At 35.5% G+C, this 72,089-nt stretch overlaps 6 protein-coding genes across 8 annotated transcripts; 3 read left to right on the forward strand and 3 right to left on the reverse strand.

Moving 5' to 3' along the window:
• The first annotated feature begins 1,169 nt into the window (after positions 1-1,169).
• Positions 1,170-2,669, forward strand: LOC141691882 (uncharacterized). The gene has a single exon (XM_074496634.1). It carries the CDS (start codon positions 1,170-1,172, stop codon positions 2,667-2,669), a length of 1,500 nt encoding a protein of 499 aa, XP_074352735.1.
• Positions 2,670-28,567: 25,898 nt separating this feature from the next.
• LOC141693286 (two-component response regulator ARR9-like) lies at positions 28,568-31,576 on the forward strand. 3 transcript variants are annotated; one of them, XM_074498331.1, is made up of 6 exons: positions 28,568-29,053; positions 29,174-29,277; positions 29,573-29,650; positions 30,069-30,139; positions 30,385-30,670; positions 31,408-31,576. In XM_074498331.1, exons 1-5 carry the CDS (start codon positions 28,930-28,932, stop codon positions 30,662-30,664), a joined length of 657 nt encoding a protein of 218 aa, XP_074354432.1. In that variant the 5' UTR covers positions 28,568-28,929; the 3' UTR covers positions 30,665-30,670; positions 31,408-31,576. The 3 variants fall into 3 exon arrangements, with proteins under 3 accessions (XP_074354432.1, XP_074354433.1, XP_074354431.1); XM_074498332.1 differs by lacking the exon at positions 31,408-31,576 and having other exon boundaries at positions 28,574-28,778; positions 29,004-29,053; positions 30,385-30,938; XM_074498330.1 differs by lacking the exon at positions 31,408-31,576 and having other exon boundaries at positions 28,577-29,053; positions 30,385-30,938.
• On the reverse strand, positions 31,408-33,549 carry LOC141693287 (flotillin-like protein 4). The gene is made up of 2 exons (XM_074498333.1): positions 32,584-33,549; positions 31,408-31,934 (listed from the first exon to the last, which is right to left on the reverse strand). Exons 1-2 carry the CDS (start codon positions 33,508-33,510, stop codon positions 31,443-31,445), a joined length of 1,419 nt encoding a protein of 472 aa, XP_074354434.1. The 5' UTR covers positions 33,511-33,549; the 3' UTR covers positions 31,408-31,442.
• A 6,839-nt stretch (positions 33,550-40,388) lies between these two features.
• On the reverse strand, positions 40,389-42,664 carry LOC141691883 (uncharacterized). The gene is made up of 2 exons (XM_074496635.1): positions 41,512-42,664; positions 40,389-40,948 (listed from the first exon to the last, which is right to left on the reverse strand). Exons 1-2 carry the CDS (start codon positions 42,662-42,664, stop codon positions 40,389-40,391), a joined length of 1,713 nt encoding a protein of 570 aa, XP_074352736.1.
• Positions 42,665-57,903: 15,239 nt separating this feature from the next.
• Positions 57,904-63,799, forward strand: LOC141693572 (uncharacterized). The gene is made up of 8 exons (XM_074498711.1): positions 57,904-58,022; positions 58,573-58,635; positions 59,035-59,140; positions 60,174-60,356; positions 62,010-62,495; positions 62,596-62,682; positions 62,816-62,888; positions 63,502-63,799. The coding sequence occupies exons 2-7, from the start codon at positions 58,588-58,590 to the stop codon at positions 62,878-62,880; spliced, it is 975 nt and encodes a 324-aa protein (XP_074354812.1). The 5' UTR covers positions 57,904-58,022; positions 58,573-58,587; the 3' UTR covers positions 62,881-62,888; positions 63,502-63,799.
• A 2,341-nt stretch (positions 63,800-66,140) lies between these two features.
• LOC141692726 (cystathionine beta-lyase, chloroplastic-like) lies at positions 66,141-70,020 on the reverse strand. The gene is made up of 13 exons (XM_074497654.1): positions 69,877-70,020; positions 69,381-69,567; positions 69,185-69,297; positions 68,780-68,850; positions 68,591-68,682; positions 68,296-68,380; positions 68,076-68,187; positions 67,750-67,846; positions 67,548-67,629; positions 67,181-67,298; positions 66,830-66,937; positions 66,615-66,717; positions 66,141-66,427 (listed from the first exon to the last, which is right to left on the reverse strand). Exons 1-13 carry the CDS (start codon positions 69,955-69,957, stop codon positions 66,252-66,254), a joined length of 1,425 nt encoding a protein of 474 aa, XP_074353755.1. The 5' UTR covers positions 69,958-70,020; the 3' UTR covers positions 66,141-66,251.
• Positions 70,021-72,089: the final 2,069 nt, after the last annotated feature.

Here is a 72,089-nt window from a genome sequence, read left to right on the forward strand (position 1 = left end):
CTTTATTCCATTGGAGGGCATCCCATTCAGTTTGAAGGAACAATTACTCTACCAGTCCTCCTAGGCAAATTTCCATATACTGTCGAGAAACAGTGAAGTTCTACGTAGTTCGGATTGAAAGCCCGTATAATGCAATATTTGGCTGGCCGTTCTTGTCGACCTTTGAAGCGGTGGAGTCTATACCCCATCTTAAGCTCAAGTTCTCAACTGAGAAAGAGGTAGGAGAAATGAGAGGCGATCAGAAAACCGCCCGGATCATAATGTTGGAGGATCTCGAGAAGGATCAGGAGTACGAGGGGCCGGACGGAACTGGAAAGAGAAAACGGGCTGAGTTTGAGCCCAACGGAAGCCGAGAAACATTGAACATTGAGTTGGAAAAATTTGGGGCCGACCTCTCGAGCCCGATTGCCAAACCCGCCGCGGAAACCGAAGAAGTGCAATTGTACGCGGGCCATTCAGGAAAGATGGTTCGGATTGGAAAAAACATGGGGGCAGATCTGAAGTCGAAGGTAATAGCTGTCATTCGGCAATACCATGACGTGTTCGCCTGGGGGGCGGAAGACATGCCCGGATTGGATCCCAAGAAGGCAAAGCACTACTTGAATGTGCAGCCTGAGGCCAAATCGGTGAAGCAGAAGAAGAGGACATTTGCAGTCGAACGACAGAAGGTCATAGAGGTCGAAGTGGAAAAATTGTTGGAAGCTAAATTTATCGAAGAAATTAAATATCCCGACTGGCTAGCCAACGTGGTGGTCGTTAAGAGGTCGAATGGGAAGTGGAGGATGTGCGTGGATTATACGGATCTCAATAAAGCGTGCCCGAAGGATCACTATCCCTTGCCCAGCATCGACCAACTGATAGACGCCACGGCAGGATATGAGGTACTTAGTTTTTTGGATGCTTTTTCTGGTTATCATCAAATTTCTATAAATGACGAGGATGTGCCCAAGACAGCGTTCATAACTCCGAAGGGGACTTATGCTTATATTAAAATGCCTTTCGGATTGAAGAATGCTGGAGCCACATTCCAACGAATGGTAAACAAGGTCTTTAAAGAGCAGATCGGAAGGAATATGGAGGCATATGTGGACGACATGATTGTAAAATCGATGTTCCAAGATCATGCTGAAGACTTAAAAGAATGCTTCGAAATACTCTGAAGGAACAACATGAGGATCAATCCGAGCAAATGTACCTTCGGAGTCTCCAGTGGCAAGTTTCTGGGTTACATGGTGAGTGCCCGGGGGATAGAGGCGAACCCAGAGAAGATCGAGGTAGTTATTAATATGGAACCTCCCAAATACATTGAAGACATCCAGAAACTGACAGGCCGGCTTGCCACCCTTCGGCGCTTCATTTCCCGGTCAGCCGAGAAAGCACTCCCCTTCTTCGCCGTGCTCAAAGGGTCAAAGAATTTTGAGTGGGGACCCGAGTGTCAAAGGGCATTCGAAGAAGTAAAAGAGTATTTTACAAAGGCACCACTATTGATGAGGCCCGATCCGAAGGAAACCCTCCAGCTTTATCTAGCCGTGTCCGACAGAACTCTGGGGGCGGTACTTGTGAAAAACTACGAAGGCAATCAACATCCCGTGTTCTATGTGTCCCATGTCCTCAAGGATGCAGAGACAAGGTACCCCAATGCCGAAAAAAACGCATATGGGCTGGTTATGGCCTCCCGAAAATTGCGACATTATTTCCAAGACCGGACGATGCAAGTTGTTACCAGCCAACCTCTGAAGAAGATTTTAACAAGGCCCGAAGCCTCTGGAAGAGTCATAGCATGGTCCATCGAGCTCGGGGAATTTGATCTGGAGTACGTTCCCCAAACGGCAATTAAAGCTCAAGCTTTGGCCGACTTCATGGTTGAATGCACATTCTCGGGTCCGAAGGATCTTTCACCCGACGAACAACTAATCTGGATCCCAGGGAAGTGGAAACTTTTTGTAGATGGGTCGGTAGCTGGAAAAAAGTGTGGGGTCGGCTTAATTCTCTCCAGCCCCGAAGGATTCGAGATATGCCAGGCTATAAGATTCGACTTCCCCTTGACGAATAATGAAGCCGAGTACGAGGCACTCCTCGCAGGGATAGAGCTGGCCCGAAGCCTTGAGGCGAAACATCTAAGGGCCTTCAGCGATTCCATGCTGGTTGTAAAATACTTCACAGGGGAATATGAGCAAAGAGATCCCCAAACGAAAGCCTATGCTGCCAAGGTAAGAGATGTTTCTTTATCATTTGAAACCTTTGAACTAAGTCAAATTGGCAGAGAGAACAATGCTAGGGCAGATGCCCTTTCCTGGCTAGCTTCGGCCGAGACACAGAACCTAACTGGTTCTATTTACATCACTGAATCCAAGACGCCTTCGATCGAGAAGAAAGAATGTCTAGAGATTCACCAGGGGAACGATTGGATGACCCCCTCAGGAACTTTTCTGGAGAAAGGCATTCTACCTCCAGACCGAAGGGAGGCTCTAAAACTAAAATACAGGGCGTCGAGCTACACAATCATTAGCGGGAAAATGTATCACCGATCAGTCAGTCAACCCCTTATGCGATGTTTAAACACTGAAGAACAACGACAGGCTCTGGAGGCGGTGCACGAAGTAATTTACGGCGAGCACCTGGCCGGTCAGTCCCTCGCCTTTAAAATTCTCCGACAGGGATTCTTCTAGCCCACCCTGAAGGCCGACGCCAGCACCTATGTCAAAAAGTGTGTACAGTGCCAACTGTTCGCCGCTGTCCCAAAATAGCCCCTAGAAGAGATGACTTCGGTACTAAGTCCCATTCCGTTCGCCGTGTGGGTCGTGGATATTGTGGGCATTCTCCCAAAAAGCACGAGGCAATCAAAATACTGCATAATTGCCATCGATTACATGACCAAGTGGGTCGAAGCACGGCCTCTCTCTGCCATTACCGAAGAAGCAGCAAAGAAGTTCTTCTTGGAACAGATTATTCTCCGGTTCGGGGTTCCGAAGATTTGCATCTCTGACAATGGGACCCAGTTTATTGGAAACAAATTTCGTAAGTTCCTGCACCACTTCGGAATTGAACAGAAGTTTAGCTCAGTCGCCCACCCGCAAGGGAATGGGACAGTAGAAGCGGCGAACAAAGTAATCTTTTAAGGAGTAAAGAAGAGGCTGGGAGAAGCTAAAGAAAGATGAGCGGAAGAACTCCCTTGGATCTTATGAGCCTACCGAACGACCCCTAGGACATCAATATGAGAAACTCCCTTCAGAATGGCCTATGGAACCGAAGCCCTAGTTCCAGTCGAAGTAGGCTTGGAATCATACCGAACTGAGACCTACAATGTAGAAACTAATAGCTTCGGGCTGAGGGCGAATGTAGACTTATTGGAGGAGGAAAGAGAAGCCGCCCACTAAAGGAACATGAGGTACTTGCTACAAGCGGCACAACACTATGACTCCAACGTCAAGAAGAGGTATTTCGAAGTCGGAGACCTAGTCATAAGGGAGCTAGCCGCATCTATGCCGAATAAACAAGGAAAACTTCAGCCTAACTTGGAGGGGCCCTATAAGGGGATCGAGTTCGTTCATCCCGGAACATACAAGCTTGAAACATTATCGGGCGAAGCAATAAAAAATACTTGGCACGCCAGTCGCCTTCGGAAATTTTATCAGTAAGAAACTTCTTTAAAGTTTGTACTTGAATTCTATATGAAAAATGTAAGCAGTTCCATTATAAATAAAGATGCATTTTCTCACATTTCTTTATTTACCAAAGCCGCAGCCGCATGAGTATTATCTAAGGAATCCCGAAGACGATAAACTCTTCGGCCGCTGCCCTTGTCTAATTTATCAATGAAGCATGTAACATAAGGGGTAATCACCCAAAATTCAAACATCCTTCACTACACTATTATAATTTAATTTACACATGGTAAACATGAATTAAGGGCCTTAAGGGGAAATCCTAGAATGACGCCCTATCCTTCGTATTTCCCTTATTCGTGTGATATTAAAGAAGTCCGAAGGAAACCCTGTCCAGGGGAAATCTTAAAAAGGGACATGTTCCCTCGGCCTCAATCACGATTGTATCTACCAAAGAATACAAAATGAAGATGACCTGGTCCAGGGGAAATCCCGAAGAAGACCAGCCGAAACTTCTTATTGACCGAACAAACAATGACATGCTGATCCAGGGGAAATCACCGAACGATCGGCATCCCTGTTCCTTCGCGTAAGAGCAGCAGAAGCATTAACAGCCTGAAGTCACCTTCGACCTTTAACCCTTGGGGCCATAGGGGGTAGTAAGGCATTATTAAAATTGCTAAGGCAAAAGCCCAAGATGCGACTCATTTTATTAAAAGTATTAGAATTGCTAAGGCAAAAGTCGAAGATGAGATTCATTTTAAAATTGTTAAGGCAAATGAAGCCGAAGATTCAAAATCATTTTATTAAACTTAAAATTGTTAAGGCAAATGAAGCCGAAGATACAATTCATTTTATTAAACTTAAAGCTGTTAAGGCAAATGAAGTCGAAGACACAATTCATTTAAATTGTTAAAGCAGATTGATAAGGCCGAAGATGCGATTCATTTTATTAAAATTATTAAAGCGAATAGATAAAGCCGAGGATACAATTCATTTTATTAAAATTATTGAGACAAATGAAGTCGAAGATACAATTACTAAAATCGTTAAAAGAAACAATGCTGGCGAAAGATGAAAGATGCATTAAAATATAAAAGCTCGAAGGCTAGTTAAATTACAAAAGCTCGAAGGCAGTACCAATTATAAAAAATAAAATTACAAGTCAAAAAGATGAACGAAGAAAGCTGCTGGAAGAGTTGGGTATGACCATGGAAACACCAACGGCAAACTTCGCAACAAGATCATCTTCTGTCATATCAAGCACCTCAGTGCTGAAAGCTTAGGCCTGAGGATCTTCATCCGAGAGCTCTTCGTCTTTGCCGGAGGAGACAAGAGGGGCTTCAACTGCTGGCCGGCCGATAGGATCCTCCAGGCTGTCGTCCAGCAGCTGCTTATAGTCTCAGTTCAGGCCACGGGCCTTCTCCAGGACATATTTAGCGCCGAACTGGAAGCAGCGCTCCTCTGTCCGGTCCAGCTGCTTCTGCTTCTTTCGAAGCTCCTTTTGGGACCTCTTCAGCTGGACGTTCCGGTGAGAGATCCTCTGGTTTGCCTTCTCCAATTCATTCTCCAGCCGGGACTTGTCCTCCTTCAGCACGGTGGCCTCGCCGTCCAGGACCTCGTTTTGGGCTTTCACCCTTACAAGTTCCTCCTCGGCCGCCGTGGCCCTCCTCTCCAGCTCCTTCACCTCGGCCATCCGAGTCTCCATATCCCAAACTTTGTCCTCCACGGCTGCGGCCCAAGGAGCAGCCTGCAAAAAAGACAAGACAAAAGCATTACTAGAAGGTGCCGAAGGAAAAAAGATGTGTGAAAGAAAAAATGAAGAAAAATTAAAAATATACCAGGGACAAGAAGGACAGAAGCTCCGTACAGGCCTCGGTAGCAGAGGCCGAAGCGAAGGTCGGAAGATCGACCGGAAGCTGGAGGCCATGACACAAGTCTGAAGCCACCTCCTTTGTGGATTGTCGGGCCGGGTACACAATATGGTCGGACGTTAGCACGCCCCACCCTGGGAGATAGGAATGCACGATGCCCTCCTGGTTTCGGGTTCGCTTGGAAGGGTTCCCCTCTCCCATATACTCCAGATCATCCCTTTCCTCGGCCTCAAAAGTCGCACGAGACTGGCGGGGCGGCGAAGCCTTCTCGGTCTGAGCCCTCTCCCCCGTTTCCTCCGAAGGATCCGGTGTAGCCCTCTGTTCGGCGGCCTTCTTCTTCGCCGCCTCCTCGGCAGCCCTCTTCTCGGCCGCCCTGGCCTTTTTCCTCTCAATCAAGGCCTCTCTTGAAGACATTGAAATGTAAGAAGGAATCAAGTCAGTCCAAGCATATATAACTGAATGCATATCAAAGACAAACAATTATACAGGTGATGGAACAAAACTAATGAAAGAAAAAATGAAGGAAGAAGTTTTGTTAACCCCACCCCACAAGCTGAAGAGCCAGTCCTTGTCCCGAAACTCTTCGGGACCCAGCTTCTTCACACGGACGTCCACCAACGCCGTGTAATTCTCCTTCTCCTTCAGGGTCAGGCTCGGCATAAGAAGCAGCGAGGGATTCACATCGCGCCAAACCGACATGGCAGCCAACCGCGGACCACTCACATAACACCAATGAATGTGAGTGGCCTTGTTGCTCGAGTTGGTCGCCGTCCAATTAGGTCGCCCTGCTCGTCGAGCGATGGTGTAAAAACCGGGACTCTTCGGGTTCTTCCGAAAGTTGTAATGATACCTTCAGGCCCGCAAGACGAAGGCCCACGGAAGTCCCAGGCCAAGGCCCGCTCTTCTTCCAGACCGTTGGAAAGAACAAGGGACATAACGCCCCTTTTTTACTCCCTCATTAATGATGAGTAACGAACGAGCCTTCATGGCAAAATTGGGTATAAAAACCCTTATGAAGTAAGATAAAATATATACACATTCTCGCATACACTCTGTTTTCCTTGTATTATTACCACACCCTTACAACCGGATTATGATTCTCACACCGGAGGTGAATCGGGGGTACAAACCCTCGCATTCTCTTCACTTTCAGGTATCAGCCGAAACCACCTTCAAGGTACCGAAGCCTGTTCAAGCTCCCGAAGGAATCTGGGAGTAACAATACTTTTATGAATGAAGGATACTTTATCCCTTCGATTTGTATTCTTGAATTCAATCAATGAAAATATATCCCTTCGGCAAAAAAAAAATGCTACATGGCAAAATTCAAGTGCATAAACATGTTTATTTATTACTAATACTAGCTTAAAACTCGTACGATGCACGGAACACACATATTTTTTTAATATTATATATTTTTAAAAAAAAAATAAATTAAATTCTTAATTTTGTATATGTTTAACATTTAAACTTATTAAAAATGATATCAGTGGTAGGGGAGAAATGTTATTATAACGAAATTATTATTTTATTGAGGATAAAAATATAATATCTCTGTTATGTTGGGACCTTAAAAAGATTATGTTAGAACCTTAAAAAGATATTATCTTAACATGGTGATTACTTAATCGATTAACTATAATTTTATAAAAGATATATGAAAAAGAAAATATTACTAATTGAACGATATAGTTTTAATGATAATTCTATTTGTATTTTTTAAAAAATAATATTTATGTTTTAATTAAAATTTGAATTATTAGTTCACATCAATAGGATACGAAATATAGTTAGTCTAATATTAATTTGATTTATCTCGGATTAGTGGTTTACATTATTTTATTTTAGCCCGATGTCCAATACATAATTTTAATTTTTTTTTAAGTATGGATCAATGAGATAAATTTGTTTTATCCTGAATATTTAGTATATATGGTTTTATTTTTGTTGATCGAATTGTATTTTTATTTTAGCTTTGTTGTAATATGAATCAATTGTTTTATGTATTTTTTAACCAGGATAAATGAAATATATTATTTTATTTATCCAAGTTCATAAGTATATTTTTTTTTAGGATTGATAATATTATTATTTTATCTTAGCTCGATTCGCATGATATATCAACTATCTTAATAATTATATTTAGTTTGCTTAAATTTAATTTAGCCCGAAATAACAAATTAGAATAATATAGAACTTAATATGAATTAAAATATAAATTGGTAGAAAAAGTTGAATTTAATATAAATTATAATGATATAGAGTTCGATATAAAATAAAATTGAAATTGGTAAAAATAATAAAGGAAGTTGATTTCAATATCAATTACAATTAAAATTGATCGACCCAATAATTAGAATAAGAATAACTAAATAAGGGTAATTAAGTAATTTCAGCAAGTACCGACCGACCGACTACCAAAATTTTAATATTTAGTTTATTATAATATAGTATAAATAATATATATATATATATTGAATGAGGAAGGATTAAGAGCTCTTTGGAGCAATTTCAAGTGCAACTCTATCCTCACTCTTAAGTCATATTTTAACAAAATTAACACAAAAATCGACTTCAGCACTCCCTTTACCTCCCTACAAATATAAAATCTTCAAAAACTTCCTCTTGATTGAGAGCCTCCGTTAAATGCAGCACAATACACTGCACAAAACTATTTTTTTTAGAAATAAAAAAGATAACTTGAGGAGGATCGTTGAAGTTGGGTGATGATAAATGACTAAGAAGTCCATATAATGGCCCGTTTGGAAAACTGGATTTCATTTGAAATTCTGTATTTGATCAAATAAGGTATTTGAAAATTTAGATTTGAATTTCATTTGAAATTCAGGACATTGAAATATTAGTATAAACATGAGAATTTGAAATGATAATAACTCAAATCCTGTCATTTGAAATCTCACATTTGAAATGAAATCCAAATTTCCAAACGCTCTCTAATAGTAGTTAATTTAGGAGTTTGCCAAGTAATTTTTTGAGTTGCTCTCACTAGTGAAAAATGATTAAAAAAAACTCCTAGACTTCTGATGATAAGATTATTGAAAATAATTTTAATTTCGAAATTCTCAATTTTAGTTTAGGAGGCTGTAAAGAGGAGTTGTCGGAATTGCTATAAGAAATGGAGAACTTAGGAAATTGTTGAAGATAATTTTACTATCAAAATTTTCAAATTTTAATTTAGGAGGCTATAAAAAAAAGTTGTTGGAGTTGCTCTAACAAATAGATAAATAAAACATATAGAACAACCACATGAAGATTGTTGGATTGAAAATTTAGAAAATAAAATTCTAACTCGTAAATAGCTACGAATTGATTTTTTATAATATATTGAGAGGAAATCTAAGTGATTATCGGAGTTGCTCCAAGTCTTAAGCTGTAGTATTTGAGATGCTCCTAAACCTTTCCTCCCTGGAGCAGTTAAATTCAGGAAAAAAAAAACACTAAAATATAACTAAAGTTAAAACTATTTTAAAAATAAAATCAGAGTACGTAAAAATAGAAAAAGATGTGTACAAAAGAGGAATCCCGCCAAAATTGATTGAAGAGAAGAGAGACATGAAATCTTGGATGGAGGGGGACCAGGGTCCAGCAGATCTTGAGCCAGCGCCGAGAGGGGGACCAATCAAACTACACTACAACTACAACTACAACCCTCCTTTTTTTTTTCTTTCTCATTTTACTTTCCTACCCCACAGTATATATTATTTTCCTCATATTCAGGCCCTTTGTATCCACCTATATCCATCTCCCTCCCTTAAGTCCGGGTGCAAACAACGGCCATCATTTTCTATTCGTAAAATTTTTTCGTTGATAGAATAAATGTTAAAAGTTAGTGTGGATAGAATAACTAGAAAGAGGCCTAAATATAAAGCTTGAAGCATTGATCAGAAGTGTACTGCCTCTTCAAATCCTTATAAACTTTAAGTTTTTAATTCGCCAGATAAAGTTGCAATTGTAATGTAGTTTACAATAATAGTAGTATAACATTTTGTTGTACAAAGGAATCTTCTCAGTTTATGATTCAATTTTTTAAAAACTTAATCGAACAACTGTAAAAACAAGAATTGTTTTTTGAAGTACAACTGTATATGGTCTGCCATGTCCGTGTACAGTAAATACTATAATGGTTATGTAAATTACACAGGAAAATGTATGTAGAGGGTTTCTGTTTACTAAAGTAGCTCTCTAGCTCATGCAATGCGAGCATGCTCTAAATTGCGCGTATCGATATTATTTTAGTTATATTTGTTGATAATATTCCATGTTGTCCCCCTCCTAATGATGATGGATTTATTTGTGTATATGAGTAAATTTTTATTGTGATGACATTGGTTCAATAGTATTTATCTACAATCGACGTAGAGACTTGTAGTGGCATTTCTTGTTTTTTACCGTAAAGGACGATCCATGGAAGTTTTTTAGAAATTTTAGTAATTTTACATAATATATGTGTTTGTTTACATAAGATTTTGTTTTATATTTGTTATTTGAATTTTAGTATTCTTCAATTTTAATTTCCGACCTCAGTAACTTTTTCCCCTCTCTCAAAAAATATTAATAAATCCACATCTCTCGGCATACTAGGCGCTTTCTAGTTGTAATTCATATATAAACTTTACCAAAATTATTTATTTTAGTTAATATCATCCGTTCATGCCATAATGACGCAGTAAAATACCAATATAAACCAAAATTATCATATATTTTATGAATTATGAAAATCATAAGTTAAAGGTTTTTTTACATAAATTCACACATACATATACATATATATATGTGTGTATATTTATAAATATATATATATATATATATGTATATATATAGGGGAATGTTCAAATACAAACTAAAATAAATATAAAAACTTAGAACTAATATAAGCGATTAGATCTACTCAATCCAATGGTCCCCCTAAATCACACCACCCAACTACCATGCACCCTCCCACACTCAATTTCAGCTTTTCCCCTCCATTTTTAATTTGATATTTCCTGTCAAACCGTAATTTTTTTTTAAAATCCGATTTCACTGTATTTTTGTGCATCTCTCAACGATCGATTTGCATGTCATATGTGTTATATTTCGAATTACTTTTAAAAAAAATTATTTGGTTTCTAGTTTCTATTCTAAATTGTTTTTATTGGAGTAACCCATATATATATATATATGAAAGCCTTTAATTTATTAATTTTTGTGTAAATACAAAAATATAATACTTAAAATATGACATGGTTAGATATAAATATATATTCAGTTAGAGGTATAAATGACCGTGATGCACATAATCATATTTAATATATAAGTTTATCTAGCTCATTTGTTTCTAATATTTAATTCGCAAATATTTATAGTAGATCTAAATATTAGTGTTAATGTGATAAATATGGTATATGACAGTCAATTGTGTTATTAAAGGTCAGTGGTAGGCTGTGATAATATCATTAAAATTAATGACGAACAATAATATTTTGTAAAAATAAAATTTATTATAATTTAAATGTACTACCACTTATTTATAAATAACATGATTTTGTACTCAAGTTTCTCATGTATTAATATTGTTTATTTTGTTATAATAATAATAATAATATTATACTTATTATTACTATAATATAAATAATAATTATTATTATTATTAGAATTTTAAATATATATGTTTTATAGACCTGCTATTAAAATGAATTTTTTTTAATGAAATTTAAAATTATTACTATTAATATTAATATTTATTTTTACTTTATATATAAAATTCACTTATTTATATTCTTAATTTGATAATTAATAATGTATGTATTCTCGTTTTTTGAATTTAACTTACGTTAAAAATAAGGACAATTTTTGTAGAAAAAAAAATTGAATCATTAACTAAAAGAGAAATTTAAGGGAAATTTAAGAGAAATTTCATTTGAAGATCAGGTTTTTAATTTTCGGAGCAAATAAAAAGGATAAAACAATACTACGCCATGTCAAATAGAAAAATAAATGGAGGGTAATATAATATTTTTATTCTTGCTCTGATAATTAAGAACATGCTCTGTAAATATAACATCTCTAACTAAATTATTATATATATACATATATACGTACATATGTTTGGATGTATGTATGTATGTATACATGCGTGTATGTATTTCTATAATAATTAGTTATAAATGAATATATATATATATATATAGTATGCAATTATTAATCTATATTAGTAAGTCAATTATAGGATATCTTATGTATTATATGATGTATGCATGTATCTTTGTAATAATTAGTTATAAATAAATATATATATTAAGTATGCAACAACTAATCGATATTAATAAGTTAATGATGTGATAATTTATGTATTATATGAATTCTTATGCAATGGTTATCATTTAAATTTTTTATACTTATTTTTTTTAATAGAGTATGTAAATTTTATAAAGAAATTATTTTTAATGACTTGCATATTAATGATGTTTTAATTGAGGTAATAAAATTACATGAATGAATCTGTATTAATTATATAATAATGAATGAGTATTAATGATTAAAACAAATAATGTATGGAAATTAATTACTGTATTTATGATTAAATAATGAATGAGCATTAATGGTTAAGCCAAATATTGTATGGATATTAATTATTGTATTTATGATTAAATTTGCTCATTAATAACTGTATTTATGATTAAATAAGGAATGAGCATTAATGGTTAAAACAAATATTGTATGGATATTAATTATTGTATTTATGATTAAATTTGCTCAGCGAACCCCCTGTTGCTGTATTAGATATATAATAGATTGTATAAATATTTTATTTGGGAGTATATATTTCAATATTAGTAAATTTTAATAATATAAAAATTAACTATATCCACCAACACCCATTATTTTCTTTCATTACGTTCACTTTTTACATATAATATTAATTAATCTCACTATTTTATTCACTTTTCTTACATTTTCCCACTAAATCATGTTTTTTCTTAAACTTAGTGTCACAACTCATATCTATTGGGAGACTAAATTACACTTTTTTTTAACCTCATTGGCATGGAGGGAGTAATCTTTTATATATGAAAATAGTAAATTACATGGATGTGACTACGGTATATACGCATTTTCAAAATATTGGTCCGATTTTCAAATTTAGAGAACGGTGGCTAAAGTTATCTTTTACCTTTCAAAAACGTGCCTGCTGACAAATTTGCACTAATGCCGTTAATTTATGAAGGATAATTTGGGTAATTTACTAAGAGCAACTTCAATAGTGACCTAAATGTCCAAATTTAGACCGATTTCGGTCCAAATTTGAATAATTTTAAAATAATAGCTTTTCACATTTTCTTATTTAGTTTATTAGATTATATTTTGATTTAAGATATGTATAAATGTAATTAACTAATATTATAATATATTTACTATTTATTTATATTTTTTGTATTAACAAATACTAAAATATAATTAAATAAAATATACTTGCATTTCTTAATTTCAAATTAAAAATACATTTAAAACATATTAAATAAGGATTACAACACATACAACTGAATTTAAAATACAACTTAAATGAAAATACAATTTGAAAATACAACATTTATTATAAAAATAGAAATTAAACGTGTTTACTATAAATGTTATACATTTAATTAGAATTACATTATTTATTATTAATCATATTTTAAAATAGTAAACTTAATTAATAATAATTAAATATTAAAATAATATCATATATTATATAATAAGTAAAGTGCTTGTACTATAAAACTTAAAATATTTATTAAAAATCATATTATAATTTAGAACGAAATATGGACCAAACTGTTGGAGTTGGAAAGGGGTTCGGTCCAAATTTGGACCAAATTATTGGAGTTGTTATAATATATACCCAATAAATTATTAATTAAATATCTGAAAATTCAAACCAAATCATATTAATTAATTATTTAATTAATTATTAAAAGGATAGGTTGGAAAACAGGACACCAAGCAAAAAGCTGTCGGAAATGTGAATTTTCATAATTCGGTCGGTCAGATTTTCCGGCAGTCTCGTACGAGGCCAAAACAGCTCGACTTTGTTTTTTAGCTCGTCTTCACTCCAAGTCACACCACAAATACACGATTAACATCAAACAACAACTACACACAGTCGTGTGATTTCTAAGGTCGAAATCATAAGAAAATCCAGTCAAATCGAGTAAGAATCTGATCGAAGAAGATGAGTGTGTGCGTCGCCATCGCCGTCATCGACCACTTGATATTCCGATCTACCCTTATTTTCGGCACATATACATACATATATTATATGCACAGGACATGTTCACCACGTTTACCCACTATACAACATCAAACAAACTGGTTTATATAATGTTAATTCAACTATTTGAACATAAATTCACCTGTTTGACCTCCCCAATTCACCGGATTTTTTTGTTAACCACCGGTGCATCAACAAAACTCCTGAATTTTCGACGAGGTCGATTTGATTTGTACACAAACAACACACACGCAACACGAACACAACCACAATCTCTCCCATTCGCCCTCTTCGATAAATAACCACCACATGCCATTTATCGAGACACCCCAATTCTTTAGTCAATATGAAAATCACAAATCCCCAAATTTCCAATCAAATCCTTTGCACGTATAGGACTGTTCCAACAAATAATTTTCATTTATTTTTCTAAAAACATGAGTATTTTACCCTTATACCCCTTCAATTTACGTTTTTTTAATGAGTTCACGGTATAAATTTAACAGACTTAACGACAAACACGTATTTGAAAGGCGGAAATGAACTTCAATCACATTTCGTGAATTTAAAAATCCGGCCAATATTTTAAAAATACGTGTATAGTTTAGTCACGCCGTAATTTACCATATATGAAAATGTAGTAGAGAACACGGACCAAGACTAGAGGTAGGGGTGAGCAAAAAACCGAATTGAAACCGAAACCGAACCGAAACCGACAAAAACCGAACCGAAAAAACCGAAACCGAAACCAAACCGGCGGTTGCGGTTTTTAATTTTTAAAAACCGAGACTTTCGGTTTCGGTTCCGGTTATAGGTTAAAACCGAACCGACTAAAACCGAACCGAACCGATTATTAAAATAAATAAATATATAAATATATAATTTATATGTATTCTTAAAATTAATACTTGTTGTTATTATTATTATTATTATTATTATTGTTGTTGTTGTAAGTTGCAAGCTAGTGAGTGATGCAGTGTCGGTACCTAGAGGTATTTAAAAAGTGATTATACTGTAACATAATATTATAATACTATATACGAAAATTACAATTTACAAGAGAAGAGACAGAAAGACTATACACGCATAAGAGATGAAATTAAAATAAACCACATATGACCATGATTTATATTGACGTTTAAGTTAAACTATTTATCAAATCTATGCAATGTCCCAGTAAAGTGAGAATGATAATGAGAATTATTAATAGACAAAACTGCATATTCCAGTGACTAAGAGCACTAGAGCATATTTACCAGCTTCATTCATGTTATTGGAAGGTTCTTTCCGCTTCTCTTTCCCGTGATGAGGTTTGTTTTTTATTTTCATCCGATTTTAAAACCGAAACCGAACCGATACAAACCGAACCGGGGTTTTGAAACCGAAACCGAAACCGAACCCGAACCCGAACCGGTGATTTCGGTTTTCGATTTTAGAAACCGGGGATCTATGGTTCCGGTTCCGGTTTTACCCTAAAACCGGACCGAACCGGCCCATGCTCTACCCTAACTAGAGGCAAAGCAAAGGTCCACCAGGATGCCAAGTGATTAGTATTGCACCATAATGTATAACCAATTATATAATCACCTATCCTGGCCTCGACGGTCACCGTCCACGTATGAGAGTGTGTCTGCACTCTGCATGTACGTATTTTTTTTAGCAAGAACTAAAAAAATGGCATTTACAACGTGTAACTTTCAAAAAAATATCGGCTCCTTTCGGGTACGGATCTAGAAATTATATTATGGGGTATATCAATCATATTTTGTGAATATATTCTTATATTTTTGAATTTTCGTGAGACACTTTCATATATTTTCAAAAAATTTAATAATAAAAAAAGATAAAATTTTATTTTAAAACGGGCACGGGGTACTTACTAGATCCGCCCCTGGCTCCTTCAGAACTTGCTCCGAACTTGCTCCGGACTTTAATATCCTGTCTAGATATTTTTTCGACGTATATACAAGATCGACCGCAAATTTACAGTGGTAGGAGCGTTTTAACATATGTACATGTTAAGAGCGTGAATACAGATGTACATGTCAGGTAATTTTCGTGCATTCTCTTGGCATTATGGCATATGACTCATAGCATTAGATATTATCTTTTAATATTTAAGTGTCAGGACGAGCTTACGTGCATTTGGACTAATATAAAATCCTGAAAAGGATCGGTTAGCATAACATCTCACCGTCATGACCTTTAAATTAAATCTGAACGGCCATTTGACGTCGAAGTTAGAATGAGATCTGTAAAGTCTCGGTGTTAATAGCTGAGCTATCCTAGGTGGTGGGTAGCAATTGAAGTTATGCTTGTAGATGAAGAGAGCACTCTGTTATGGCAAGTTTTCGATTGAGAATGAAAGGAAACAGGAAGTCAAGTTTCAACAGAAAAAATAAAGTATAGCTTATGTTATTTAAGTTGATATGAAAGTCAGAAACGGAGAGTAGAGGGAATGCACGGGAACCGCTGGATTGGAAGTGACAGGTTGTACATATAAAACAGTAAGGGATGATGATAAAAAAAAAATGATCATGGCGTGTCGGGGAATCTTGGGAAGCAACAAAACACAGTAGCTCCGCATTATCTGCAAGTAATCTTCTGCACCTGCACTAATGAAGAATTAGAATTAGTCCCTTCTCCCTCTCCTTTCTCTCTCTCTTTTTTCCTCTTCTCGCTTGATTCATATCAACTTGCCTTTTTCATGGTCGAAACTCTCTTTTCTGCATTGTCAGCGAATATCGTATTACTAACTTGATACATGATACTCCCTCCGTACCGATATATGTTTCCTCTTTTGATTTTCGATACTGTTCACCGTAAACGATTGACTACTAATTTACGTCTAATCTATAATATCAAACATAGTCATGAGTGAGTGATCTTGTTGAATTAGTATTTATCAGTATTTTAATACAGTGAAATTTTTATATTTAATACTAATACGAATTTAAAGATATTAACAATCAAAAGTTTGCATTGACAAACGTGTCCAACACAAATATGAAACGTTTTTAGGGACGGAGGGAGTACCAAATTAAAAACGGGTCAAGAACAAATTTAGCCTATTTTTACATAAAATTGACAAAAATAATCAATTTCTGAAAAGTTGGTCAACTTTAGCCGATGAGATACCCAATTATCAGTGGAGTATCCACTTTATACAAGATACTCAACTGGCAGTGGAGTATCCCATATATGAAATATCCAATTGTCAGTGCAGTGGAGTATCTTATACAAATTGAGATACCCAACTGACAGTGGAGTATTCAATCGGCCAAAATTGGCCACTTTTTTCAGAATAACTATTTTTGTTAAATTTTTTCAAAAATCGGTTATTTTTGCCATTTTTTCATTAAAAACTGCATTTGAGAACAAAGTATATATAAGTATTCTGGACATTTGGATGGACACTAATTCATGTAAAACAAAGTATAAAACAAAGTATAAGAAGACTATACTAGCCCACGGATTATATTTAATATTATATATTCTTTTAATATAATTTGCAGAAAAATTTTAAGTCATGAAGCTTATTTATTTTAAATTTTAATAATATAATTTGATAATATTTATTAATATGCATTATAAGTTAGTGATACTACAACTTTAAAAAAATAATGTAACTATTGAAATTTTTATTTTTATTAATATTTATAGATGTGTTTACGAAAGATTAATATATTTAATTAAAAGGTAAATTTTAGCTGAGATAAATAGTATATCAACTGTCATTAGTTATTAACCGACCAAATTTAACTAAGTATATTCATATTTATTTTAGTTTAATATGTTAAAATCTGAAACAATGGTAAAATTTTATGTGTCAATTACAAAAAAATTATGTTAGCTTGAGACCATTTATATCAACAAAATCCAGCTAATTATACTTACTATTTTAACTCGGGATGATTATTATTTTATTTTAGACCGAATGGATAATATGTATTATTTTATTTTAGTTTGATGACATTATATCGACCCCACAAATTTTCTTTCAAATTTTTATTTTGTTATAGTCTGGTTCAATAATATAATGTTTTTAGCGAGATTAATAATATTTTTTTTATTTTAGCTCGCTTCTTCAAATTCAACTAATTATATGTAGTTTTTTTAATTGTTTATTTAAAATTAGAGCAATAGTATAATTTTATTTAGACCGGCCGGGTGAATTTTATATATTATTTTTGTTTTAACGAAAATCATTAGGCATATTATAATTCTGTTATGAATATGTATCTATTTATGAAAATATTTTATTTTAAATATTACTATAATTACGGTGACCAGACCGACTACCAACCAAACTTTCATTGTTATGTCTTTAATATAATATTATAGATATTGAAGTGTATATGTTAATAGTTGGAATAATAGAAAATTTTAAAAATATAATTATCTAGTACCAACATTTGTTATTTTGATTTTTTGGTATTTGGTACTTTATTGTTGTAATAAAATATGATTTCGGTTATTAATAAAGATTATAGATTAATTTTATGAGTTACAACAAAATATTATTCTGTATATTAATCTTTTTTTATATTGGTCATGCACATATTCCTATTTTTTTTTAAAGAATGTGACGAACATGATATTTTAATTGATGATTTTAATGTGAAATATATGTTACATTTTTTATTTACATCATAATCAATTAGGAGGACTGTTTTAATTGGTGATTTTAATGTGAATACATATGCTCCATTTTTTTAATTACATCATAACTCGACCTGTCAAATCGAAAAATTGAATCAGTTTTGGATTAGATCAATTTTGGATCAGATCCACTTCCATTTATGATATATTTTGATTAAGTCCGGATCAGATCTTATTTGGTTCAAGTCTAAATTCAATTAAGCATAATTTTAAGTTATTTCGGTTCGATTCGGTTCAATTTAAATTCGAATTATAATCAGTAAAAAGCGCAAATCGGACTTAAGCGGTGAGGTCACCTTCTAGCGCGTAAGCGCTAAAGTGGACGCTTAAGCGGTTTTAAAAGCGGGTCATTAATCAGATTATAAATAAATAAATATATGTATATTTATTAAAAATACTGGATATTTTTTTGAATAAAGAGATAACATCCACATATTATAATAAACCAATAAAATGATCTTTCACAAAATCATAATTAACTAGAAAAATACATGTAACATTTTAAAATATCAAATTACACCTCTTTAAAAAGTAATATTTTTCTTTTTCTAATTGTTTTAAATCCCCATTTAATTTGGTCAAAAACCGCTTAAAAGGTCAAAATCCGCTTAATTCCGCTTAAAGCCGCTTAAACCCGCTTAAACTTTACTAAACGCTTAACTAACCGATTTTGCACTAATCCAAGCGCTTTTACCTCCGATTCCGCTTAAGCCCCCGCTTAATGCGCTTTTCACAACACTAATTATAATCGAATAAATTATGCTTTAAAATATGATTAAATTGAGTTCACATCTTATTGAATTTTTACTTAATTAGATAACAAAAAAATTGGGTAAAAAAGTACGATTGTAATTAATGCTAGATAAGTTTTGAACTATAATCTAACAGTTTCTTTCAAATTGAAATGATCAAAATTTATGTAATATCCTATAAAGTAAATAATTAGTAATTTTCATTAGAATAAATATTTCTCCGATTTTAAATTTGCTATAATATGATAAAATAATAAGTGAATTATTTCAAATATTTTTAAAGTACCGTTCATTTTGAAGAAATACAATTATAGTTAAATCTTAAAATAATTGATGAGTGCGACGAACTACTACCTCTGTCCCATCCAATTCTTTACATTGGGGGATGGGGACTCGACACGCATTTTAATGCTCATATAAAGTATAGTTCTTCATATTATTTTAATTACTTTTTTTTCTAAATAAAAATATAACATGCGAATATTTATTCAGAAAAAGAAAATTTTAAAAATAAGTTATGAAACTATATTAGATGGGAGCCTTAAAATGCGTGTCAGACAATGAAAAATTTATGTAAAGAAATGAGAGGGACGGAGGTAGTATTTGATTAATTCATGGATGCTGGCTCCACCAACTAACTTCCATTCTCACTTTCTACAACACTGATCAAATTAAATAAGTAAGAAAATATAGCATGCATAATGATATAAATTATTTGGACAATCGTTAAATAATTTATCGGGATTTTAATATAAAAAATACGGGAATAGTTAAAAATCATAATTTATTTTATTCTGATATCAATAGCAGATCATTTTAAAATATTAGATTAGTTTAAATTGTTGGAATATTTTTGGTTAAGGATTTATATCGAATTTAATACATGAAATTACACCTAGTTAAGATAATTTTTAATTCGAATTTATCGGTTTATAGTTAATATCAGATATGATATTTCAGATAATTTTCTGTTAAATTTTAGGTTTGGTTACTTTTCGGATCAGATCAAATTTATTTTTTGTATCGAAATTTGACTATATTGTTTTAATTTTGGTTTTTAAATGATCATTTGTGGATTTCGTTAAATTTTTAGTTATCTGATTCGGATGTCAGCAAAGGTGGAAGGAAAGGGGGATGGGGTCCATTACCCCTCCAAACGGCATAGTATCTTGTTTATAGCATATATATATATATATATATATATATATATATATATATATATATATATATATATATATATGACGTCAAACAAGATGAAAAAAAATTCAACATCGAAGATTTAGGGAGTCTTGCAAATATATATATATATATATATATGACGTCAAACAAGATGAAAAAAAATTCAACATCGAAGATTTAGGGAGTCTTGCAAATAAGTTGATTGTAATTAGGTAAGCAAACACTTTTTCATTGATGTACCAGTTAATTGAATTGGCATTACTTCTAGCCGTGGCCACAACATCAGTTGAAAGAGTATTTCGGCAATGAATATAATGGAGACGGATTTGAGATTCGAATGGGAGATGAGTGGATGAATAATAATTGGTAGTATATATCGAGAAGAATTTTTTTGTAAAATTGACATTGAAGTAATATTACGTCGTTTTCAAAACATGACGTCACGTAAGATTCAGTTGCCAAGAATAACTATCATTAGAGATCAGTCATATTAGTTATGTATTAAATTATATTAATGTATTATGACACAATGATGCATTTATTTTAATATAAATGATACCCCATCAATTTTGAAATCCTGATTACGCCACTGGATGTCAGATGGGATCTCATTTTTACAAATTCTTGTTCGATAATTTGATTCGAGACCCATATTATCATAATCAAATTAGGAATTCACGTGGCATTTGAAAATCTTTTAATTTTGGGTACTTTAAGCATTTTCCTTGTTGCAATGCTCTGTGCATATGTTTAGAATCAACCAACAACCTTGCCATTAAAAAAAAAATCGACCAAGAAGCATCCTTGTTTTTTGGTTAGAGCAAAAATTACTGCATTAAGAAGTAATGGATACTGCGGGTGTCATCGAGATTTGACAATTTATAAAACAGATGAACATACTGTAGAGTATAAGAAATGCAGAATTGGATAACATAAATAGATGTCAAAAGAAAAATAAAAATGAAAATTCTAAGTATACTATCGTCTAGTCGTCTACCCGTCTTTTTATTCATGAAATTCAGTTAGCTATGAGAAACTACCGAGCATAATGAGCATCTATTATTCTTTGATGACAATCGAGAAAGGAAGGTTTGCAGGTTAGTTTTTTGACATAAAAATAGTTTTTTGAAGGAAATTAAAAATTTGATCGAATTTAATCTCTAATATTGGTATTTGATAGTTAGTTTTTTGAAATATTTTTTTGTCCCAAATAAAATAATTTTGATAAAGTTAATAGAATGACTTTTTCAAGTAAATAGTACAAAAAACTAATTCAAATATCTATTATCAAACAATTTTATTCGAAACAACTAAATTCAATCAGCTAGTCAAAACAACTATTTTAATCGATTAACTAAAACAATTATTTAAAACATTTACAAATAATAGCCAATTACCAAACAGATTCAAAGCCTCCTTAAAGAATCTCCAATAAAGATTGTCAAGAGTTTGCCAAAATTGACGTGAAAAGACACTCTTAATTACCAACCTATTAGAGTTGGTGGGTTGTAAAAAGGTTGTCAATTGCCAATTTTTGGCAATTTCTCGAAATGATAAAATACATATATAAGTACAAAGAGTATTTTTCATCAATTTTTTTAGTTTAAAAGTTATTTACAATTTAATTTAAAGAACTATAAGGCAATTTTCAATTATTGCTATTTGTCACAGTGAAATTTACTAAATTGACATTGAATTGTGTTAAAATATAAAAAAATACGTTAGATGATTTGAAAAGGTTGATGTTGACGGAGAAATTTGGTAGCAATAAAATTTGAGATTTGTAGCGGGAAACAAGATCTGTGACTGTGGTTCTTCGTCGGAAAACGTGAACAATATTTGGTGGTTGTGATAATTGATGGCTGATATTGCTTAGAGTTGGTGGTGGCTCATTTGCGCTCTCAACTTCTGACCCTTTATAATTTGTCTACGTATCTCTATTTATAGGGAATTATGTAATACCCCAACTTTTCAGAAAATAGTTATACTTAAATATTCAGCTAAACTCCAAATTCAATCCATAATAAGAATAAGTTTCTAATTTTTCATAAAATTCTAAAATCCGAGACAGAAATAAAATCATCTAAGCTGAAAATAAAGCAAATCCTGGGAGACGCAACTCTAATACAAACATAATCACTAAAATATTATTCCAAAGCAAGCTCAAATCAAGTCCACCTTTAAGATGTCCCAAAAGCTAATCACCTGAAAATTTGTGAGTAATGAGCCAAGTGCCCAGCAAAAAAACAATTCTACACTAGTGGATCAAGTATCATAATTTTATAAAACAAAAATCATTTTCCGAAATCCATATGACATAAGATATAAAATTCCACAGCTCGCTAAGGCCACAAATACCTGGTGACACAGTATCAAAAGTTCATATTTTTTGTCAATAATGCGCCCTTACTAAGGTATCATAGAGTGTGCGCTCCCAAAGGCATCATAAGTAGCACTCCCTAGTAATGTATCAAAAGCTAGTTCCAGAACTATACGCAATTATTAATTGGTTCATAAGTCAGAACTCACTGGGAATTCTTATTTCTAAAACATGGTACTTGATCCATAAATTTTAAAACAAAAGCAGTGCAAACATATTTAAAATATTTTAAAATAAAATAAAGTGTGAAGAGTTAACTTACCTTACTGGGCTAATGATGGTCCAAAATATTTCCAAGTAATTCCTATATTTAAGTGAACCAAACAAAGATAATTACTAACCTAATTTATACAAGTAGAGCAAACACCTTAAATCCAATCTGAAAATATCATGCTAAGCAGTAATGTCACAGATTAATACATGTTAGAATTATGTACCCTAACATGTTTACAAAAGAACAGAATAATTAGTTGACAACAAAATAAAACAAAGTAATAGGCTGACAACATAAAATTATAAACAAAATAAGTTTTAAGATTTTAAAACATAATTTAGATAGTGTAAAATAATAAATAAGTAATAATAGTTTTTCTTTCATCAAATCAAATAAAATATTTACTAACTCTACTATATTATATAAATTAAGCCAAATACATTAATAACACGTAATTAATGTATACATAATGATGAAAATAAATATGCAAACATTACTAGACACATTAAACTTACAAGATGTATAACACTTTGAAAAATAAATAATAAAAACATGTGTAAATTTTACATTAACTAATATAAAATTAATAAACACATTATTAAAGTCTAGACATAACATATTTAGTATAATAACATGTCAAAACAATACCAATTCATTTTATTTTACCACTCACCAATAAATTATCTATGACTACCCAAATCAGTTAATATATAATAATAGTAATAATTATAACAATACATAATAATAATAATATTAATAAAATATGGAGGTTAGTGAACATATTATATACAATAATATTACAATAAAACATATCTCTGCACACGAGTATATAATTATATTCAATAACAACATAAATTATTAACCTGATACTTTGCAAACACCTACATAATAAATCATCTTATCTAAGATAAATTACTAATTTAAACACATGGTACTTAAATATTTAACAAATTACATACCAAATACATATGATCTAATTATCAAATATCAATATCTAATAGCATGTATAAATCACGTATTATTAAATCAACAAGTATGCAAGCATTTGAAAAACCTTGACATCAATGTAAATTAAATGTATTAAAGTGAGTATAAAAAAGTGAGAAAACACATTTTAAAAGAAAGGTAGAAGAAAACAGAGAGAATGTGGTATACCTGAGAAAGAAGATGCTGTGCAAGAAATAAACTAGCTGAGACACGTATATTTATTTACATATTTGCGGTAGTGCCCTTCTATTATGTCGGTTAGTTATCACCCTCTATTTTTTAAATGACCCATATCTTATCTCTGAATAACGTGTTAGTTGTTTTTTTTTGACCAAGTAAAAATAGACATGTAAGCATATAAAATTATATGTAATTGTTTTAAAGAAATTTTGACACATAAAGAAATGTATTATTCAAATATATATTTTTTTAAGATCTTGCATAAGTATGTATATGGATCCACTCAATTTAATAAATATTTATTTTTACAACTACAATTAACTGAATATATATATATATATATACAAAAAAAATAACTGGTTATTACATTATACCCTCCTTAAAATAAATTTGGCCCCCAAATTTAAACATACCAAATACATTTAATGATACCAAAAATATTTCGGCATTGAGAAAGTCACAAAACATTTAACCAAAAAAAAAGTAGTACACAAATAACCAAATTCATAACTCACAGGTTACGCTTAAAAGGTAGTCTACAGGAAGTTGACCTAGGCTCTGAATACCAACTGTAATACCCCAACTTTTCAGAAAATAATTATACTTAAATATTCAGCTAAACTCCAAATTCAATCCATAATAAGAATAAGTTTCTAGTTTTTCAAAAAATTCTAAAATCCGAGACAGAAATAAAATCATCTAAGCTGAAAATAAAGCAAATCCTGGGAGACGCAACTCCAATACAAACATAATCACTAAAATTTTATTCCAAAGCAAGCTCAAATCAAGTCCAACTTTAAGATGTCCCAAAAGCTAAGCACCTGAAAATTTGTGAGTAATGAGTCAAGTGCCCAGCAAGAAGACAATTCTACACTAGTGGATCAAGTATCATAATTTTATAAAACAAAAATCATTTTCCGAAATCCATATGACATAAGATATAAAATTCCACAGCTCGCTAAGGCCACAAATACCTGGTGACACAGTATCAAAAGTTCATAATTTCTGTCAATAATGCGCCCATTACTAAGGTATCATAGAGTGTGCGCTCCCGAAGGCATCATAAGTAGCACTCCCTAGTAAGGTATCAAAAGATAGTTCCGGAACTATACGCAATTACTAATTGGTTCATAAGTCAGAACTCAGTGGGAATTCTTATTTCTAAAACAGGGTACTTGATCCATAAATTTTAAAACAAAAGCAGTGTAAAAATATTTAAAAGATTTTAAAATAAAATAAAGTGTGAAGAGTTAACTTATCTTACTGGGCTAATGATGGTCCAAAATATATCCAAGTAATTCCTATATTTAAATGAACCAAACAAAGATAATTACTAACCTAATTTATACAAGTAGAGCAAACACCTTAAATCCAATCTGAAAATATCATGCTAATCAGCAATATCACAGATTAATACATGTTAGAATTATGTACCATAACATGTTTACAAAAGAACAGAATAATTAGTTGACAACAAAATAAAACAAAGTAATAGGCTGACAACATAAAATTATAAACAAAACAAGTTTTAAAATTTTAAAACATAATTTAGATAGTGTAAAACAATAAATAAGTAATAATAGTTTTTCATTCATCAAATCAAATAAAATATTTACTAACTCTACCATATTATATAAATTAACCCAAATACATTAATAACACGTAATTAGTGTATACATAATGATGAAAATAAATATGCAAACATTACCAGACACATTAAACTTACAAGATGTATAACACTTTAAAAAATAAATAATAAAAATATGTGTAAATTTTACATTAACTAATATAAAATTAATAAACACATTATTAAAGTCTAGACATAACATATTTAGTATAATTACATGTCAAAACAATACCAATTCATTTTATTTTACCACTCACCAATAAATTATTTATGACTACCCAAATCAGTTAATATATAATAATAGCAATAATGATAACAATACATAATAATAATAATATTAATAAAATATGCAGGTTAGTGAACATATTATATACAATAATATTATAATAAAACATATCCCTGCACACGAGTATATAATTATATTCAATAACAACATAAATTATTAACCTGATACTTTGCAGACACCTGCATAATAAATCATCTTATCTAAGATAAATTACTAATTTAAAAACATGGTACTTAAATATTTAACAAATTACATACCAAGTACGTATGAACTAATTAACAAATATCAATATCTAATAGCATGTATAAATCACGTATTATTAAATCAACAAGTATGCAAGCATTTGAAAAAACTTGACCTCAATGTAAATTAAATGTATTAAAGTGAGTATAAAAAAGTGAGAAAACACATTTTAAAAGAAAGGTAGAAGAAAACAGAGAGAATGAGGTATACCTGAGAAAGAAGATGTTGTGAAAGAAATAAACTAGCTGAGACACGTATATTTATTTACAAATTTGCGGTAGTGCCCTCCTATTATGTCGGTTAGTTATCACCCACTATTTTTTTAAATGACCCATATCTTATCTCTGAATAGCGTGTTGTTAATTTTTTTTTTGACCAAGTAAACATAGATATATAAGCATATAAAATTATATATAATTGTTTTAAAGATATTTTGAAACATAAAGTAATGTATTATTCAAATATATATTTTTTAAGATCTTGCATAAGTATGTATATGGATCCACTCAATTTAATAAATATTTATTTTTACAACTACAATTAACTTAATATATATATATATATATTTATTTATTTACAAAGAAAATTACCGGTTATTACAAATTAAGCCAACGTAGTTTTTGGAGAACAAGAAACCTAATGAGTTTAGATCTCTTGTCCCGAGGCCCAGAGGGAAACTTACTGGAAACCGTCTTCTACGAGTTTTAGGAATGTCCGCCGATTAGGCCCGACCACAAATGCCCAAGACTCTTCCGCGGCTTCGAGACTTCACGAATAAGATATCTCCATGTCCAATGATAACCCTTCGCTACCAGCTGTTTCTCTAATTCGTGGACGCGGGTATAGTCGTGATTCACCCCAAATGTTGGACGCATCTTTGTCCCCGGGATAAAAAGCTCCTACCAGAATACATAACAAGCGATCCCAAGTTTTTGAGGTGCAAAATGCAGAATACTCCAAAATCTCCCTACGAGGATACTCGTTGACTACATAGACAAAACTCCCAAAGAACAGACCAAAGTTTACCCCACATCCCCAATGTGGACACACATTGATTACAAGAGAAGACCTTTCGTTCAGGCATATCCCTGGATGTCTCTGACCACGGACACCGCCTTCCTATAATTACATTATAGGAAAGAGTTCTTTAATAAAGTACCTAAAAAAATAGGTTAGTGATAATACTCTTCTGATTCCTTGAATCATTCAAAGAATCTGTCCAAATAACCATGTTAAAGTCTTATTCAAGTCGTATTTCCTACTTATGGAGTGCCTTAATACCTTCAACAAGTTAGGGGCCAGCTCCGAGAATTATTCAAAATCCATTTCTTAATAATAGGGCGCACCTTCATCCTTGATTACAATAATTAATAACTTCTTTTAGACGTAAGGGCATGCCTACATATGTTTCCAGGGCGCGTCTACTTCATTCTCAACAAAAAAGTTCTATTATATTTTTTCCGTAATTTTAGATATAAAATTCTGTAATTATGTTCAATTAATCCGATTTTGACTCGAATAATATTTATACCAAATTTTGGGCATAATATTTGGACAACAAATTTGACAATATATTATTGGGTCTTATGTTTTGTGCCCTTTATCTCCATTAAATTAGTATGGACAAAAAATGGGGTAGCTATCCCCCTTGGGTTTGGGCGGTCAACTAAATGTTTGTGCAATTTAATATTACAGCAATTATAAAAAAAAAACAGGCTGGTTTGTTATTGCAAGGGGAAGGAGGATACCCTCCCGAATTATGAGATGTTATTGAGTGCAACACATTTTATGTAATTAAGTTGTGAAAATACTACCATCTAAAGTTTTCTAGTAAATTAGATCAGAAAATAATAGTATATGATATAGAAGATTTATGAATGGGGGGAGAAGTGATGGTGATATATGGGTAGGAGCATAATTGAAATGGGAGGGCATGGGAAGCAAATCTTACAACGGAATCATCAGAAAATTGCCCCTCTATCTCTCTTTTGCACCACTCCCCTCCCCCCACCTGCTCGCACATGATTTCATCCCCCCACATAAAAAGGCACCTCACTGTATCTCTTCAGGATTTTATCGGGTCCCCCCACCCCAACCTTTTTGCGTGCTTTCAATCCCTATGCCAAAACCTTTTCTCCTCGTAATACTACGAATATATATTTATATATAGGGTTTGTGCCCATGAATACATGCTAATTGTCATAGATGAATTGTAAAAATTTGATTGGTAAAGATTTCAGAGATCATCATTATCAATGAGTTTTCCACTAATCAAAATTTTTATAAATCATCTATCACACCTTCTTAACCTAACATAACATAACATAAAAAATCCTTGTATATATATAAACTCTACACATGCTATGGGTAAAACAAACTTCAAAACTCGCATCTCCCATCTTTCAGGCTATGCCTTCTTTTAATTTATTCCCCTCCACTTTTACTAGTAATTTATATTCACATTCAACTAGTATTGCTTACCTTGTAATTCATATCCAACTTGGCACCCAATTCCGGAAAATCTCTCGATGAAATCTGGTCAGATCTTGCTTCCTGCGCTCTTCATTTTTTTTGCTTGTTTTATAATTCAATATAATCTTCTTCCACCACCACTACAAACTTTTCTTCTTTATTTCTAATAATAATCCCCCTTATATCCACCACCACCACCTCTCTTTAATCTTTGTGTATGTATCTATTATCTACAATGGGACTGACCACAACTAAGTCTGAGTTTCATGTATTGGCTGTTGATGATAGCAGTGTAGATAGAAAACTCATTGAGATGCTTCTCAAAACTGCTTCTTATCAAGGTATTTTAAATCATATCAAGTAAAACTTTTAAAAAAATGGTTGGTTCTTTTTTCATGTCACTTTCTTGATTCTTTTCTCTATATTGGTGGGTTGTTGATCATTTGTATGTTGCATATCAGTTACAACAGTTGATTCTGGGAGCAAAGCTTTGGAGTTTCTGGGTTTTTGTGAAGATGTGGAAAGCAACTCAAATGATTCATCTATATCTCCAATTATTCAGCAGGTGCCCAACTTTTCTTTTGTTTTTTTTGATTGGCTGTTGATGTTTTTGGATTCTCAATCTCTCATATTTTTATCTTTTAACACTAGCTTGCCACAAAAATTCTTAATCACCAAACTTATAACATTAGCACATTTCCGGTCGAGTTTGCGGTCATTACATTCATGTTCATAACTGGTCTGCTGACACATAATCGGAATGAACATTAAATTAAATCAGATTTTTTGTGTTATAAAGTTCTTTTAAAAATAAAATAAAATCTGTGACTAAGTATTTGTGTTTAAATTTGAATTTACAGGAGGTGGAAGTGAATCTAATAATTACAGACTACTGTATGCCAGAAATGACAGGTTATGATTTGCTCAAGAAAATTAAGGTATGCTTTGCTTTATGAGTATTCGTTTTGTCTCTTTCTTAGCTTTACCATATTTTCTCTCTATCTAAGTATTCAGAGTTTTCAACTGCAATCCTTTCCTTTTCTGGAAAATAAAAATGCCTGACAATTATAATGCACAATTTGAAATTGATATTATTCTCTGAAAAGCTGCTTACATATTTGATAATTCTTCTGCCATTCTGTTCAATCTGTATTCTGTCCACCAATAAAGTTTCCACCAAAACAGAACAACTTATCAAAAGTTTTAAAATGTCATTGCTTTTTCTTTGTTTTTTTACCCCCTTCTGTACTACTGTCTATATAGTCAGAAAAGATAAATCATCCTGCAAAAAATGTACTGTATGTTTTTGCTTGAAGGTAAAGGAACTAAAAATTTAAATGTGATGTTGGTTTACAGGAATCTTCATCTTTTAGAGACATACCAGTAGTGATTATGTCCTCTGAAAATGTTCCTTCAAGAATCAGCAGGTAACAAAAATTTTACCATGTACATATGTTCGCTTAATACAGATTAATTTAGTCTACAACCAACATTACTTTGATTTGTGTACCACTTACGTGATCTGTAATTATTGTGACGGGTGATTTGTTTGAGCGTCAAAATAGTTTGCAATGGAACATAACTCTGATTATGAATTTTATATGTTTAAGCTAAGATACTTAAATTGTATGAAACTCTTTTAGTAATTACTATTTTTACTCAAATTCCTCAGATGTTTAGAAGAAGGAGCTGAAGAATTTTTCCTTAAACCAGTGAGATTAGCGGATGTGAATAAGCTAAAACCTCATATGATGAAAACCAAAAACAGAGATTGCCAAAAGGCAGAAGAAGAAGTATCATCAAAGGAAAAAATAGCATCAGTAGAGGTCGAGTCTTCTGATCAATCTCAAGCAGAAGACGGTAATAACAACAAGAGAAAGACTACGGAAGTGGAAGAAGAACTTTCACAAGATAGAACCAGGCGGAGATACAATGGCCTGGAAGTGATCTAACACTGAGTAATGCCTTTCCTCTTCATAATTTGACACTGAATGTACTCACAGAATTTTCCATTTTTTTCTTCTCTTTCTAATCCTGGTTTATAATTAGAGGAATTTAGAGATAATTTTGATGTTTTGGTACATGACATTTTTGTTCTCCTGTTTTTGAAAGAACTGAAAAAAATGACTGTAAATTTAACAAACTTGGTGAAAGGTTACTGGTGTTCTGTGGTCATCAAGACCATCTTTGCTTACAATTGTAATATAATCCCTATGTTCATGCTAACATTGTCTCTGTAATATAAATGTGATTAGTATAAGGATTCTCTGGTTGAAGCATCCACTGACGGGCTAAATGTGCTGTGCTTTGGCAATAAAATTCTTTACATTTCCCTGTATTATGCAAGAAGTAAGGCTGTTCACAAGTGAGCACGTTACATGTTCTGATTGGATCTCCAAACATTATTTTTAAGGATGACACGTTACTGGATGCTACAAGAAAATAAAGTAATTAAATTTATCTAGTCAAAATAAAGTAACTAAAAATCTTGTATGATGTCTTATCTGTCTGCCATTTTAACAGGAAACATTGTCATCAATTAGAATGCTTTAATTATTTATTTTCCAAATAATTATTATTTATCTAGTTGCATCTGTTCCTTGGAGATGGAGGTGACATAAAAGAAAACAAATTTTCATTGCAGCAGTTGTATGCAGTATACAATTTAGCACCAACAATTTATTTATCTGTGCAGAGTACAGAGTTTTGTGCATGCAAAGTGAGGTATTTTCAGGAGTCCTTACTCAAAGTGCCCATCCACGCTGGTGGCAACATGCCAGTTTGTTCATGCACTGTCTTAAACAAAGGTGGCAACATCTTATAAACTCCTGCAATCTCTTTCATGCTGTTTCCATCTCCACCATTTTCTCCATTAGACCAAATACTAATCTTTGGCTGCAATCCTCTCACTGCTTCCCCATTTATCTTCGCGATTTCTTGATACATTCCTCCATTAATCATCAAGTAATCTCTTAATGCACTGTAATTACCCCCCACAGCTTTCAGAAGGGTGCTTATGTATGTGCCCTGTGCTTGTGCGAGTGCCATCAGTCCTTCTGCTTCTTTTCGTTTTGCGTATAATTCCCCATCGGCTACTTGTTGCCGTGCATAAAATGTTGCGTCGGCTATGGCTTTTTGAGCTTCTGCTTCTTTTTCCTTTTGGTATAGAATTGCTTCTGCCTCTTTTTGTTTCTTGTACAGCTCCCAGTTTGCTTCTTGGACCTGTATTTTATTAGGTTGAAATTTAGAAGTAAAATAGCGGATACTTCTAGGACATTGTTCTTCCTCTAAAAATTATAAAGCCAAACATTCGCTTTTAACTGTATAATATGTGATATTTGTTCGCATTATCCATGTAAAACGTATATTCTCAGTTGTTGCACTCAAGTTACATCAGAAGTATAACTTAAAAGTCAGTGAAACGGGAAGTTAATTTGCTCAAATTGTTCCTTCTTCATATTCTGATTATGCCAACACTCTTCACATAATTTCATTCCTGATGCCGAAGCACATGTATATGCCTCAGGCGTTTCTTTCTTTCGTTTTCTGAACTCTTTTCCACATATTCATCGTAGATTGTTTTTGCAACACTATATTTATGATGGGGCTAAATGAAATGTTTGCAGATAAGGTTTTACCAGAAATTAACTAAATTTTGAACCGTACACGTTATTTATAGTATGTCTCACTAGCAAGCGGGGCTTAAATTATATTTAGGGTGAATTTAGGCAGCGAAAGTTTTTTTTGTTTTTTTTAGCTTAATTTCATTATTCCTACTCAAATTTTTAAACCAAGTTTTCAAGTCTCTACCAGTTAGACCAGCATTGTTGGATATGGAAAGTATATATCTTTTGCATTGAAAGTTAATTACCTTGGTCTCATACTCCACACTGGCCTTGCTTAAGAACTCAGCCTTGAGCTTCTCCGTCTGAGTTAATGCATTCAATATCTCCACTTCTTTCTGCAACTCTGCCTCCCTTAGCGCCACCGCCTTCTCTGCTTCCACCTCAGCAACCTGTGCCTCCTTTGCCCAACCCGCCTTTCGCTTTGCCAGCTCAGCATTTGCCTGCGCCACCTCAGCCTCCCTCTCATTCTCAAACACCTTCACCTCAGTCCTCACTCTTATCTCCTCCTTCCTCCCCTGCCCTTGCCTTTGCGTTGATATAATCTTTGTCTCTGCATCAATCTTAGCTGCATTTTGAAGCGTTTGTCCTTCTCTTAACTTTGATCCAACCTCTCCTTTCATTCTGGCTTCCGCCACGTCAACTTTTGCTTGATTTGCTGCCTCCATTTGTGTTTTCTGTCCCAAATACGAAAAATACTCATGTCCAGGAACATCAACCAATTGTTTGACATTTGCATTGTAGATTAAGAGACCGAACTGATTGAGTTCAAGTTGTACTTTTGCAAACACCTCTTGTTTGAACTCTTTAGTACCTCTAAAAACCTCTTCCATTGTCATTGAAGCTGCAAGGACACGAGTTTCGCCTTCAATTATGCCTTGCACAAGCTCTTTTACATGATGTGAGAGCTTGTCATGGGGAGAAATCAGCTTGGCGTACAAAAGAAGGCTGTTATCATCGTCCAGGCGTGGGCCTATGGTGAATACAGCAGGAAGGACAAAGGGGAGCTTTTCGGCGCTCATGGCCTGGACTTCAAAGGTATAGTTTACAGGAGAGACATCGAAGACGGTGCAGGATTGTCCAGGAAGAATCCATGCTTTTTTTGCTATTTTAATGTCGGTGATACCAACCCCGGTAATTACCAAGTACTCTGATGCCCTAGCAACTTTATACATGGTGATCAGAAAAACTTTAGAGGATCAACAATTTGGAAACTTTTGGATGAGATGGACAATGTATGATATATCCAAGCTTCTAGTCTAGCTTGTAAATATATATAGGTTGCATGCGTACTTCAATTGGATGGAAATAGGTGGCATGGAAGTAGGTGCAACTATGGAGGTGTTAAGTGACAGAAGGGAGATTTTGGAAAATTTGGGAAAATTTCTTGTTTAATTGACCTATGAAAATGATCTGCACACATTAAAAATACAAAATTTTAATATTTAGTGCAATTAAGGCATCCGAATCATATGTGTAAATGGTGATCTACATTGTAGTGTTGAGCATTACTATGGAATTTTACTATTGAGATGCTGCTATATGTGTTAACTTGTACATGTTTTTAACATCAACGAAACCGCATGGAACCTGTATTTCATAGCTCAATCGACACACAATCTATCCACATATATATAAAATTGTCTTTAAATTAGTCCAGTACTATATGATTGTCCAATTCTTTTGGACTTCTTCCAGGAGTCTACATCATTAAGTCAGCAATTTAACAAAATAGCGTAGCATCATAACCGGAGAATACTAGTGTAAGTCTGTAAGACTGTTGTTACATTTGCATTATATCTTTTTGCTAGGGTAGGCTTTTCTATGCCAAGAAAGTATCTGATCTTTGTCTAGAAATTGTCGAGCAAAGATCGGTCCATACGCCGATGACTAAATTACAAGTTACAAAAAGTTACTGCACATGATTCTTTCTTCTAAATTCCTTTTGTTACGTTAGGATCTACGGTACTCCTTTTGTTCCATTGGGTTCGACCATTGAAGCATCGGTAGTTCTACAGTCATTTTAATACTCTATAGCTATATAAATTATTTTTAAATAAAATTTTAATTTTTGAAATTTAATGCAGAAAAAGAAAATTTAAAAAATAAATCATGAAAGTATATTTTATATTTATTTTAAAATACATGTTGAAAAAACAAGTATCAAATTGAATTTGATATATATATTGTAATTTATGTAAAGTTGTACTTGTGAGGCTTCTACTATTGCAATGATAGTATCTATTAGGTAGTATCTATATATATATTGGGAGACCGAATCAAGACACGCGCATTTTAAGACTTCTTTGAAGTATAATTTTGTAAATAATATTTTTTTTTCTGATAAAAAATTATTGTCTAAAGATTAATAAAAATAAAATAAAAATATTAAGAAAATATACTCTATATTCACATTAAAATGTGTCAAATATTGAGAAAAAATTGTATAAGATGAGATATAGGGAGTGTATATATGTGTATAGCTAAGATAAGGATATGAGAATGAGTACAGGGATAACTATATAGAGCAAATATATAATTAAATATTTAATATGCTTCGTGTTATCAGCAATGGTATTTTATCTAAGAATAACTTATGCATATTCTTGATCGTGTTTCTGTTTTCTGTTTTAGCTTTACAGTATCTGGATTTTGGAGGACAATCAAGTACTAAAGTATATATTGTACATCATGATAACTCTGTTTCTTCCCGGGTCTTCTACTTTCTCACGTAAGCTAGAACCCAGCTTCCGTAGCGGTCGGAGCAGGTTAACCTGCTAGGTAGGGGTCTCTGCAAAACAGAATCGGAGGGGGCTGTTTCCCGCGGCAACTCCGGTGTGAGAGTAAGAAATGGGGCTTTTTGAAGAAGAAGAAGAAGATGGAAAAAGTAGCTATTCAAAATATGTGTAATGGTGTGTGTATAGGTGTGTAGCAGTCAAATGTTTTTCAACCCCTAAAACCCTCTTTTTGGGGCCTTTTATAGGTCCCAAAATTTAGGGTTTTTGGGGTTTGTACCTTTTCATCCTGACCTTTGATCATTCTTGGTTGGTGATTGATTGGACAGTTCGGATGGACTGTGTGGTCAGGTGTCCTTTCTCCATCAGAGTTGCCTTTGGATCCTTTACCTATGGACGGCTGGGATGCAATTATTTCATTTTGGGTAACATGAGACAGTTGACTATTTTGTCCTGTGCCACGTGGCACCGGGGACCACCCCAGCTTGGGCCTGGGGTGTTATCTCTTTGGGAATCTGTTACTTTATTTGGGTTTGATTACTTTTGGCCTATCATTTGCCTCCCACTCCCTTATGCGGGTTTTCCCGGATGGGGGAGTAGTTTTCTTGCAAATTTTTTTATCACTCCTTTGATTTATGGCCCTAACCCGGGGTGTTGTTGGACACAGGTCCCCGGGGTTGTGTTTGGGTAGGCCTTTTGGTTTTGTCATTTGAAAAAATTTGATCATTTTTCCTTTGATTTGTGGCCCCTAACCCCGGGGTGTTGTTTGATACAAGTCCCCGGGGTTGTGTTTGGGTAGGCATCTTGGTTTTTGTCATATGGAAAAATTTGATTATTTTTCTTTTGATTTGTGGCCCCTAACCCCGGGGTGTTGTTGGATACAAGTCCCCGGGTTTGTGTTTGGGTATGCCTTTTGTTTTTTGTCATTCGGAAAAATTTGATCTTTTTTCCTTTGATTTGTGGTCCCTAACCCCGGGATGTTGTTGGATACAAGTCCCCGGGGTTGTGTTTGGGTAGGCCTTTTGGTTTTTGTCATTTGAAAAAAAATTGATCATTTTTCCTTTGATTTGTGGCCCCTAACCCCGGGGTGTTGTTGGATACAAGTCCTCAGGGTTGTGTTTGGGTAGGCCTTTTGGTTCTTGACACTTGGAATTTTTTTATCATTTTTCCTTTGATTTGTGGCCCCTAACCCCGGGGTGTTGTTGGATACAAGTCCCCAGGGTTGTGTTTGGGTAGGCCTTTTGGTTCTTGACACTTGGAATTTTTTTATCATTTTTCCTTTGATTTGTGTCCCCTAACCCCGGGGTGTTGTTGGATACAAGTCCCCGGGGTTGTGTTTGGGTGACGGTGCAGATGCGACAGGTGGGTAGTACTTTAGCGCTTTTCCCGGAGTGTCAGGCGACGGTTGAGCTTCTTGTACGAATATATGTGTGCGTATATGTATATATACGAAACGTTGCAGTCCCCCCCTTTTCTCCTCAAAAGCCGCGCCTATTAAATAATTACAGCGAGGTAATCATTAACTGCAACGGTTATTTTCTGGAAGCTCAGGATTGTGCCACGTGTCTTCATTCGACGGACACGATTGTGTGGCAGTTGAGTGGGTTACCTCTTCATTTGTGCCTATAAATACTCCACATTTGTCATTTCTTTTTTTCTTTACGCAATTACAAACACAAAAACTCTCTGCAACTTTTCTCCAAGGCGAATTTGGGAGCTTTTCTCTTTGAAACCGCCTTATTTCTCCTATTTTCTTGTAAGTTTTCGAACTTTTCTTCGTTCTTTTCTTTCTCGTGATTGTTTAACAAATACTTGCAGTCTGAGTTCTTAGAATGCATGCGTGTCCAAGCATCTGAATCAGTTTACTTTTGTTGTGTCGAGTTTTGGTGAATCGAACAGGTTGTTATTTATTGTTTGGATTTATAATTTTTGTTTGCATAGAAACAGTTGATGTTTGTAGTGAATCTGGGTTTGTGTTTTGGTGTCAGTTTTGTACGGATAAGAGGTTTAATTTATGCAAAAATCTGGGCTTGCTCTTTGTTTTTGTGACTGTTCGTGACATGTGTTGTAGGCGTATATATGTATGTATAGGTTGTGTGATGTACTTTGGTGTTTTGATTTTAAAGTTAACTGTTTCTGAGTAGCTTTTGTGTTTCTTTCTTTTTCCTTTTCTTCCCGAAATGGCATAGACTCCGGGGTTATATGGTTAGGAGGGGTAGAAGGAAACAATTGGCTAACCTTAAACGTAGACCTGACCGTCCCTATTTTGGATTTCCCGAACATTCTTCGAGCGACTCTTCCCCGGAACCAGAAAATATGCCTCCCCGTCGCCAAACTGTAGTTGAGGAGTTGCCTACCTTCCTTTTAAACCCCGGGAAGACTTTGGGTAGAAGAGATGGGTCTTGGGTAGACATAGATCACTACTTTGTTCAGACCCGTGAGAATAGTCCTCCCCACGATTACTACTTCAGGGACCTTACTACCGCTTACAGGCCCGGGGGCATAGAACCTTATGATGGTTCCCGTATGGATCAGCTTTTCTATAATGCTCCTGGGACTAGATATGTTCCAGCTCCCCGTCATCCCGACCTCTCCGAGTATACCTTTGAGCAGATAGATGATCCGGTGAAGGCCGTTTTCCATTTCGGGGATGATATGGAGTGGAGGTGGCCCGAGCCTCACGAGAGGGTTTATCACCGCCCCGTTGGTGGTTGTGTAGGAATTCCTCTAGAGCATCTACGTAGCATGAGGCCCAACCTTCATCAATTTACCAAGTCTCTGTGTCGTGATATCTACGGGATACCTTTCACCCAGTTGGCCCCGAATTCTGTTAAGTGGGTTTCTTGGTTCCTTGCCTGCTGCCATGTAAATAAGTATCTTCCCACGTTTAAACTTTTCCACTACCTTTTTAAGATTAAGAAGTCCACATTGCCTCCCCTTTTTGAGTTTACCTTAAATATAGATGGTTGTGGGCTCCCTTCCGATGCCAAAAAAGCACCCGTCTTTATGTTGAACTCGCTCCGGAGCTGGCACCAGGAGTTCATCTTTGTCCGGGGCTGGGACCTGGAGTTTATGCCTTTGTACAAAATTGCTTTAAAAAATAACAGGTTCCCATCCGAGCGGCTTGGTGGAGATGCCCTGGTGAAGATGTATGATTTTGTGGTTGCTCTTGGTGCCCAGTGGACCCGGGATACCTTTTTAGATAACCAAACATTGTTTAATGTTGGCTGTAAGTGCTTTACATTAGTAGTTTTTTCCTTGTACTTTTCTTGATGTATATCTTTACCCTGGTGCTTCTTTTTAAAACCGTTGTTCCTTGTGCAGGTCTTCCCTTCCTTAACCCTTTCCATTATACTATGTCGCAACAATTCAAGGATTTGGCCGGAAGGTTCAAGAAGATCGGTGGCGCTGTGCAGTTGGACTCGGATAAGACAGCTGGTTTGGGTAGTGGCTCTCAGGCCCGAGATGCTGGTTCCTCGGGAAATAGTGTAAGGCAAAGTGCCCCGGTGGTTACTACACCTATTATCCCAGAGCCCGAGGAGGTTGAGGTGCTGGAGTTAGACGAAGAAGAGGTTGGAACTTTGAATCCTCGCAAGAGGAAGGCTGTGGAGAAAGTTGCTGGTGGTTCCAGAACCCCCCAACGTAGGAGGGTTTCTGCTTCGGGCTCTACCGAGGAGGAGAGCCAAAAATTGGTGGAAGAGGATGCGTTGAAGAACCTCTTAGCCCGCATGACATTGGATGATCGCCAGAATGAAATGTTTGAGAACTATGCCACCCCTGCTGATTTTGATTGCTATGCCAAGGAAGATCTGGATACCTTCCTTGATAATCTGGTTCGGGATGTTTCGGAGGTAAGTCTGTTCCCTTATTATTTTCCTTCCTATCTTTGCATTAGTACTGAGTCGTTTATTTTCAGGCCAACGCTCGGATCAGCGGCTGTTCCACCATTCTTCATAATTACCGCATAAGGGAGGCCAAGAATAAAGCCGTGGTGAATGAGCTGTCTAAGGAGAAAGAAACATTCACCAAGTACCGGGAGGTGAAGGAGATGGAGTCCCGTGAGCATAAGAAGGTTGTTGCTGAGGCGGTGAAAGCTCGGGAGGGTGCTGAGCAGGCGGTTGGATCCCTCCGGGCGGGGTGGAGAACTTGAAGAAAGAGCTTGCTGCCAGGCCCCGGGCAGAAGAGGTGCTTGAGTCCTTCCGGGGTACCCCAGCTTACTACGAGGAGCCTAACAACAAGATCTTTGAGAAGGTCAACATTTGCTGGGACATTGCTTATGCTTATCTGGCTGAGAATCCGGGTGGTGATATGGACGGATTCATAGAGCTGTACCTCATCGAAGAGCTCCGTCGTGAAGAAGCCAAAGCTGCTGAGGCGGGTACTTCCGGGGCACGACCGCCTCCGCCTCTCGAAGAGGGCCGCGAGAGGACTCCTCCTCCTCCTCCCAAGAACTGAAGAATGAAGACCCAGGCTTTGTGCCTTGTAATTTATTTTCATAGTTTGCTGTCATTTCAGAATTAGCCCTTGTGGCTTTTAGACTTGATATTTGGATTTCGTATAACTCTGGTTTGAATTTGTCCCGGAACCTGGTTTGCCTCGGGAATGTATGTAAATATATTTCTATTTCCGTATCTGGTTTTCGATGTCTTGTGTTTGAAATTTTTTCTAAGTACGCATGGTTTGTGTACTGGTCCCCGGGATGGGGTTTAAAATTTTAACTGAATAAAATTTTTGTGAGTACACATGGTTTGTGTTATGGTCCCCGGGATGGGGTTTAAAATTTTATCTGGATAAAATTTTTCTAAGTACACATGGTTTGTGTAATGGTCCCCAGGATGGGGTTTATAATTTTAACTGAATAAAATTTTTCTAAGTACACATGGTTTGTGTAATGGTCCCCGGGATGGGGTTTAAAATTTTTAACTGAATAAAATTTTTGTAAGTACACATGGTTTGTGTTATGGTCCCCGGGATGGGGTTTAAAATTTTAACTGGATAAAATTTTTCTAAGTACACATGGTTTGTGTAATGGTCCCCAGGACGGGGTTTAAAATTTTAACTGGATAAAATTTTTCTAAGTACACATGGTTTGTGTAATGGTCCCCATGATGGGGTTTAAAATTTTAACTGAATAAAATTTTGTAATATGGCAACGGTAATCATATGACAACGAGATTATTCAGAGCTATGGGGTGCTCGAAGCAAAGTTTTCATTTAAATCATAATAAAGCAAAAATACATTCCGGGGAAAATGTTGAAATTACATCAAGCTGTTATAGCCTAAAAGTAGAGGAGATCTCAGAGTGTGTGCCCTACCTTTACTGGTACAATTTCCTTAGGCGGGCCCCGGGCCAAGTGTTTGGGACTTCGGTTCCGCCGAGATAGCTTAGCTTGTAGGTTTCTGGGCGGAGCCCTTCCTTAACCATATAGGGGCTTTCCCAGTTGGGTTGCAGTTTTCCTTGATTGGTCGGGTCCGAGGCCTCGGTGTGCTGGAGTACCAAGTCTCCCGCTTTATACTCTCTGGTTTTTGCCTTCTTCGCGAAATAGAGCTTTGTCTTTTCTTTGTAGCTTTCCATCCTTTTTACTGCCTTGTCTCTTACTTCATCTAGGAGCTCCAGCTTGGTCTTGAGTCCTTCGATGTTTGAGATCTCGTCGAAGTTGATGAACCTGTGGGAGGGGGACCCGGTTTCGACTGGTATGCGAGCTTCGGTGCCGTATGCAAGCTTGAAGGGGGTTTCATTGGTTCCAGTCTTGGGGGTGGTTCCGTAGGACTGCAGGACTTTCGGAAGCTCATCAGGCCAAGTTTTCTTGGACTCTTCTAGTCTTTTTTCCAGGCCCCGGAGTATGGTTCTGTTAGTTACTTCGACTGTCCATTTCCCTGAGGATGTGCAACCGATGCCCTTTTATGCTTGATTCCGAGCTCTTTCAAATATGCTTCGAAGTCGGACCCGACGAACTGTGGACCATTGTCGGAGACAAGAATTACCGGGATCCCGAACCTCATGACGATTGCATCCATAAACTTGATACAATCTTGTTGATTGATTGTCCTCATGGCCTTAGCTTCTGCCCACTTTGTCACGTAATCAATGGCTACCAGGATGTAGTGGAGGTCACCTTTCGCTCAGGGAAAGGGGCCCATAATATCTATGCCCCAAACAACAAATGGGATCGGAGATAATACCTAAGCTGGCAGGCTGGGGCTTTGTCTGGGAACGTTGCTGAATTTCTGGCACTGGGGACACTTCTTAACATAGGCGATGGAGTCGGATTAGACTGTGGGCCAGTAATATCCTTGCCTGATGACTTTGTAAGCTAGAGCTTTGGCCTCCAGGTGGTCTCCGCAGATGCCTTCATGAACTTCCCGGAGGCAATAATTTGCCTCATCCGGGTCCACACACTTCAGGGTGGGTGCTGGAAAGGTTCTTCTGTATAACTGACCGTCTTCCAGGAAGAAACGAGCAGCTTTGTGCTTTAAGTATCTGGCCTTGTACTGGTCTTCCGGGAGCGTCCCGTCCCTTAAGTAAGCTATATAGGGGGTCGTCCAATTGTCTGAGCTCCCGATGTACAGGACCTCAGCTCGCTCTGTGCTGGGTGCTTTGAGTTCTTCGAAGTACACCGAACTAGCGAGATCCGAAGTATTTTGTACGAGCTTGGACAGCTCATCTGCTTTGGAGTTCTCTTCTCTGTTGATCTGGAGTATGGTGATGTCGGGGGTGGCTTCCAGGATATTCCGCACCATTGCCTGGTATTGTGCCAATGTTGGATCTTTCACAATATATTCTCCACTGGTTTGCTTGACCACAATTTGAGAATCAATGTAGATGATCATCTTTGAAATACCAAGAGATTTTGCCAATTTGAGCCCGGAGATGAATGCCTCATATTCAGCCTGATTGTTCGTTGCCTTGAAGATAAAAGTTATTGCCTCTTGAATGGTAAAGCCCTCCGGGATAATTAGGATGAGGCCCGCTCCGGACCTTTCGGCCGTGGATGTTCCGTCAATATAGAGCTTCCAGCAATCTGTTCCTGGGTTGGCCTCTTTCTGGGCTATCTCGTGGGAAGCGAGTGGTTGCGGCTCTGGGAAGGTGCATTCCATAACGAATTCCGCTAAGGCCTGGGCCTTTATCGCCGTCTGTGGCACAAAGTTGATGTTAAATTGGCCTAATTCAATGGCCCAGTTAACTAGCCTTCCGGAGGCGCCTGGCTTGTGGATGATCTTCCTGAGCTGCTGATCTGTGACCACCCTAATTTCTCGGCCTTGAAAGTACTGCCTCAGCTTCCTGCTGAAGTGTACGAGGGCCAAGGCGAATTTTTCCAAGTTTGGGTACCGAGTCTCGGTGTCCTTGAGGACTTGGCTGACATAGTAGATGGGGCTTTGCATTCCTCCTTCCTCCCGGACTAGGGCCGAAGAGACAGCCTTGGGGCCGGCGGCGATGTAGAGGGATAAAGGCTCGCCGGGCTTGGCTTCTGATAGCACCGGGGGGTTCATCAGGTGCCTCTTGATTTCTTCAAAGCTGCGTGGCATTCTGGGGTCCAATCCACTAACTTCTTGTTCCGGGCGCCTTTTAGTAACTCGAAGAATGAGAGACATCTTTCCGCCAGCTTCGGGATGAACTTGCGTAGGGCCGCCAGGAACCCAACCAACTTCTGGATGTCCTTCTGAGTGTGAGGTATCTTCATTTCTATTATGGCGTTGATTTACTCAGGGTTTGCTTCTATTCCTCTTTCGCTGACCAAGAAGCCCAGTAATTTGCCCGAAGGTACTCCGAAAGCACATTTCTCCGGGTTCAACTTCATGTTGTATCTCCTCAGGTTATCGAAACACTCCTTGAGGTCCTTTATATGATCTGGGACTGTGAGCGACTTGGAAATCATGTCGTCCATATAAGACTCCATGTTCCTCCCCAGTTGGCTTTTGAAAATTGTGTTCATCATTTTCTGGTAGGTGGCTCCGGTGTTAATGAGCCCGAAGGGCATCATGATGAAGGCATAAACTGCCCTATGAGTGATAAAGGCTGTTTTGGCGATGTCTTCGGGATTCATGCGGACCTGGTTGTATCATGAAAAGGCGTCCATAAAGCTGAGCATGGTGTGGCCCGAAGTTGCGTCGATTAGCTGATCAATGTTTGGGAGGGGATAGGAATCTTTGGGGCTTGCAGCGTTGAGGCTCGTGTAGTCGACACACATTCTCCACTTTCCGTTCGGTTTCTTGACCAACACCATATTGGCGAGCCAGTCGAGATACTTGATTTCGCAGATGATGTCGGCTCTGAGCAACTTCTCTATTTCTTCATCTATTGCTTGTTGTCGCTCGGGGGCAAAGTTTCTCCTTTTCTGTTTGATCGGTCTTTTCCTCGGGTCTATGTCCAGACTGTGCATTACCACAGACTGGTCAATTTCGGGCATATCTTCCAGTGCCCATGTGAATACATCCGCATAGTCCCTTAACAGGAAGATGAGCTCTTCCTGGAAGGATGTCTCTAGGCCTTTTCCAATTTTCAACTTCCGGGTGGGGTTCCCGGGCTCCAACTCTATCTTCACCGTCTGGGCAACAGGTTCTACCTTGATTTTCTCTTTTATTTCCATAAATTTCTGTATCCGGGCATCGGCGTTGGTTACACTGTATCCTGAATCCTCTATCATGTTGATGTCCAACTTTAGCCTTTTGCTGAGATGTTCGCGATGCTTCTTGCGAATTTGGCCTTTGGGTAAGGCCATTGCCTTCTTTCTGTTTTCAGGGTCAGTTTCGACCATGACCAGTGCTTTTCCGTAGCATTTTCCAGATGTGCCCCGGTCCCCTATGAGTTCTCCGATGTCTCCCGGGGTGGGAAACTTTAGCTTCAAGTGAATTGTAGACGGGATGGCCCAGAGCTTGGTGATGGTGGGTCTTCCCAAAATCATGTTGTAAGAGGATGCAACACTTATCACGTAGAACTTCATGACATGAGATACCTGCCGGGGTGCGGCACCAAAGACCATGGGGAGTTATATTACCCCACAGATCGGGATCATATTGTTCCCGAATCCATAGAGAGGGTCTTCGAGGCATGGATCCATGCGGAGGTGTCCCAACTTCATCCTATTAAGGGTATGCTCAAAGACAATGTTAGCTGAGGAACCGTTATCAACCAAAATTCTTTGTACCTCATTATCGGCAATGTCGAGAGTCACGACCAAGGCTTGGTTGTGTTCGGGATCCAGGCCCTCATAATCGGCATTAGAGAAATATATGCGTTCATCTTCAGCAGATTGGATCATCAGGATATCATTGTCCACATCTGGACTCCGGGGTGGGGAGGAGGTTCTTCCGAAGATCATGTTGACCACGTGTTTCCCGCCGCTAGAGGGCTTATCTCTGTCATCGAGTCTTCTTTGTAGGTACTGGTTCATGTTGCCCTTTTTGATTTGGTCTTCAATGAACATTTTAAAGGAAAAGCAGTTCTCCGGGGGGTGCCAGCAACAGCAGCGGCTTCAAAATGTCGGCCTGAGGCCGGTTGAGCATTCGGGCTCCAGTTTTGGCTCCCTTTTGGGCTTGGGCTTCCTTTCAATCTTCTGTGGTCTGGAGTAGTCGTCCCGGGGTGGGGTCCCACGAGATTGCTGCACATAATTGGTCTGTCTGTCTGTCTTATGTCTCTTTTCTTTTCTGTAGGTGGAGCGGCGTTCCGGAGACTCATCATCATCCCGGATCCGCCTATTCATCTTTATGGAGGCGAGGAAGTCATTTTCCTTGATAACTTCGAAGCCATCGCATAAGCCGAAGCAAGGCTTTAGGGCTCCCTATGGATCAGGTCCTTCACGTAGCCTTCGCATGAAACCGGGTGGAGATTACACCGGAAAATATTCACGGCTTCCTTCTCCTCCAGGTTTGAGAGCTGGTTGACTGATTCTTGAAACCTTTTGATGAATTCTGGTAGAGTTTCTCTGCTTCTTTGTTGAATGGTTTCCAAGTGGCACATCTGGAGCTCGTTCATGCGGTTCGCCCTGAACCTCTTGAGAAATATCTCGCGGAAGTCCTTCCAACAGTCGATGCTCCGGGAGGAGATTCTGCTGAACCATTTCTATGCCCCTCCCTTTAGTGTTGATGTGACGACTAAGAATTTTGCGACGTGTTTAAGTCAATAAAGTGTGATTTATGTGAAGTGATTATAATTATGTGATTAAGTGTGGATTAATTGTCTTTATTGTATATTAGAATCTAGGAGCGTAAGTAAAAGCGTTCCAATATAAAGAGTCAGCTTAGGAGTTAAGCTGTGTTGTCGGGCCGTCAGGTAGAACGGGACCCGTCTTAATAAGGGTTTAAAGTATATAAAATGTGAAATATGCATGATTGTGTGAAATGAATGTTTAAATGAAGTATTGCGTCCTAGTGATGTGTCGGTCGATAATGATGATGAGAAGCGTAATTGAAACGCTGAGCGTCGGGCCGTCAGACAGAACGTGACCAGTAACGCGTAAAAAGGAATAATATTAAAGAAGGATAATTTCTATGATCAGACATGAGTTGTGATGTATTTATATGTGTGCTTGTCTGTCTGTACGCATGATTACGTGATCTGTTGATATTTTTACAGATTTAAGGGAATTATTTGATTTAAATAAAGGTTTATTTAACCTTCGTGCATTTTTATAAAATTATCTGAGTAAGATAACTGCATGAGATTTGTTCTGTTATCCTCGTAATAATCCTATAGACTTTCTAAAAATGATGGACGGATTTATTTGGTGATCGTTGCATTTTAAATTGATTTTTATGTGATAAAGTGTTATTATTAGCACAAACTTATAAAAATCATATAAAATTAACCGTACGCTCAAAATCTTATTATGAGTATTGGTTGGAAATCAAATTTCGAGATTCACGTTTTAAAATTATCATTCGAATCAAATTCATCTTTTCCGAGAGAGATATTTGCAGATCAAATTCATTTTCTTTTCAGAATAAAAAGTGAATCAGATGCGAGATAATCCAATCACCATGCTACCCCTCCCTTGGTAGTATATAATCCGACCACCACCTCCTCTTTTCTTTTTTTTTTTATCCGAGCTTCTCTCTTCTCTTTCTTTTTCTCTCATTTCTTCATCCCTCTCGGGATTTCTCTCTCTCTCACTCTCGGTACACTCTCTCTCTTCAATCTCTCACTTGTTCTTCACTCTTTTTCCGGTTATAGAACCATGATTGTGTGAGATTTTGTGTTATATATCTATATACATACATGTATGTCACTATCTTCAAGTTTTTGAGAAAAACTAAAGTTGGATTTGGTGGTTTTGAATTCGGTTTTCATGGAAACAAAAGGGCTTTGATTCTTGAATGATTTAAAGTGAAGATGAATGCTTGCATGTGTGTAATCACTTGAGAAAATCGGTGGTTGAAGGTTGGAAACCCCCGAATGGGGGCACCACCATGATGCCACCGCCACCGGTGATGAACTCCGGTGAACCGGTGGTGAGCAATGATGTTAAACACTGAGCTCTAGTATTTAATCGATTATTTTGTGTTTGCATATGGTTTCTTTTGAAAGGCCGAATGGATTTGTAATTTACAAGTTAATAAGTTGATTTTTGCTGGATGTGAATGTTAATCTAACTTAATGTTAAGAGGTTAGTGTAATTAAGATGCAATGGTTTGAAATTGAGTTTGCATGTGAGAATTTCTTGAAGAGGCCGAATGACTCTTAATATTTTTTGAAAGATTATGTTGGTTTTGTTGATGTGAATGACTTATTGACAATCGTTTTTATAATTGGTAGTGTAATGAGAATAAGTAATGGTTAAAAGTCCAAGTTGATGCATGCATGTTGTGATTCTTGGAAATTTCGAATGTTTCTACTTGATTAAGTTGAATTAAGTGATAAATTGAGTGATCATCCATGATTATGTTTGAATTATGAGTTTAAATGAGTTGTAAGAATGAAATTAAACTATTTTGGGACGATATACTTGATGCATGTCAAATGAGGGTTTCGCATGTTTGATTCTTAATTATGATAAGTGTTAAGGCCGGATAGGCCATATGAATTAAAGGTCAAAATCTAATTTTTGGCAATTGATAGAATGATTGAGTGTTTATATGTGAAAATCTTTGGAATTGTTTGTTTGATTGTGGTTTTGGTTCGAATTAAGGATAAAAGGAAAAAAAGAAATTAAGTTGATTGATAAAGTAATAGCTATGGTCGTAAGTAATTAGCTATGAATGAAATCGTGTACTCGTATAAGTTATAGTCATGAGTTAGCGAGTTTAAGTTATAAAGGCTATGAGAAAAGAATGTGTTATGTGCTATGTGCATGTGTGTATATAAGCTATACTCGTATAGTTCGAGTCAGAAGTATATTCGAGCTATCGTATTGAGTGAACGTTCCGGGAACGAGAGTTGAGAAACTAATTGAGGTTTTGGTTTTGATTGTAGATTCGGATCGTGAGGGCATTCAGGCTAGGAAAGGGAAAGGTATACTTGGTGGCAGTAGTTCAGCCTTTGTGAAACAGGAAAGCGAATTCAGGCAAGTAACTCTAATTACTTGTGTAAATGGTTATAGAGAGAATGTTGTTCATACCATGTAGAGTATTGAACTGTTAAAATGATGAACCCCTGATATCGATTTGAGATACCCTGTCTTTGATCTTGTAAAACTGTTACTGATAAGCTTATTGATTCAACCCTTTGGTAACCTATTTTTTTTGTTCAATTTATTTATTATGCCATGAACTGTTATAAACCCTATAATTACCTTTACGAACCCCTTATAATGATGCCATATTCTTTGATCACCATATCCCCTATTGCTCCTTGGAACAGTCTGATTCTTTTGACTTAAGTACCTTGTTGTCATTGATTCAAAAACCCCTAGAATTTCATCTTGTTTATCTTTGATTCATTTCCTTAACTTTGAATTCTTAAAATTGAATCTAAGAATGAGTTTCGACTTGAAAGAGTCAGAATGATTTCATATTCTGGGTAATGATAAAATGAATTTAGAAAACCTACTTTTTCCAACTCAAGGTTTTCCAAACGAATTCCTGATGGATTGGATTGGACGTAAGAGGCTAGTGGGACTAGTCCAGTCATTGTAAGAGGCTAGCGGGGCTAGTCCAGTTTAAGGCTGAAATTATGTCGTATGGTACCTTAAAGACCGGATGGAGGTCGGTACGGGCTGATCACCCGTATTATAATGAAATGAAAAGATAAAGTGGTCCAATCAAGGGTTCTATATTGATTTTAAAAAGGAATTGAAACTTCCTACTCAATAATTGATTCTTTGAAAAAAAATGTAAATGGTTTATATCGCTTTGAAAGGAGTTGATTGTGATATTGTGAAGCTTAAAGCCCGTAAACCCTGATTTTAAATCTGTTGATCATAAAATTGATTCCATATAGTGAAATATTGTTTCTTTCCATTCTGAAAGATCTGTTTTGATCCTTTAATGATTTGTGATGAATGTCGGCTTTCACCCTGCTTCGAGCCTTGTTCCTTGAAAGCCCCACATTTCTCCTTCATAACCCTTTCATAACCCGAAAGATGGAAATCTGCCACCTAGAACAAATAAAGTAGAATGCCCTGAGATTGGTAAAGCATACTGTGGATTTTATATCGTTGAACTGCTTTATAGTTACTTGCTGAGTTTTATACTTATATGTTTTGTTTTAATCTAACCATGGCAGTTAAGCAAGAAGATGGCCATGCTTAGGCGAACTGCTCGTAAGAGCGTACCTGGTGGTCCCTACCGTGTTGAGGGTTTCCGGTTGCCAGAGCAGGTAGTGGTGTTTTTGAGTGAGAAAGCGCTTATCCAGAAGGTTGTAAAGATACAATGGGTTATCTGTCGGTTCCAATCCGGAATCGATTATGTTTATTTAATATTATTTTGGGGTTGTAAGTTATATTTAAGGGGAGAAGGTGCACTCATAAGTGACAGCTCAAGCGCAGGGATGTCTCGTGCCTCATCCGCACAATCCTCGTAGGGCCTCCACCTGAAGGAATCCTCCGACATGGTATCTAGGTCATAGCGAATCCCGCGTAACGAACGTGTCTGCACAGTCGTAGTATTCAATGGGACCATCCACCTAGAGCAAAATGTATTGTGTTAATGACATGGTTGCAATATTTGTCAACATCAAACGAAGTAGTCAGAATATAGCATACCTCAGAGCACGGGGATGCTGCATCAAATAAACGTTTCGCTGCATCGGAGCTAAGGTTGTACAATGCTCATAGATCCAAACCTGCACGCATATAATATTAAGTATGAAGCATGGTTCATGTATATAATAGTATGCATGAAGGTTGTAGTGTGGATATGTACCTGTAATAAAGTCATGGAACCACAAAGCTCCGTCTTATATCCAATACTGGCGGAGCATAATCGTCGATAAAGATAAGCCAGACATGCACTGCCCCAGCTGTAAGTACTGATGTGTTCCACGTGCCGAACAAATGGGAGGAGGTTCAAAGGCATGCGTTAACCACTGTAATTCGGCACAGTAGAGCCAATGAGCAGAAGCAAGTGCGCACGCGTGTGGTACAGGAGCTCACGCTCGTAGTCATGACAGCAGAAGAGTGTAAATGTGAACAATCACCAAATTGACGAACCAACCAACTGATCTTAATTTCACCCTTCTTTATGACATCCATATCTAGCTCTGGATCTAGGGCAACACCAAGAAGCTCATGCAGTAAAGATGCACCTACATCCCCTCCAATAGGTAACACTGGACGTCCGACACTGCGTAGGCCCAATATGTAGTAAACATCCTCCAATGTCACAGTGGCCTCCCCAAAATGGAGATGGAAAGTATGAGTCTCCGGGCGCCAGCGATCAAGAAAAGCAGATATGAGCCCAACATCATGTCTCATACTCCCGGTTAGCAGAACACCTATGAAATCAGCTTCCCTTACGGCATCGTGGATACGTTGTGGTAGGGGGTTCGCCTCAATACAATCCTAGTATGTTTTGAAATTCGAACGTAGCCGCAAATGATCCCCAGTACCCTGCAAGTAAATATCTAGTTATGCATTTAAAATACGAACCAAGACTTTTGTAAATTATAACGGATATTGGGAAAATGAGGTGTACCGTGCCATCCCACACAAACTGTGAACGATGTCTGTTCTATTGGTTAAGTAAATCCCCTTCAATTGGTCCCGGGTGGATAAGTTGTCGTCCAGTCATTTAATTGTAAGGCTTAATTTGGATTGCTATAAGGCAGAATTTCAAAATTTACGAAGTAATTGTAAGGCAGAATAGAGAGATTTACGAACGAAATTTACGAATTAATTTCGAAATCTCTCTAGTGCAATTATGTTACAAAGACATGTATCCAATTTATTCTCGGTGTCCATTTCAATTAGTCATATAAATACAAAATCACGGGAAAAATAACTAACTTTACTTTTAAACTCATATGAAATTAATATAAACTTTACTTAAACAATTATAGATACAAACTTTTTATAATATAAAATAAATTTTGCTGAAAATCCTGAATTTTACTTAGACAAATCTAGATACAAACTTTTTACAATTTTATGCATGCTTAAAATATTTTAAAAATATTTTATGCATGCTTAAAATATTTTAAAATAGGTAAGTAAGCAAAATTCTACCACGAATTAATACAATAAACGCAAAATTATACACATAAATTATACATAAATGGCACGTTATTATTATAGAATAAAAATTTATTATTGCGAAACTACGTAAATATCATATTATTTTATAATTTTATTATAAATTCCTAAAATTTAATCAATTAACAGTAAATAACGGATGGCTAATTAATTAACATCAATTAAAAATAATATTGCTTTCTCTCCCTTCGGTTTTTCTCTTTCTTTTTTCCTTCTTTTCTCTTACCCGCTCCTTCTCTTTCTTTTTTCCTTATTTTCTATTTTTCTATTCTACCAATTTTTCTTTAAATTGCCTAATAGAAAATATTCTTCTCCTAATACATTTCTGTGTATAGAAATATTGCTTTCTCAAATTACGTATATATTATTTAGTTCCAAAAATAATATTAAATTAGTTGGAACTAATATTATATTACTTAGTAAAATATTTTACTTAGTAATATATATTTCAATTTTTTTATTAATAATATAGTTATTAAAATCTATATTTCATTTAAAAAAAATATTAAATAGTTGGAACTAATAAGGTAATATTCGAAGTGTGAAAATGTGGTAGAGGGCTATTTTGAGCCTTAATATAAAATTGATAAAAATATAATTTGGTGTCATTTTTTCTCAAATTACGTTTCTATTACTTTGTTCCAAAAATAGTAATTAAATTAGTTGGAACTAATATTATTTTACTTTCTATTTATATTATTACTAAGTTAAAAAAATGATGTAATATTACTTAGTAAAATATTTTACTTAGTAATATATATTATAATTTTAATATTATATTACTTTGTATTTATAAGTGAATTGGTCAGGAAGACATAGGCTACTTTGAATGACAGTTCACGTGAAGTAATTATGACTTCATAAGTGTATTTATAATTGCAGGATTCGTAAAATACATTTTTAAATCCCATAAGTAAACACAATTTAATATATAAAAAGGGATAAAATAAGATAGCACATAATTCAAAGTCAATCATCGGATATATAATCGTCGGAAAGGTAGTTCTCATTTTGTAAGAGTCTGTGTTGCTCATCTTCTGTAAGCTCTCTCCCAATGCCGCGGACAGAATCTCGCGCCAGTTCATACATGTACTGACGAGTCCTACGCAACAACATTCGGTTATTTTCCTTTCTAATACTTGTCACGACCCTAATAACTTTTTTTCTAAAACCTGCCCAAGTTAGACTATCCCCCGCTTCAGAATATATGCCAATAGAATGTCGAGTTGGAACTCTTAGACCCATTGAAAGCAGGGCATCTCTCAACCGGTCAGATTCTTCACGTCGATAAGCCCATTCACGACGTACACCAGCAAAGTACTCTTTAGCATCAATAACTCTAAGACTACGGTAATCATCATCTCTTTCTATGAGCAACCAGTTGCGATTTGTGTTAGAATACATGCTATTGATAGTTATAATTTGTTTCACATCTTGAGGTTTAGGTTATATAGAAAAATCATGATTTTCTGGTCATTCATTTTCATTCCGTATTCCTATCAGATGTAACATGCATTCAACATCAATTATTTTGAAGTGACTAGTCACTATACGAAATACACTTTAGCACATGAATGATGAATTATTAGCAATTTGAAAGTGTCATGAATAGTCTAATGCTTGGCTGCATTACTTTCATCAGTGACGTTTACTGTAGCAAGAAGATAAGGTATGCTGGATAGCCTGCAAAAATAGTATGAAACAGTATTTAACAAGATATAAAGTTATGCAACACTGCATCTCATTACTGGGAAGCATAAAGGGCTGTATCTTTGCACCTACTTTTATGTTATAAATAGAGTGTGTTATACCCCTTGTGATTTAAATTCCACGATAGAGTAACAACAACAGAATGAATTATACCCCTGGTGATATTAACCGAGCAATTGGTAGGAAATGGTTTTGTGATGACAATTTTAGGTACTCGATGGATCCGAACGAACGTTACACAGGAAGTTCAATAATCACGATGCAGAGGGAATGGGAATGGCGTGTTGGATGTCTCAACAGTTGTATGGGCCAATGTGTCCAGGAAGGAGTGCGAATACCAAAACAGCGTGCCATACACATGCAGCGAGACACGCCTCATGAGCTGGAATTAGCATTATTTCGTGCTAGAGAGGAAGAGAATCGAATGAGGATGCGCTTAAACCGTAAAGACCTACAAAGAAAAAGTAAGGAGTATGTTGAAGACGACGACCTCCACACTGCAATGATGTATCATCATTTCGCTATAGGTCCTGATTATGTTTCTGATTATTTTTTATCTGACGATGAGTAAGACAATTACTTATGCCAAGTAAATTTGTAAGACATACTTATTAATCACGAACTCAAATTAAATTAAACAAAAAAAATTAAACATCATAATACAACATTTGCTTTTGTTGTAAATTTCAAGAATCTCATCTTCTCTTTCATATCTTCCATTGGATTCTATCAATAATGGGACAAAAATAGTAGATTTCCCTTTAACAAAAATCCTATCGGAAATCTCCATTGGATTCTATCAATAATGCATTCCTATCTGAATTCACTATTATTTTAGCTATCTCTAGCCTACATCTTCTATTCCTATTTATATGTGTCCTCCTACATTGCATGTATTCAAAACATACTGCAACTCTAAATTTCTAAATCTTTAGGAAAATAATATCCTTCATACTTGTTAACACTCCTCTGTTGAAAAAGGTATGTCAGTATTACATATATGTTTGTTTACATTTAAAATATTGACATTTGGTTTCCTAACTGTTAATGTTGTCTTCAACGCAGGGAGATGGAAGGCCACGTAAACGTCAATTTTTTTTGGGGTGGTGTAGTTATTCGAGATGGTAGTAATATCAACAACTCTCTCGATCCAAAAAAAATGATGTTTATTAGGTTTAGTACCACTTACGATGAGCATAAAAGTATCGTGTATAATTTATGAACATTAGTTCGTATCAGTGGAATTTAAAATTGAGTTTAAAGTATCCATATCTTGGTCAGTACAACCTATTTGAAGGTTTTTATCAAATGGATATTTTAAGTGATGATGATGTTACACGCATGTTAAGTGTTTCTGCCATGTTGCTAAACGTTCAAGGAGATGTTTCTTTGTTCATTGAAACAGAAGAAATTGTTGTTGATGACCCGTTCTCATTCCAGCATAATTTCGGGTCACAACCAACAGCAACAACATACGGTGGTGATGTACGGCCACTGTGGTCAAATGTACTTTTTGATCAAAGTGTAGGGTATGGAGGGAGGAGTACTCAACATGGTGGAGGGTCTGGTAGGGGGGCTAGTGAACATGGTGGATGGTATGAAGGGGGTCGTAGTCAATATGTTGGGGGGTATGGAGGGGGGAGTATACAATATGATGGAGGCTATGGAGGGGGGAGTAGTCAATATGGTGCATGGTATGGAGGTGGGAGTAGTCAATATGGTGAGGGGTATGGAGGGGGGACTATTGAACATGGTGGAGGTAATGGAGGGTGGAGTAGTCAATATGGTGGAGGGTATGGAGGGGGGACTACTGAACATGGTAGAGGGTATGGAGGGGAAAACAATCAATACAGTGGCGGGTTTCAAGGGGGGCTAGTTATGAAAGTGATGTGGTGGGAAGAGTTTCAGGTCAGCGGTTAGCCCTGCTGGCAGATGGAGTTGTAGCCAATTCATCAAGTGAGGAGAATTTTCACCTTCACGACGATGACGACGAGGAATCTTCTGCCACCGAAGATGGTGAAGGACATTCAGAGAGAAATAAAGAAATTTCCAATACATTTCCGGTAGTTGGAGAAGAACATCATGTTCCAAGGGTTCCATGGTTTCGCACAGAACAATACACTTCACCAATCATAGATAACCCTAATGATATATATGCTGATGAAGACTTCGACAAGGGGGAACTGGGTGAGGGAATGTGTTACCGTGACAAAGCTACGCTCTTGGGAGCAGTGAGGCGTGCACATATTAACACTGATCGTACATATAAAACTACAAGGAGTAACAAAGAACAGCTCATTGTACATTTCCGGGTTGAGGGGTGTAACTGGAGGATGAGGGCTGCTTTCATGCATGATTCCGGGTACTCGCGGATTAATGTTAATAGAGAGGAACACAAATGCATGGTCGATCAGCCGTTACAAGATCACAAGAAGTTATATGCAAGGATGACTGCGCAGCTTGTAAAACCACTTGTAAGTAAATCTTTAGCAAACGCCACTTATTAAAGCCGAATTTTGTTTGACATTTACTGTTTTATGTGAAACAGATAATAGATCCACCAGAAATTCCCATTAAAACCATTATCCCGCTGATCAACAACGAGCACAACCACATAGTTGGGTACAAGAAAGCGTGTAGAGGGAAGCAAATAGCAATTGAGGAAGTGTTTGGCAGTTGGGCTACAACTTACCAAGCTTTACCCATGTTCTTGGCAGCCATTATGAAGACAAATCCTGGAACCATTGCTGAGATCGATGTTGTCCCTCATGTTAAGGAGCGGGGCACGTCCGTCTGCAAGCGGATTTTTTAGTCTTTAAAGGCAATGATGGACGGGTGGCAACATGCAGGTCCTATGATTTCAATAGATGGGACATTCTTGAAAAGAAGATATAGGTGCAAGCTGCTTATTGCTATGGGTGTTGATTCGAACAACCACCCGTTCCCTCTCTGTTATGGCTTGGTTGACGAGGAAACGTACTAGAACTGGTCTTGGTTTTTGCAGCGTCTTCGAAGACATGTCTGTCGGCAACGGACCGACGTCTGCATCATTTCTGACCGTGCAGCCATTATTATCTCCGCCCTACGAGACCCTCAGAACGGTTTTGCTGAGCCACTCGGCATCCATAGGTTCTGTCTCCTCCATGTAAGGAGTAACTTTTGCAGTCATCACCCAGGTGGTAAACTAAAAAAATTAATGTGGAAAACTGGAAGAACCGCACAAGTCTCAAAGCACGACGCATATATGTCAAGGATTGGTGAAATTTCCCCCACCGCCCTACAATATCTTGCTACAATACCTGTGGAGAGGTGGACACTTTCCCACGATAGTGGTGTTCGCTACGGTCAAACAACCATAAACATGCTTGAGGGCTTCAACGACAACATAAAGAGGGCTCGTTTTCTTCCAGTAACAGCAATGATGGAGTACCTCTTCTACAAGGCGGTCACAATTATAGACAAATATCGAAACATGACGGTCTAGCAAGAGGGGCAACAATTATGTGCACGTTCCGCCGCTATGTTAGCAAAAATTCGGAGGAAGGCAACAGGACATACGGTTATTACTTTCCATCGTCTCCGCGGGATTATGAAAATACTAACACATCAGTACACAACTGCTAAGGGAACGGTAAAGGGATGTAAAACTCAGGTTGTCAACCTCAATGACCGTACGTGCACCTGTGGAAAATGGGCGACCCATCACATGCTGTGCTCCCATACAATGGCAGGTTGTATAACACATGGATTGAGTTGGGAGCATTTAATCAAAAATTTCCATAAGAACCAAACAATGCAGGACTTGTACAGGCCAATAATTTATCCGCTGGAACCAACTCAATACGGGAACTACGACTTACCCGTACCTTAGCAGGGGTATGGAAAGTTAGTGCCGGAAGAGTCCTTGAAAAAGCTAAAGAAAAAGCGCGGGGATAAGGGACAATCGGTGCGGATCCGAACGGAGATTGATGGTCCGCGGTCTAGAAAGAAATTTAGTGTATGTAACCAAGAAGGTCACACCAAGCGTAGTAAGAAATGCCCAGGGTGCCCACACTGAAACACGTGATCTTGTTGTCAACCACATGTACTACTGCTATTACAAGTAGTCTACTTGTAATATGGTTCTATTTCCTTGTTTTTCATTTCATTATTTACTTGTTCTATCATAATATTTTGGTTTCCATTACATTTAACGTTATGACACCCTTTCTCGAATAAATAAAATTTTATATTTAATCATACAAACTCAAAAAAATTTTACATACCTACCAAACAATAGAAAAATGGACCTAAACAAATTTTCGGTTATTTAAATATGCCCGTGCTCAAATCCCCCCCCCCCCGGTGACAATTACGCACTCGCCGCTCAAGACACCATCTTCCAAGCTACAAAAGTGTTGGTCATATAAATTTTTAATTCAAAATTAAATTTTTCCCAAAATATAGGTTTACATTACAACACAACAAAAAAATTTGAAACCCAAAAAATCTACAGTTATTTACATACGCACGTGCCAAAACATGCCCTCACCTAAAAATTTTGCACTCACATTGCACGACACTCTTTTTGGAGTTAGAAAAGTCTTATTTATACGGTTTTTTTATTTAAATTAAAAAATATACACATAAAATAGGTTTACATTACAACACACACACAAAAAAATTTTAACTACAAACATTTTCCATTTATTTAATATAAGAGTCCAAAAACAGCCGTTCACCTAATTTTTTCCCTTCAAAAACACACTAACACAAGTTTATTCCGGGAAAAAGAGAATTTTTTTTATATATAAAATGACCCAGAACGCCACTTGTTCTGGGGTCAATGGTTGATTCCCACAAGTACAGGCGTTCTGTACCATAATTGACATTTTTTTGAACAGATATATCAAATAAATAATTTTTCCATTCAAACATAAATAATTTTTCCATTCAAACATACCAAAAAAAAAGACGGAGCCGAGATTCATGTGTATGAAAAAGAGTCCTTCGTTTAGCAAAAAAAAGAAAAAGAGTCCGTCTCATTTTTTAGAAAACTGTAACAATAAAATAAAAAACCTTAAAGGACTTTAGAACGATTTTGAAAATTAATTTGAGATTTGTAATATTAGTATTCTCGAAGTCATCTCAACTTCCGTATTAACACTTTCCTTGATTAAAAAAAGAAGCTAAGACCTGGGCCTGAAAAATCGGGTCTGATCAAGAGGTAGGCCGTGAGTCTATGACCCTTAAACATGGAAACCTTTGGGCCTTGACAATAATAAATGGGCCATAATAGTAAACCTTTTCAAATTAGGAAAGAGCGAGTAATATTGATGGATAAGTGTAGAGGGCCTAGTAAGGGTAATTATCAAGACTTTGACTAGATACTCGGTCCAGTCACTAGTCCAACTTGAATCAAGAAACGGGGGCTGTAGTTTGCTCCTAGCCGTCCGATCAATCATCTCCGGGTCCCACTACTTTTATTTTCAATACCCCACGCGTCCCTATCGTACGTCACCCGCACTAGCACACATCAACCTATTTGTATCCTCTATTTTATCCAAACCAAATTAAATAAAAAAAGAAAAAGAAATTAAAAATCACAACTCGATCACACACACAAAATCACTCTGGTATGTATTCTCTCAATTCACAACTATTTTTACTTGTATGTATTTTCTGACACTTGTATGTATAGCTTCTGTTGTGTTTGTTTCTCTGTGATCCGTACAGTTTTGTGTGTGTGTGTGGTGATCATGTTATCTGATTGAATACTTTTGTTTAATTGTTGTTTTTAATTTGTTTTGGTTTTGTTGAATTTGATGTTTGGAGCTTTGAATTGAAGTTTTTGTATGTGTAAACCCTAGATATTTGATTCCTGATTATTTGAATTGTGATAGGCTTATACGAGTGATCATGTTTTACTTTTATATTCTGTTATGCGTCAAACTAATTTTACGGAAAGTAAATTTTTTTCTCGGTGTTCTGCAAAATTGTTTAGTTTCGGTTTCTGTATGTTTATTATTAGGATTTAGGATATCTATAGTATTGATTTTGATGTATATCTATTTATATTTATACAGAAATGGTATTCAAATTTGTAAAATTAGAATCCAGAATCAGCTGTGTGTTGAGTTTTTAATGAGTTGCATTAATTTGCTTAAATATTATTCATTATTTCAGGTTTGAATATCGAAAATGTCTAGTGGAGACATAAGGAAAGTTTCTCGCCAAGACATACAACTGGTAAGCTTTAATTATGTTGTGATGCTAGATTTTATTCCATATTTCAATGGTATATGATTTTATACAAATGTGGAAAACGGTAGATACTCGGTGTGAAGAGTAGGTGGCTTCCTCGTAGAAATATGTAGAAATGAAATCTAGTGGTCACTGGAACTAGTTTTATTTGGTATGCATAGACCTATTCACTAGTGGTGCACTTATGCCTCTCTGATGTTTGGCAGTCAAATGCTAGTGTATTTTCCAAAATATGTAGTGTAATTGTATTGGGTGGTACCATGTAACAGCTCTCTTAAGATCAATTTGATCTTTTGTACAATGTGCAATTAATGAGTATAGGTACATGTAAGGATTCAACTACTAATTGTTCTCTTCTCTTGGCTATTATCCTATAACCGGCAGGTACAAAATCTTATAGAGCGATGCCTTCAGTTGTACATGAGTCAGAAGGAAGTTGTGGGTACCCTTTTACAGCAAGCAAAAATTGAACCTGGTTTCACCGAACTCGGTACGGTTCATTAATAAGAATATATATTTTTGTTGTATTTTGAATTACAGGAAACATTTTTTGTTGTGCTGTGTTCTTAAACTGTGCAATGCATGTTTGAAAAATTACAGTTGTTAAAAAGCTTAATAAATTTTATTTTACCCTTGTTTCTTGTTAAGTCTAAGTTACTAGGTATAGTGAGGTGCTTATATAGTATCAGTTATAAGATATGACAACTAGGTCGAGGTTGTGAGCTGCAATGTATTAGGTTTGCCTCTACCATTTTCTTTACAAAGTGATAATGTCTAAATTGTATAAATTCACGTGTTGAACAACTTTTACTTAAGAAAAAGAATGGAAATGGGGAATGGAATCAGTCTATCGCTGTTCCTGTTCTATGCTTAGCTTGTTTGTAAATTGTAATTATATGTAAATTCAAACTTTTTTCTCTTTTCACCTAATGCTCAGCTGAAAATTTTGTTCACATCTGCTTTTAGTACGATGGTGTTATGTCATTACATTTCTCCCTATTTCAAATGTTTTCCTAGTTTTGATGTGATTAGATTGATTTTTTTGGTCAACTTGTTTCTTTTTTAAAGCTGGTTAAAGGTTAGTTTAGTCTGATCCTTTAGCTTGTTGAAGGTTTAAGGATACTTTGCTATTATGTAGAGATTGAGCCGACACTTACTATTGTGAATTGCCAGATGGTGAACCTCAATGGGGGACTTTTAATCTACACTTGGCGACTGCTCTTGTACACCATGTTTTTTTTAAATATATTCCTTCTGTAGCTCTGCTTTATAATCTGGAATATGGCAGAAGATGTATTTTATTGATTTTTTTTTTTTTGCCAAAACTTGTGTCGAGCATTGTGGATTACTTTTTATCACTCAGTTACATGAGTAGATAGTGAACATTAATTAAGGAAGCAAGATTATGATTAAAGTTGTAAAGTTCATACTTAAAAATTTGTACCCACCTATTATAGTATTTTATATTAAATGTCATCCGGAAATACAATTATTACATCTAACATAGTATCTTACTTTACCAGTTTGGCAAAAGCTTGAAGAAGAAAATCAGGAATTTTTTGAGGCATATCATCTGCGACTTGTGGTAAAAGAACAAATAATAGAATTCAACAAATTGCTTGAGAAACAGGCTGAGCTAATGCATCAGATACGTCCAATAGGTGCTGCTCCACTTTCTATATCAAATGGATCCCATATGTCACAAAGTGAGTCTTTTTTTTCTTTTTCTTTATAACTATTTAGCAAAAATAAAGAGTTACTTTTTAACTATCTTGATTTTATTGAGCCTAATCAGTTTTGTGCGTTATTTTCGTCCATGATAAGTACTTGCTTAAGTTTTATTATTGAATATTTTTGTTCTCTATTTAAAAAGGATTCTCTTAGGATTTAAAGTACTGCCATGTAGATTTTAGGGCAAATAGACTTACCAGGTTGTGGGGGGAGTATGGAACCGTGTACCGGGTCGCGTGTTCAGGATCACGGGCTGCTGTTGACCTGTAATGATGTGGATCACGAACAGTTCACCAAAATTGATGACCATCGAAATGAAGAGGAGCAAGGATGAGAAGATATGAGATTGTAATCAGAAAATCTTGACATGACATTTGATAGTAAATTGAATAACTAACGACTGGGTTAAGTTTCCGGCAACCTCCTCGACTCTGCCTGGTAGGGATGCGAACCATGGTAAGGGGAGACGCCATTATTTGCGGCTAGGGTTATCTACTATTTTGGAGGAGTCGAGTTTATAATAATAACTGCGAATTGATTTGCTGTATTTGGCCTGTTAAATTAGATAAGCATATGTATACTACCAAACTAAATATAACTGTAATAGATATTTAACATCTTAACTTTAATCCTCAATTTACCTAAAACAAAATTTCTGTTACATCGTATATTAATTAACAAGTCAATTATCTATTTAAGTTAACGCTCCCAATAACTATAATCGAGTTCCTTAAATTAACTCTCATACCCAATTCGCGGGTCATCGTATCGGATATCTGGAGGGTAACGTGCCATGTACTTGAACTCGTACCACCTATCAAAATAACTCGCGTTAGGTGCTATTCTGGAATGTTTGCCATGTATTTTTGCAGCTAAAGTTTGCAAGAGTTTAAACGTTGTATATAAAAGGGCAAGTAAACGTGGCTGGTGAAAAAACAGGTCATTGTATCAGTGTACTAGGAGTAGGCGTCCACTTAAGCAAGGCTATAAAGAATGCTGATAATGAGCTACTTAGCCTTCATGCTTTATTAGAAATTGAATGGGGACATCATTAGTACTGTTTTTAGTATTGTTTTAGCCTTCATGTTTTTTAGCATTGTTTTTTTAGAAATTAAAGCAACCTGCAGTTTGCTTTAATTGGTTCAAGACATGTAATACCATAAATAGTTTAAATTTACCCAAATCACTAACTGTGGTTTCATATTGGCTCTGATGTTTATTTCTTTAAATTACTGGATACTTTTATGGCCCTTAGACAGATGAGAGAAGTGCAAAGATTGAAACTCTGCATTCGGTACTAGGCAAACTTAAACTACATGCTCTGAGTGACATTAGGCAAACAAGAGGTAGTAATTTATACTTGATGGTACTATCCATCATCTCAGGGACGCTTCCTAGATGATACGTGACCACTTTGTTGTCTGAGAGATGTTAGTTAGATAGTATAATAATTTTGTTTTCCATTTCTACCAACAATAATGGAGGCCTATTGGCTTATTATATATATTAAATATGTGTCTCTAATTCCCACAAATTGATTTTTTTGGAAGTTTTTTAGTATTCTGTGCCCTAATGTTTCATACTTCTTGGTTTTAAATACTCTCCTTCTGATTGATTTTTGCTGGCAGTGCACCAAAATGCAGGTTGCTTTGCCCCAGAGCAAACAGGTGCTGACATGAAGCCAGAGCTCTTGCACCAGTCAATAGGCTCCAACATAACTAATGCCTTCAGTAATGGCATGTCATCACTTCATCCATGCATGCAACCTTCGGTTGATATGTCCATCCATGCTAGAAGGCTAGATAGTTCTCCAAACATGTTTTTTGCCCAGAACTCAAACTTGGGAATGGTTCCGACAGTGAATGGTGGAATAATGAAATCAGAATCTGGATATGCTGGCTCTTCCCAGTTCATTTATGGTGCTAATGGCAATGTCTTGGAAGCACGTCCTACAATGGGGGATCCATCTATTGCATCTTTTGGAAGTGTAGAGTCCAATTCGCAGAACCCAAGCGAGACAATCTTGGATCCTGGCTCTTCCTCATTTGGATTTCTTGGCCAAATTCCAAGAAACTTTAGTCTTTCGGACTTGACTGCTGATTTCTCAAATAATGGTGATCTTACTCACTTTTTTGTCTCCATAATTGTGGTTGAGTAGCAAAGTCTAATGGATCAAATACCCCTTAAATTACTTTTATTTAACTTGAATGTCAGATATATTAGAGAGCTTTTCCAGATCACCCTTTCTGGCAACTGATGGAGACAACTTTCTGGATCCCAATGGAAGGGCAGAACACCAAGGTTAGTTTATTGTCATTGAAGTCCTCATACTTGGGGATCAAAATTATTTTATCTGAAGAATGAAGATAAGGTTTTTGAACTTAACATGCATTTGAAAATTTAGTTTAAATAATATGCCTCTCTGGTTTGTCAGACGATATGAAGAGGTTGGACACTATATCAGAGGGCTTGAGCTATGAAGACTTTGGCAGTGATTAATTAAAAAGGTACGTTTTTATGCTAAGAAAGTCTCGTGTGATCTTGTCTTCTTCCTCTTTATGCTACTAGCAGCATTTCGGAATAATAACTTTCTTACAAATTTGCACGTATGTTGAGGTGTAAAATATTAATGGTCACATCAAATAATTTTGTTTTTGTTACTTTTAAATTTTCTATCAAAATAAAATTTTGACATGATACTAAAAATAGAAACATCTGTATAACTATAAATTTGTCCCACAATCTATGTGCAAAATTGTCCCCAGGCCATTTACTGAAACAGAGGAAGTACACATATAAATAATGATACTTCCTTCTTCTCTTCTTAGTTCGTCTCATAGAAAAAATTACACATTTAGAAAATGTTTGTTAAATAATTTGTTTCCTTGACTAACCTAAATTATTCTGTTAAATTACGTTCTTTAGTTGTTTGTATATGTACATTTGTCAAACATTGGATACAGTAGTATGAGGACAAGTATCTGGGGATAATTTTTATGTTTTTTTACGAAGAGGCAACTAAAAGTGGCCAGGGGGAGTATGTTTGTATAATGTTGTTTGCTTCCACTCTTTTATATGATTCTATGATTTTCATTTTATTTGCTATTTTCTAATATGCAGATCCAACTGAGAACATGTAAAGAGCAGTTTTTGTGTATAGCTTTGCAGAAGTGGGGGAGATTTTATGTTTTGAAATTTTAGTAGTTATTCATCTACAAGCTGGTGGAAATAACCTGTTCATGGAGAATGGAATTAGATTCTAGGTTTATAACAGTTCGAAGAAGGTTATATAGAGATTTTAAAGGCAACCTTGCTGTTTTGTTTTAAAGCATTAAGTTAATATGCTTTGTGATATTGAAGTCCGATGCCTTTGCTTATGGTCCATATGAAATGGAAAGTTCTGTTATTATTTTTGTCACTTCAGGTTATATTGGTCCCCTAAGTGGGAATGATCGTTAGAAGTCGAACTAGCTTTGACGACTGTCAGTTGACTTTGGTTCTATTTTTTAAATTTGATGCAAATTTGTGGGTTAATTGTAATAAACAAAATCATTTGTAATTTTGATTTTGGCCTTTTTAAAATTCAAATGCAAACTTAATTATAATTGTTTTAGTAGATTTCTTGTACTGTTTCCTCTTGCCTTTGGCGCGACATATAATAATTTAAACTAGGGTAAATTGCAAAATGCATACCCCTGGTTGTTTTTATTTTCATTTCACCGTAACTACTTTTGATAATTGCATTACACATCCCACACATGTTTTGGCGTTGCAAATCACAACCCGTTAACAATGTGCCCAATGTGCCCTTAACCGTTATCTTCCTAACGGCGAGGGCATATTAGACTTTTAACAATTAATCTTGTTATTGCATCCTTTCAGCTTTATTGAAGGCATATTAGAGGGAAAAAATCAGCTAACAAGAATTTTTGGGTGCTTCACAAGTTTCATTGAAGGCACAACATAAAATAACGATATCGATTGCAAGAAAAAAACGGCTACCGACATTTGCAGTTGTCCAAGTTTTGCAACAACCCATGCTCCACAAACATACCTCTCAGCCATGTTTTTTATAAATTTAGTTTTAGCCCTCAAATAAAGCATATTACCATTTTCATATATGTTTATATAGCTGGAAGTAAGGAAGAAGATGACTGTTGCAAAAACATAATTTTAAGACAAATTTACCCTCAACATAATTGAGGCTAACGGTCTTATTTGACGGAGTATTAACGGAAGGTTGTGATTTGCGGCGCCAAAACATGTTTGGGGTGTGAAGTGCAATTATTAAAAGTAGTTACGGTGAAGTCAAAATGGAAACAATCAGGGACACGGTTTGCAATTTACCCTTTAAACTATTTTATTAAAAACGAGCTTAAAAATTCGGTGTTGGAAGTTGCTTTGAAAGTTGAGAGTTCCATAAAAAAAAGCAAACATATCTAGTTGCAAACTCGGCGTTGGTGAGAATGAGACTGCAGGCCAGGGGCGTATCTGAATGATTGGATGGAACCTGATCGTAATATGTTGTTCTGGAGGGAGGGATAAGATGAATGTTGATGTTAACTCGTATCGCATAAGATTGATTGCACCACTGCCGAAGTATTGATAAATATAAACATGAGAACAGTGCTCATATATTGGGATCCAACTCCTCAGAGGGTGACACACATGAATCATGATGTTTTGCATAACATTAACGCCACTAGGGTCAGTCATGTGGTTTACTCATATATGCCCCAGTCGGAAAGGTAGCATCTGAGTTAGGTTCCCTCACTTGTCTGTCAAAAACACGCTCTTCCTATTTGTGGTTGTGAAAATATAATATATGGTCATATTGGGTTTTTTCTCCTACAGCTTAAAATTTTAGATGAGTTGATTACTTTACATAGTATCAGAGTTCATGCTACCTAGTTAGTGGTTACTCAACACGTGCCCAAAGGGCTGACAATGAGTTGCTACAAGGTCTTATTTGCTGAACCATTGGCGCTTAAGAAAGAAGTTTAAGTAGCATTGAAGGTGGGAAATACACTATAGCTTCACTGAAGCAAACTGTTTTGCCGATTGATATGCCAAGATTGCTTATGGCTCTCAAGCTGCGTTTTCTGTAATGAGGCTTTTCTGTTGCATGTTTTGCTGTGAAATGTAAATGCAACTTAGCAAAAAGAGAGAGAAGATATGTGAATGCAGACAACACCCCTGTTTTTTCAATGAAATAATTCCATTATAAAGAAAACATATATGCCTTAAAGTATTTTTTAATTATATTTATAATTATTGTTTGGTTGTAGTGTTATTAGATACTCCTTTTGAGCAACTGAATCAAATCAGACAATTTCGTCTCTAAATTTGTTTTTTTTCAAATTTAAACTTACACCTTCGTTTCAGATGAAATGTGCTTGAAATTTAATGTGGTTGTGATTCACAAGAGTAGCGCAACTAAAAACTCAACAATACATTTGTCAAAAAAAACTCAACAATATATAGTATCGTGGTTGTGATTCACGAGAGTAGTGTGCCGGTAAAAACTTCAAATCTAAACTTTAAAATAACCAAGTAGGAAATGCAAGTGTCACATTCTAAATGCTGAGTAAAAATGACAAATGACCCAAAAATTAAGGGTGCAAACTGCATAAAACTTTGAACACAGGGGTTCGACTTTACTCCTGTTCTTAAGAACCACGGTATAATTGTACGGTTTTTGAGACAAGTAGCTGTACTACTAAACACAAACAAGATTCCATTCAAAGTAAACTGCAAAGGATTCCAAATTTTTTAATATTAATATGGCAAAGAAACGATATTTAGATGTTTGTTACAGCGACTGATATTTTTCCTTGAACTGGATAGAAGACAAATATTATCTCTCAAACCTACATAGGTCCGGTGCTAAGTGCATGATCTAGATCCGTGATCAAGTCATTCACATCCTCAATCCCGACAGCTATACGGACAAGATCCTGGGTTAGGCCTCTAGCTTCTCGTACAGCAGCAGGTATAACTGAGTGTGACATATAGCTCGGCATGCTTATGAGGGACTTCACATTTCCTGCAAGTAGTAAACAGTTATGTTAAACAATGCAACATCTACCATCCATGAAACACAGAAACAATCTTTCAATTTTGTCTATAAGATTATTGTTGGTGCAGCAAAAATTACTGGATTATAGAGTTATAGAAGATTGGAAATCTAAAGTCAAAAGGAACACTTGTTGCATATTGTTGAGGATAATTACCAAAACTGACAGTGATGCTGAAGTACTTGGTATTCTCAGTTACGTATCTGGAGAGTGCAACCGATCCTGTCTCAAAACTGAGAACAGATCCTGCCCCCTTAGCCTGCAATAGGTATATGAGCATATGGTTCCATGTAAAAGAAGAATATAAAGTGGCAGACAGTCATGCAAAATTGCAAATAACTATGACTTGGTGTTTTGGAATCTCTTAATACCTGAGAATGGTGTAAAGAGTATCCAGGATGGCTAGGAAGACCAGCATAATGAACCTTTTTCACGCGGGGATGGGATGAGAGAAATTCTGCGATTTTTTGAGCATTTTCCTGCCAAACATGTCAATCATATTAGTTATTGAGAAATTGTCAAGTGAGGAATCAGATGAACATAGAATGCAGAAAGAATAAGATGAAGAACGCAAAAGGAGAAATGGGAAAAAAGAAATTAAAAGAGAAGAAAACGCCTAATTTTCCAAGTCCTTTACAAAATTGTATACTTGTTTAATATTAGATTATTTTGTCCCCTTGTCCGCAGTACCCGTGTCCAAAAATAGTTGTAATCCAATGTACCTGTTGCTTTTCAACGCGCAGGGCCATTGTCTTGATGCCTCTTAAACAGATCCAACAGTCAAATGGTGCTAAACCCGCGCCTTCTGCATTTTGCAGGAAATACAATTCCTTTCCCAACCTATCAAAATAAAGACAAAAAAGATCTCAAAATGATTAGTACATACTGGTACAGATAATATCAAAAATATTCCAGGAAAACTGAAACCTCAAAATTTTAAAATTATATGTTAGTGTGATCCCATGGCTGTTGAGAACTATTGTATATCAGATCATCATGTAATTATTTAGGTATTTGGCGCTAATGTGGGTTGAAATTGAATGATTTTAATTGTAACTATAAAAAGCAAATTTACAGATTGTATACTACCTTTCATCTTTGACTGCTAGCACGCCCGCCATGACATCACTGTGCCCAGAAACGAACTTAGTTGCTGAGTGCATTACAATGTCTGTAAACAGCAGAAGTTCCACAATAAATTGTCAAAAACAAAAAATAAAAAATAAAAAATAAATAAAGCAAAGTAACTTCCAATAAAAAATAGTGATTTGGAGCATATAAATTTCAAAACCTGCTCCAAGCTCCAAAGGTTGTGCCAGTACAGGGGACATCATGCTGTTGTCCACCATCAGGAGGGCGCCATGAGAATGAGCTATCTCTGCAATTTTCTGAAAATTGTATCAAATATGTTGAATTAAATTTTGAGCTCCCATGTACAGCTTTGATTAATGCTTATACTCAGATTTCCAGTGAATTGTGCCACTCTCTATATATATATATTTCTTAAAAACATAAATGTGCCAGCATTCCAGACAATTTGATATTCCATATGAAATACTTTTGAGTGATTCATGGGTGCACTAGACAACTCCAAGATTTAACACTAGCAGTACTTACACGAATATCAGATATTTGTTGTCTGGGGTTGGTTGGACTCTCAATCCACACAAGCTTGGTATTAGGTCCAACTGCAGATGCAACCTCATCTAGATCAGTAGTGTCCACCCGTCTGCACATTGAAAACATATTTATTTAAATCCTTTATGAGCGTAGAGATGTAACAGACAGAGAATGAAACAACTCTATTCCTTTCAGAGTAAAAAGAGAATATACTTACTTCACCGAGAATCCATTTTTTGTTATAACGTCTGACAACAATCTATCAGAACCACCGTACATGTCATTTCCAGAAACAATCTCACCTATTATAAATATTGTTAATCTATATCAGTCAGGAAAGTGTTTGAAATCAAAGATTAGCTCATAAATAAACTATTCACAAGATGCGAAATGGTTCACATAAACAAGTGATAGTTACAGTTTAATATTATATAGAGACTTTTAGCCAGAAATTTAGAGAAGTACTGGATATGCACGGGTTTAATATTAGAGGCAAAGAGAAGGAAAAGCACCAGTTCCAACAAGATGAATTGCAGTAGCCAAAGCAGCCATTCCACTGCTGAAGCAAAGTGCTCTTTCTGCCTTGTCAAGTTTTGCCAAGATGCTGAGGATAAAAAAAAATTCATGCCTAACAGGTAAAGTACATGACAACAATGAAACATATTATTAAGGAGTAAGGGTAGATCCAACACATATAAAACCTTTCCAATGCATCCCTTGTTGGATTTCCTCCTCTAGTGTAGTCATAGGGACCATATTCGACAGCGTTAGGCTGCAAAATATACTCAAAGTCAGTGCCTTCTCTAAAGTCAAAATATGCAAAAAACCTGTGAAGCATATAAAGTTCCTTTCGAGACTCCAATCATATAAAATATATGTAGCAGACTGCAGGATTGGGTATGCATTCAAATGAACATTTCTTGAAGTATTACAATCAATTTAAACAAAGGCAAGTGACTAAAAAACTGAAAATGTATCTGTCTACACAACACAAGCGTGCTGACATACACAAGTCCTTGTTGCAAGTTCTGCCCTGAACTTTGGCATAAAATATATAAATGGATTCATAAACAAAAGTCTCGGCATGATCTTAGAACTCAAGTTACCTGCTTGTAAGTAGCTGTCTGGTAAAGAGGTATACTTGTCGAATGAAAAGGATCACACTTTGCTTCAAAATTCATCAACAATGTTGACACACTTGGTTCTTTAATCTTTACATCTGCAATAGGATAAAATTTAGTAGGAGTCACCGATATATGTAGACAATTACGTCCTTATGTTTATCGATATCAGTCATGATACCTTTTTCAAAGCACAACTCTTCCTCGAGTTCTGCAACACTCTCAGCTAATGCTGATGCTTTCACATCCATTTCTTTGTCTCTAAGGCAATTCAGTTCAAATTTCTTAGCTGACAGCAACAAATTCTGTCTACCATTAACGATCTTTTTGCATCCAAAACTCCCCTGTAAGGTGCCTTTCATAAACCCCTGCAACCAAATTTAAATCAGAAATTATTTCACAACATCTTTTGTGTATCAAAAAAATAAGCCAAAGGCTAATCAGATATCTTCTTAATAAATTAACATCTCATAATATAATTTCATCAGAGTGTCTTCAAATCTTAAAAAAAACATAGACTTTAAAGAAACATTGATCAAGTAAGTCTATCAGTAACCCATTACTCTTGGTTTATATTCATCATACAAAACCCAAAAACTAATGTAACATAAACACACAAAATTATTTATACCATAGAAACATAAAAACTATTTGAACATATAAAAAAGTGATCTTACATTCTCATTTGGAGAACAAGTTAAGAGGGGGGATTTGATAGCTAAACACGAAGAGGAGGAAAGTGCCATGATCATTGTCATTCCTGTTTATGAAAGAGAAGAAATTATGGGATTTGTTAAAATGAATGTTTCAAGAGGGTTATGAGGGATTTATATAGCTGCTAAAGAGTATGCAGAAATGATATGTTTGTATTTATTTCAGATTTTAAAGAATTGTTAATAATTTATGAATTTTAAAAGATTTTTGTTGATTTTAATTCTTTCTAGATTTTGATGGGGTTGATCCAAAATCTTGCAGAGTGTTGTAGATTTTGTGGAGTTTTTTAGAAATTTATCAAAATCTCATGTATTTTGAAAAGATTTCAAGATATTAAAAATAAACTAGCAAATTCATCAAAATTCACAACTTTTTTAAATAAAAAAAAATTATGGAAAATCCACAACTTTTTTAAATAAAAAAAATCATGGAATTTTGAATACCATCAGACTTTGATGAATTTTTTAAAATCCAAATTTAATACCGACAAATTTTGATTGACTTTTTAAAATCTAAATTGAATACACTTAGATTTTAAAAGATTTTTTTCAATCTTTATTGAATACCTTCAGATTTTAAAAGATTATTTAAAATCCAAATTGAATATCCATGATTTTTAAAATCCATAAAAATTCTTCAAAATCTCAATTGAATACACTCCCGGTCTCCATATTACAAGGGCTGCTGAGATGGCTTTAATCCCAATGAATAATGTGTTAATATTCTTTTATTAATTAAAATTATATGAAAGGAAATATATAAAATATACCATGTTTTCAAACTAATTTTCAAAAATATGATAAAAATTGTGTAATATGTTGCACAAATTTTGAATGAAATTATGTATTATGTTCAAATATTACATTTTATGTTACATATTAAATTGAACGGAACAAGAAAAAATGGTAACTTGGGTAGATCTGAAAAACCCCAATTATAAAAATTAATAGGTGCACACTCTTTTTAAAATTTAGATATCAAATATAAACCAAGGGTATATACAAATCTTCCGTTATAAAAATATACTCCCTCTGTCCCAACCATTTCTTCTGTCCCAACCATTTGTCGTACAATTTTTTAAATTTCAAAACTTACCATAAATAGTCAATGAATCACACCACTTTCTCACTTTTTCTTCCTTTTCACACTACTTTTATTCCACTATCTCCTTTTTATACATTAAAAATCAATGGATTCCACCGCTTCACCCACTTTTCTTTCTCTTTTTCACTACTTTATATATATTTCTTGACATTCATGCTTAAACCAAACGTAAAGAATTGGTTGGGATAGAGGGAGTACTGCTTAATTTTTTTTGTTAAATATAAAAGATACTCTTTAAAAGCACGTATACATTTTCTACATTACTTGTACTACATGCCTACCTATTTTTACATACTTATTCCAAACGTTACAATTTACGAACAAGGTCATTGATACTGTTAATATATATAGGGAGATGTACTTATAACATGTTTGTCTTCTCGCTTATAAGTTATTTTTGGCTTATCATAAATACTTATTCAGTATTGTTTGTCGGCACAATTTATAAGTTGATAATTTAAATGTTACTTTAAACATATGTTTTTGAATGTTAAGTTAATTTAAAAGTCATGAATTAAGATAATCATATTTAAAAATTATTTATTTTAGTTCATTTAAATTAAAAAAAAATTGAGTTATAAGTAAAACTAACCAAACACTTACATAACTTATAAATATTTATCAACTTATCACTTTTAAGTCACTTATTAATTTTAAGTTATAAGTTATTATTTTAAAATTTCCCAAATATGTACTAATTATTCAATTATAATGAACTCCATATCTATATTTTTGTTTTTTTTTGTGAAAAAAGCCATATATTAAAAAATAAGTTAATAAGTGAAGAGCAAATGAAATGAAAATTTGGCACGTGAATACATTAATATCGGTACATTTAAACATCAACCCGTTTGATTTAAACACACTAACCTGTCAATAACTCAACGGAGCTATCCGGAAAGTTAACAACTCGTGTAGCCTTCGTTTTCATACGATGCAGTAATATTTAAATACATTCATTAATAAGATAATGGTGAGGATATAGATGATAGTCACGTAGAAAGTAGGGTTTATTCAGCTAAATTAGAAGTAGGACGTTGTTGACTAGTTAGGAATGCAAATCCTAATATAC

Source organism: Apium graveolens, chromosome 10 (assembly GCF_009905375.1).
Source record: "Apium graveolens cultivar Ventura chromosome 10, ASM990537v1, whole genome shotgun sequence".
In the NCBI taxonomy this organism is placed as follows: Eukaryota; Viridiplantae; Streptophyta; class Magnoliopsida; order Apiales; family Apiaceae; genus Apium; species Apium graveolens.

Bases quoted from the DNA above. Each gene is read 5' to 3' on its own strand.
- LOC141693572 (XM_074498711.1), top strand. From the start codon at position 58,588: ATGTCTAGTGGAGACATAAGGAAAGTTTCTCGCCAAGACATACAACTG. The intron at 58,636-59,034 runs GTAAGCTTTAAT...TATAACCGGCAG, and splicing joins CTCGCCAAGACATACAACTG to GTACAAAATCTTATAGAGCG. The intron at 59,141-60,173 runs GTACGGTTCATT...TTACTTTACCAG, and splicing joins ACCTGGTTTCACCGAACTCG to TTTGGCAAAAGCTTGAAGAA.
- LOC141693286 (XM_074498331.1), top strand. From the start codon at position 28,930: ATGTATCTATTATCTACAATGGGACTGACCACAACTAAGTCTGAGTTT. The intron at 29,278-29,572 runs GTGCCCAACTTT...TTGAATTTACAG, and splicing joins TATCTCCAATTATTCAGCAG to GAGGTGGAAGTGAATCTAAT. The intron at 30,140-30,384 runs GTAACAAAAATT...CAAATTCCTCAG, and splicing joins GTTCCTTCAAGAATCAGCAG to ATGTTTAGAAGAAGGAGCTG.
- LOC141691883 (XM_074496635.1), bottom strand. From the start codon at position 42,664: ATGTCTCTCATTCTTCGAGTTACTAAAAGGCGCCCGGAACAAGAAGTT. The intron at 40,949-41,511 runs GTCAGTTATACA...GCACATCCTCAG, and splicing joins TCGTTTCTTCCTGGAAGACG to GGAAATGGACAGTCGAAGTA.
- LOC141693287 (XM_074498333.1), bottom strand. From the start codon at position 33,510: ATGTATAAAGTTGCTAGGGCATCAGAGTACTTGGTAATTACCGGGGTT. The intron at 31,935-32,583 runs GTAATTAACTTT...AATAAAATACAG, and splicing joins GTGTGGAGTATGAGACCAAG to GTCCAAGAAGCAAACTGGGA.
- LOC141692726 (XM_074497654.1), bottom strand. From the start codon at position 69,957: ATGACAATGATCATGGCACTTTCCTCCTCTTCGTGTTTAGCTATCAAA. The intron at 69,568-69,876 runs GTAAGATCACTT...ATTTGGTTGCAG, and splicing joins CTTGTTCTCCAAATGAGAAT to GGGTTTATGAAAGGCACCTT. The intron at 67,630-67,749 runs GTTTTGAAATTT...TGCTGTTTACAG, and splicing joins ACCTTTGGAGCTTGGAGCAG to ACATTGTAATGCACTCAGCA.
- LOC141691882 (XM_074496634.1), top strand. From the start codon at position 1,170: ATGAGGATCAATCCGAGCAAATGTACCTTCGGAGTCTCCAGTGGCAAG.